Here is a 72089-nt window from a genome sequence, read left to right as displayed (position 1 = left end):
AAAGCACAAACCACGTCCAATATTGTGTAATAGACGTTCCTTCTTTGAGGAAGGATTAGGATACAAGCATGGAACAACTATCTCTTGAGTGATGTACTTGTTAGATACCACCTTAGGAAAAAACCCAGGTTGGTACGCAGGACTACCTTATCCGTACGAAGGACCAGATAAGGAGAATCACATTGTAACACAGATAACTTGGAGACTCTACGAGTCGAGGAATTAGCTACCCAAAAGGAACTTTCCAAGATAAAGATTGATATCTATGGAACAAAAAAGGTTCAAACGGAACTTCTTGAAGAACCTTAAGAATCAGGTTTAAGCTCCATGGCGGAGCAACAGTTTTAAACACAGGCTTGGATCTAACCAAAGCCTGACCAAATGCCTGAACGTCTAGAATACCTGCCAGACGCTTGTGCAAAAAAATAGACAGAGTAAAAATCTGTCCCCTTTTAAGGAATTAGCTGACAACCCTTTTCTCAAAAACATCTTGGAGAAAAGATAATATCCTGGGAATCCAGACTTTACTCCATGAGTAACCCTTGGATTCATAACAATCAGATATTTACACCATATCTATGTTCAATTTTCCTAGAGACAGGCTTTCATGTCTGTATTAAGGTATCAATGACTGACTCGGAGAAGCCATGCTTTGATAACATCAAGCGTTCAGTCTCCAGGCAGTCCATCTCAGATTGATTCTATTTAGATGGTTGAAAGGACCCTGAGGTAGAGGGACCTGTCTCTGAAGCAGAGATCGTGATGGAAAGGATGACATGTCCACCAGATCTGCATACCAGGTCCTGCGTGGCTACGCAGGCACTGTCAAAAACACCAAAGCCCTCTCCTGCTTGGTCTTGACCTCCGGAGGAAATCCCACTCCCCCGGAAGAAAAGTCTGACGACTTAGAAAATCCACCTCCCAGTTCTCAACACCTGGGATATGGATAGCTGATAGACAAGAGTGAGTCTCTGTCCAGTAAATTATTGTAAGACTTCTAACATCGCTAGGGAACTTCTGTTCCCCCTTGATGGCTGATGTAAGCCACAGTCGTGTATATTGTCCGACTGAGTATGATGTACCTCAGAGTTGCTAACTGAGGCCAAGTCTGAAGAGCATGGAATATCACTCCCAGTTCCAGAATATTTATTAGAAGGAGGGTCTCCTCCTAAGTCCACTATCCCTGAGCCTTCAGGGAGTTCCAGACTGCATCCCAACCTAAAAGGCTGGCATCTATTGTAACAATTGTCCCATCTGACCTGCGGAAGGTCATACCCTTGGACAGATGGACCCGACATAGTCACCAGAGAAGAGAATCTCTGGTCTCTTGGTCCAGGTTTAACAGGGGGACAAATCTGTGTAATCCCCGTTCCTCTGACTGAGCATGCATAGTTGCAGCGGTCTGAAATGTAGACGTGCAAACGGTACTATGTCCCTTGCCGCTACCATTAAGCCGATTTCATTCATGTACTGAGCCACCGAAGGGCGCGGATGGGATGAAAAAAACACGGCAGAAATTTAGAAACTTTGACAACCTGGACTCCGTCAGGTAAATTTTCATTTCTACAGAATCTATCAGAGTCCCTAGGAGGGAAACCCTTGAGATTGGGGATAGAGAACTCTTTCCTTGTTCACTTTCCACCCATATGATCTCAGAAATGCCAGTACTACGTCCGTATGAGACTGGGCAATTTGGATGTTTGACGCCTGTATCAGGATGTCGCCTAAATAAGGGGCCACTTCTATGCCCCGCGGTCTAAGGACCGCCAAAGCGACCCCAGAACCTCCATAAAGATTCTTGGGGCTGTAGATATCCCAAAGGAAAGAGCTACAAACTGGTAATGCCTGTCTAGAAAGGCAAACCTGAAAAACGATGGTGATCTTTATGCATCACAATGTGAGGATAAGCATCCTTCAAATCCATTGTAGTCCTCTGGTACGAATAGTTTCCATCTTAAATGACGGAATTCTGAGGAATTTGTTTAAGATCTTTAGATCCAAAATAGGTCTGAAGGTTCCCTCTCCTTGGGAACCACAAACAGATTTGAGTAAAAACTCTGTCCCTGTTCCTCTCTTGGAACTGGATGGATCTCGTACACAATGTAAGAATGCCTCCTTCTTTATCTGGTTTGCAGATAATTGTGAAAGGCGAAATTTCCCCTTTTTTTGGGGGGGAATCTTTGAAATCCAGAAGATATCTCTGGGATATAAATTCCAATGCCTAGGGATCCTGGGCATCTCTTGCCCACGCCTGGGCAAAGAATGAAAGTCTGCCCCCTATAGGATCCGTTACCGGATAGGGGTCCGTTCCTTCATGCTGCCTTAGAGGCAGCAGCAGGCTCCTTGGCCTGCTTATCTTTGTTCCAGGTCCGATTGTCTCCAGACCGCCTTGGACTGAGCAAAAATTCCCTCTTGTTTTGCCTTAGAGGAAGAGGATGCCACACCTGCCCTGAAGTTTTTAAAAGGTACGAAAATTAGACTTTTTTTTTTTTTTTTTTTTTTTGCCCTTGATTTAGACCTATCCTGAGGAAGGGCATGACCTTTTCCTCCAGTGATATAAGCAATAATCTCCTTCAAACCAGGCCCGAATAGGGTCTGCCCCTTGAAGGGAAGTTAAGTAGCTTATTTATTAAAGTCACGACAGCTGACCATGATATAAGCCATAGCGCTCTGCGCGCCAGTATAGTAAAAAACAGAATTCTTAGCCGTTAGTCTAGTCAAATGAACAAGGCATCAGAAAACAAAGGAATTGGCTAGCATAAGCTTGTCAAATATATTCATCCAATGGAGTCGCTTAACTGTAAAGCCTCATCAAGAGACTCAACCCAGAACGCCGCAGCAGCAGTGACAGAAGCAATGTATGCAAGGGGCTGCAGGATAAAACCCTGTTGAATAAACATTTTTTATCCATTGGATCTAAAAAGCACAACTGTCCTCGTCAGAGGTAGTGGTACGCTTAGCTAGAGTAGAAACTCTTCTCTCCACCTTAGGAACTGTCTGCCAGAAGTCCCGTGTGGTGGTAACTATTAGAAAACATTCTTCTAAAAAATAGGAGGGGAAGAGAACGGCACACCTGGTCTATCCCATTCCTTATTAAAAAAAATTTTTAGTAAACCTCTTTAGGTATTGGAAAAACATCAGTACACACCGGCACTGCATATTATTTATCCAGTCTACACAATTTCTCTGGCCCTGCGATTGTACACATTCATTCAGAGCAGCCAAAGCCTCCCTGAGCAACAAGTGGAGGTTCTCAAGCATAAATTTTAAATGTAGAAATATCAGAATCAGGTTAAATCATCTTCCCTGAGTCAAAAAAAAAAAAATCACCCACAGACTAAGCATATTGTGAGGTAGTATCATACATGGTTCTTAAAGCGTCTGTATGCTCTGTATCTACCCCCAGAGCTAACTGCTTTCCTTTAATTTCAGGTAGTCTGACTAATACTGCTGCCAGAATATTATTCACCACCTTTGCCATGTCTTGTAAAATAAACGCTATGGGCGCCCTTGATGTACTTGGCGCCATTTGAGCGTGAGTCCCTGAAGCGGGAGTCGAAGGGTCTGACACGTGGGGAGAGTTAGTCGGCATAACTTTCCCCTCGACAGAATCCCCTGGTAAAGAAACGCTATGGGTGCCCAAGATGTACTTGGCGCCATTTGAGCGTGAGTCCCTAAAGCGGGAGTCAAAAGGTCTGACACGTGGGGAGAGTTAGTCGGCATAACTACCCCCACGACAGAATCCTCTGGTGATAATGTTTTTAAAGACAAAAAATGATCTTTATTGTTTAACATGAAATCAGTACATCTGGTACACATTCTAAGATGGGGTTCCACCATGGCTTTAAAACATAATGAACACAGAGCTTCCTCTATGTCAGACATGTTAGAACAGACTAATAATGAGACTAGTAAGCTTGGAAAACACTTTAAATCAAGTTAACAAGCAAATATATAAAACGTTACTGTGCCTTTAAGAGAAACAAATTTTGCCAAAATTTGAAATAACAGTGAAAAAAAGGCAGTTAAACTAACAAAATGTTTACAGTGTATGTAACAAGTTAGCAGAGCATTGCACCCACTTGCAAATGGATGATTAACCCCTTAATACAAAAAACAGATTAACAAAACGAAAAATATGTTTTAAACAGTCATAACAGCTCCTACTTTTGAAGCCCTTTTGAGCCCTTCAGAGATGTCCTATAGCATGCAGGGGACTGCTGAGGGAAGCTGAATGTCACTGTTTGTAATTTTAACTGCACCAACTGTAACTTTTATACTATAACAGTGGAAATTGTTTCTATGCAAAATTTAAGCCAGCCATGTGGAAAAAACTTAGGCCCCAATAAGTTTTATCACCAAACATATGTTAAAAACGATTAAACATGCCAGCAAACGTTTTAAAACACATTTTTACAAGAGTATGTATCTCTATTAATAAGCCTGATACCAGTCGCTATCGCTGCATTTAAGGCTTTACTTACATTACTTCGGTATCAGCAGTATTTTCTTAGTCAATTCCATTCCTAGAAAAATATTTTACTGCACATACCTTATCTGCAGGAAAACCTGCACGCCATTCCCCCTCTGAAGTACCTCACTCCTCAGAATGTGTGAGAACAGCAAATGGATCTTAGTTACGTCTGCTAAGATCATAGAAAAACGCAGGCAGATTCTTCTTCCAAATACTGCCTGAGATAAACAGCACACTCCGGTGCCATTTAAAAATAACAAACTTTTGATTGAAGAATAAACTAAGTAGAAAGCACCACAGACTCTCACAACCTCCTATCTATGTTGAGGCTTGCAAGAGAATGACTGAATATGGCAGTTAGGGGAGGAGCTATATAGCAGCTTTGCTGTGGGTGGACTCTTGCAGCTTCCTGTTGGGAAGGAGAATATATTCCATAAGTAATGGATGATCCGTGGACTGGATACACTTAACAAGAGAAAATATATTTAAAACTATGGGGCCGATTTATTAACGACCGAATGCATCTTTATGCATCTGTTTCCGCGTGAGTCTTCAGGTTTGTCAGAAACAGGACAGAAGCAGCGGTCTTAACTTGTCCGCGACCTCTGAGGCGGTGGACAGCAATCCGCCTGATCCTATACGATCGGGTTGTGATTGACAGGGGGCGGCATTGCACAAGCAGTTCACCAGAACTGCTTGTGCAATAATAAATGCTGACAGCGTATGCTGTCGGCATTTATCGATGTGCGGCAGACATGATTTGCTACAGCGGATCATGTCCGTCCACAGGATAATAAATCTGCCCCTATAACTTAACTGAACATCTTGACTACTAATCCAGTTACTGTAAGCATGCAACAAAATTCATCCCCAGTCAGTTTTATCATATTGTCAGTTGACTTACAAAAATGCATTAACACATGGGTCACACCTTCTGATTCAATTTGGGCTTCCTTGTATATGCATTCCATTCCATTAGAAGCAAATATGTTTAAATTAATTAAACTGTACAAATTACAAATCTGATAAAACCAGAAAATTGGGTAAATAGTTGAAATGCTAAAAAAACTGGCGTTTGCCAGGCTTTTCTTGGGACTTTAGAAGAAAAATTTACACATCATATGCGAAAGTAAAACATTGTGGCCATAGGTTTTAATATACATCTTGGAATATTTTGTAGGCTCTAATTGAATGAAACCCTACTCATTGGTAATTTATACTTGCATTTCTGCAGTTTGTATTATTTTATATTACTTATCACACAATAAAGACAAGTAGACTGAAACGAGATTACAGGGCTCTGCTTCCTAGACAGCCTACAATCTAGTTATTATGTTGTACGTGTAAATTAAAGAAGAATTGTTTTGGGGTTGGGGCTTTAACACAATTAGTTATTCCTTTAAGTTTGTTTTTTTGGAGTGTCACCTGCCTTACCTATGTATATGGCCTGGCATGAAGATCAAAAAGGAGGGTCCACTTCTGATGTGTACTTACTTATTCATTGACTTTATTGATTAATTATGTCAAATGTGAATTAAATAAAAGCAAGTAAAAAGATGTAAAATCTGCTTTACTGCACATATCATTCTTAAAACTTACAAACCTCTCTCCAGAAATCTGTTTTGAGTATGGGTTCACAATGTGAAATGTGCCATCATTTTAATGAAGGGATCATTTGTTTATATAAGATATTATGTCTTAACATCTGATTAAACATAGCTCCACTGAAGTGCAAAAACTATTTACCGGAACCGGGTCACCAGCTCTTTGGACATACATGCTGATCTTCAAATAACCTTTCACCGTGCTGCTGTGATTTTCAAGTTGGCATAAACGTATCCATTTATTCTGAATGACATGGCCTTCAAAGGATAAAAAATTCAAGAAACATATACAGTCTGAGCATGCATACTAAAATAACAATAAAATATTAACTAAACAATATATATATATAAGAAGTAGACAACTATGCAATTTTAATACAACAGTAGTTATTAAATGAGATATGTGAATATCCTCATTCTGCAATATCAAGATCATTACCTGGTGCATGGTAGACAGATCCAATGTCATACTAGGAGAAAACAAATAGAAGTGTAAGAAACCCAATGGCAATATGACTTAGGCTAAGCAGAGACAATAAATGAAGAACAGAAAATATTAATTATGTTTTTAAAACAAGTATTTATATTAGCCGTTGACAAAACTGAAAGTACAAATGTGGGAAGCATCTAGCCTGGGGTCTAGATGCAAGCCTCTCCTTCATTATCTGTGGTCCACAGGGAGGTTATAAAAAAAAAATGTTATGCTTACCTGATAAATTTATTTCTCTTGTGGTGTATCCAGTCCACTGATTCATCCATTACTTGTGGGATATTCTCCTTCCCAACAGGAAGCTGCAAGAGGATCACCCACAGCAGAGCTGTCTATATAGCTCCTCCCCTAACTGCCACTCCCAGTCATTCGACCGAAGACAAGCAAGAGAAAGGAGAAACTATAGGGTGCAGTGGTAGTTTAAAAATAAATAACACCTGCCTTAAAATGACAGGGCAGGCCGTGGACTGGATACACCACAAGAGAAATAAATTTATCAGGTAAGCATAAATTTTGTTTTCTCTTGTAAGGTGTATCCAGTCCACGGATTCATCCATTACTTGTGGGATACCAATACCAAAGCTATAGGACACGGATGAAGGGAGGGACAAGGCAGGCGCTTAAACGGAGGGCACCACTGCCTGTTAGACCTTTCTCCCAAAAATAGCCTTCGAGGAAGCAAAAGTATCGAATTTGTAGAATTTAGAAAAAGTATGAAGCGAAGACCAAGTAGCTGCCTTACAAATCTGTTCAACAGAGGCCTCATGTTTAAAAGCCCATGTGGAAGCTACTGCTCTAGTAGAATGAGCTGTAATTCTTTCAGGAGGCTGCTGGCCAGCAGTCTCATAAGCCAAGCGGATTATGCTTATTAGCCAAAAAGAAAGAGAAGTTACCGAAGCCTTTTGGCCTCTCCTCTGTCCAGAGTAGATAGCAAACAAAGCAGATGTTTGATGAAAATCCTTCGTAGCTTGTAAATAAAACTTTAAAGCACGAACCACATCAAGACTGTGTAATAGACGTTCCTTCTTTGAAGAAGAATTAGGACATAGTGAAGGAACAACAATCTCCTGATTGATATTCTAATTAGATACCACTTTAGGAAGAAAACCAGGTTTGGTATGTAAAACTACCTTATCTGCATGGAAAATCAGATAAGGGGAATCACACTGTAAAGCAGATAACTCCGAAACTCTTCGAGCTGAGGAGATAGCTACTAAAAACAGAACTTTCCAAGATAAAAGTTTAATATCTATGGAATGCAAAGGTTCAAACGGAACCCCTTGAAGAACTTTAAGAACTAAATTTAAACTCCATGGCGGAGCGACAGGTTTAAACACAGGCTTGATTCTAACTAAAGCCTGACAAAACGCCTGAACGTCTGGAACCTCAGCCAGACGTTTGTGCAAAAGAATAGACAGAGCAGAAATCTGTCCCTTTAAGGAACTAGCTGACAATCCCTTCTCCAATCCTTCTTGGAGAAAGGATAATATTCTAGGAATCCTAACCTTACTCCATGAGTAACCCTTGGATTCACACCAATGAAGATATTTACACCATATCTTATGATAGATTTTCCTGGTGACAGGCTTTCGAGCCTGAATTAAGGTATCAATGACCGACTCGGAAAAACCACGCTTTGATAAAATCAAGCGTTCAATCTCCAAGCAGTCAGACGCAGAGAAATTAGATTTGGATGTTTGAAGGGACCTTGAAGTAGAAGGTCCTGCCTCAGCGGCAGAGTCCATGGTGGAAAGGATGACATGTCCACCAGATCTGCATACCAAGTCCTGCGTGGCCACGCAGGAGCTATCAAAATCACCAAAGCTCTCTCCTGTTTGATCTTGGCAATCAGATGAGGGAGCAGAGGAAATGGTGGAAACACATAAGCCAGGCTGAAGGACCAGGGCGCTGTTAGAGCATCTATCAGCGCTGCCTAGGGATCCCTTGACCTGGACCCGTAACAAGGAAGTTTGGCGTTCTGACGAGACGCCATGAGATCCAGTTCTGGTTTGCCCCATAGTTGAATCAGCTGGGCAAATACCTCCGTATGGAGCTCCCACTCCCCCGGATGAAAAGTCTGCCGACTTAGAAAATCCGCCTCCCAGTTCTCTACTCCTGGGATATGGATAGCTGAGAGATGGCAAGAGTGAACCTCTGCCCATAGAATTATCTTTGAAACCTCCAACATTGCCAGGGGGCTTCTTGTTCCCCCCGATGGTTGATATAGGCTACAGTCGTGATGTTGTCCGACTGAAATCTGATGAAACTGACCACAGCTAGCTGAGGCCAAGCCTGAAGAGCATTGAATATCGCTCTTAGTTCCAGAATGTTTATCGGAAGGAGTGCCTCCTCCTGAGTCCACGAGCCTTGAGCCTTCAGGGAGTTCCAGACAGCATCTGTCGTTACTATAGTCCAATCTGGTCTGCGGAAGCTAATCCCCTTGGACAGATGGACCTGACATAGCCACCAGAGAAGAGAATCCCTGGTTTCTTGATCCAGATTTAGTAGAGGGGACAAATCTGTGTAATCCCCATTCCACTGACTGAGCATGCAAAGTTGCAGCGGTCTGAGATGTAGGCGGGCAAACGGTACTATGTCCATTGCCACTACCATTAAACCGATTACTTCCATACACTGAGCCACTGAAGGACGAGAAGTGGAATAAAGAACACGGCAAGAGTCTAGAAGTTTTGACAATCTGGCCTTCGTTAGGTAAATCTTCATTTCTACCGCATCTATCAGAGTCCCTAGGAATTAAACTTTTGTTAGAGGTGATAGAGAACTCTTTTCTTCGTTCACCTTCCACCCATGGGACCTCAGAAATGCCAGAACAATGTCCGTATGGGACCTGGCGATTTGAAAAGTCGACGCCTGTATCAGAATGTCGTCTAAGTAAGGGGCTACTGCTATACCCCGCGGCCTTAGGACCACTAGGAGGGACCCTAGAACCTTTGTAAAGATTCTTGGTGCCGTGGCCAACCCGAAGGGAAGAGCCACAAACTGGTAGTGCCTGTCTAGAAAGGCAAACTTGAGAAAACAATGATGATCTTTTTGTATCGGGATGTGAAGATAAGCATCCTTTAAGTCTACAGTAGTCATATATTGACCCTCCTGGATCATAGGAAGGATGGTTCGAATAGTCTCCATCTTGAAGGATGGTAGTCTGAGAAATTTGTTTAAGATCTTGAGATCTAAGATTGGTCTGAATGTTCCCTCTTTCTTGGGAACTACAAACAGATTTGAATAGAAGCCCTGCCCCTGTTCCTCCTGCGGAACTGGGTGGATCACTCCCATAACTAGGAGGTCTTGAACACAATGTAAGAATGCCTCTCTCTTTATCTGGTTTGCAGATAAATGTGAGAGATGAAATCTCCCTTTTGGGGGAGAGGTTTTGAATTCCAGAAGATAACCCTTGGACACAATTTCCAATGCCCAGGGATCCTGGACATCTCTTGCCCAAGCCTGGGCGAAGAGAGAGAGTCTGCCCCCTACTAGAACCGTTTCCGGATCGGGGGCTGCTCCTTCATGCTGTCTTAGAGGCAGCAGCAGGCTTGTTTCCCCTTGTTCCAAGCCTGGTTAGGTCTCCAGACCGGCTTAGACTGGGCAAAAGTTCCCTCTTGTTTTGTGTTAGAGGAAGTTGAAGCTGCGCCACTCTTGAAGTTTCGAAAGGGCCGAAAACTAGACTGTTTGGTCCTTAATTTGTTGGACCTGTCTTGAAGAAGGGCGTGACCTTTTCCTCCAGTGATGTCAGAAATGATCTCCTTCAGTCCAGGCCCGAATAGGGTCTGTTCTTTGAAGGGAATGTTGAGAAGTTTAGACTTTGAAGTCACGTCAGCTGACCAGGATTTAAGCCATAGCGCCCTACGCGCCTAAATAGCAAAACCTGAATTTTTAGCCGTTAGCTTGGTTAAATGAACAACGGCGTCAGAAACAAATGAATTGGCTAGCTTAAGGGCCTTAAGCTTGTCAATAATATCTTCCAACGGGGTTTCAACCTGTAGAGCCTCCTCTAGAGACTCAAACCAGAAAGCCGCAGCAGCAGTGACTGGGGCAATGCATGCAAGAGGCTGGAGAATAAAACCTTGTTGAATAAAAATTTTCTTAAGGTAACCCTCTAATTTTTTATCCATTGGATCTAGAAAAGCACAACTGTCCTCGACAGGGATAGTGGTACGCTTAGCTAGAGTAGAAACTGCTCCCTCCACCTTAGGGACCGTCTGCCACAAGTCCCGTGTAGCGGCGTCTATAGGAAACATCTTTTTAAAAACAGGAGGGGGAGAGAACGGTACACCTGGTCTATCCCATTCCTTAGTAATAATTTCAGAAAACCTCTTAGGGATTGGAAAAACATCAGTGTAAGTAGGTACTGCATAGTATTTATCCAATCTACATAATTTCTCTGGGACTACAATAGCGTCAAAGTCGTCCAGAGTTGCTAAGACCTCCCTGAGCAATATGCGGAGGTGTACAAGCTTAAATTTAAATGTAGACATATCAGAATCAGGTTGAAGTATCTTCCCTGAATCAGAAAAATCACCCACAGATTGAAGCTCCCCTGCTTCAGCTTCAGTACATTGTGAGGGTGTATCAGACATAGCCACTAAAGCATCAGAGAGCTCTGTATTTATTCTAGTCCCAGAGCTGTCTCGCTTTCCTTGCAATCCTGGCAGTTTAGATAATACCTCTGTAAGGGTATGATTCATAACTGCCGCCATATCTTGTAAGGTATATGCAATGGGTGCGCTAGATGTACTTGGCGTCCCCTGAGCGGGAGTTATAGGCTCTGACACGTGGGGAGAGTTAGACGGCATAACTTCCTCCTTGTCAATTTCTTCTGGTGATACATTTTTTAAAGCCAGAATATGGTCTTTGTAATCTATAGTAAAATCAGTGCATTTGGTACACATTCTAAGAGGGGGTTCCACAATGGCTTCTAAACATAATGAACAATGAGTTTCCTCTATGTCAGACATGTTTAAACATAAGACCAGCAAGCTTGGAAAACACTTTAATAACTGTGAACAAGCAAAAAATAAAAACGGTACTGTGCCTTTAAGAGAAAAAAACAATCACATAAACTGCAAAACGCATGAAAAAAGCAGTAAAATCTACGAAATTTTTACAGTGTGTATAATAGACTGAAATAGCATTGCACCCACTTGCAAATGGATGATTAACCCCTTAGTTTCAAAACCGGATCAAAAAAACGATATATCAGTTTTTAAACAGTCACAACCAACTGCCACAGCTCTACTGTGGCTCCTACCTGCCCATACAATGACTTTGGAAGGCACAAAAACCCTGTAGAGGGGTCCTATATGTCAGGGGACTCCTTCAGGGAAGCTGGATGTCTCAAGCTGCAAAAACTACTGCGCAATTAAGGCACGAAAATAGGCCCCTCCCAACATGTACTCACAGTGAGAGGGCCTTAAAAAACTATCCCTAGGCAAAATCTAGTCAGCCATGTGGAAAAACCGGGCCCCAGAATAAAGTTTTATCACCATATGTAGTAAACGTTTATATACATCAAGCAAATGTTATATCTATTAAGTAATGAGAGTAAATAACAAAAATATTACCCTTTACAGCAAGCATGATACCAGTCGTTATTAAATCACTGTAATCAGACTTACCTTAAATAAATCAGGTACTGTCAGCATTTTCTAGCTTATCATCTCTCTAGAAAAATGTAAAACTGCACAAACCTCAGAGCAGGAAACCCTGCACGCTATTCCCCCAGCTGAAGTTACCCATCTCTTCAGTTATGTGTGAGAACAGCAGTGGATCTTAGTTACAACCTGCTAAGATCATCAAAAAACTGCAGGCAGACTCTTCTTCACCTTTCTGCCTGAAGCCAAAATAGTACAACTCCGGTAACATTTGAAAATAATAAACTTTTGATTGAAGATAAACTACATTAATTCACCACATCTCTCTAGCTACTTCCCTTGTCGAGAGCTGCAAGAGAATGACTGGGAGTGGCAGTTAGGGGAGGAGCTATATAGACAGCTCTGCTGTGGGTGATCCTCTTGCAGCTTCCTGTTGGGAAGGAGAATATCCCACAAGTAATGGATGAATCCGTGGACTGGATACACCTTACAAGAGAAATAGGGCCAGGACAGGTGAATTAAAAAAAAGAAAGTAGGGAATGGAAATAAGGGTGGAAATGAGTAGGGAAAAAAGTATAAAGGGAAATATAAACTAACGCTAATAGACTTATTAGCTGAATGCAAGATGAACATTTTATAACTGTGCCACAAAAATAATTTTTGTTTTTTAATATTCTTGTTCAGTTCATAATATTAACTTTCACACGTTAGTAAAGATCATTGATTAAAACATAAATGCAGGGGTATGAAAGTACTTACATTAAAACTTCCTATGAGAGAATCGTTTCTGATAGCTCTTGAGTTCAGCACCTATATAAAGGATACATTTATATTTATGTTCAACATATATTTACTGATCTTAAACGGACAGTGTACACCAATTTTCATATAACTGCATGTAATAGACACTACTATTTAATAAGATGCACAGATACTGATCTAAAAATGCATTAAAAACCTGTTTAAACACTTACTTACAAGCTGCCAGTTTAGCTCTGTTTAAAAGGTAGCTGGAAAGCCCACTGCAAGTGGGAAATAAGACACTCCCCCTCCCCCTTCTTTTGCATATGAAAAGACCCTTTACACAAACAGGAGCAAGCTGGAGTAGGTATCTGACGGTATTCTCCTAAAACTTTGGGGCTTGGTTAGGAGTCTAAAAATCAGAGCAATGTTATTTAAAAATAAGCAAAACTATACATTTAAAAAAAAAAAAACTTTATGGGCTATATAAATAGATAATCTACAAAACATTTATGCAAAGAAAAAATTAGTGTATAATGTCCCTTTAAGTAAATACCAATGGAGATGTTATAACAAAAATTTTCTGGACTCAGGGCCGGCCTTAGGGCAAGGCGACCTAGGGGGCCCCACACTCGTGCACTTTACAGGGGGCGGCACCAGGGCAGGCAGTACTCTTAGATACCACATGACCACATGCTGAGAGGGAGTGACAGGGTAGCGGATATTGACGTGCAGGGGTCAGATCGGATGTGACCGTGTTTTATCCCTTCTGCCCAGCGGTACCTCGGCTCCTCAGCAAACTCCACAGCACAGTCATCCAAAAGTAGGTACACACCACTAATATTTACTAAGGCCAGGCAGACGATAGAGTATATGTTTGCGGTGGCGGTTCCTGCCAGTGCCCACCACTAGACTCCCCTAGCACTTTTTGAATCCTGGGGTAGTAGTAACCCTTATTAGCTAGTCACTGGGTAGATGGAAAAGTGTCTAACTGACAAGCACAAATCTTTGCAACTGTCACTAAAACTCTGATATAAATTAATATTAGTTACATAACGGCCCACAATAAGTTCAGTTTTCTCTTTGAAGAGCTATAATAAACATGCAGGTATATCAAGCTTTAAATGCAATTTGCAGCACTAAAAGATTTAATACAATGTGTAGACTGTTTTTTCAGGTTACTCATAATGGAAGACCATCCGTTTATATACATTCTTTATGTTAAAAGGGTTAAATGATTTTTATAACACAGTTAACACTGTATTTTAGGAAAGGAATATGACTGTATAACTGACATGACTATTGATTATCATATATATGTATATCTGTCTATCATCTCTGTCTATCCTCTCTTCTCTCTGTCTTCTCTGTTCCCCACTTTCCTTTCTTCTTTCTTTACCGTCTCTTCTCTCTCTGTGTACCCCTTCTCTCAATATTCCTTTTTACTCTGTTTCTTTTCTCCTTTTCCCCCTCTAACCCTTTAATCTCACCACTGTCTATCATGCTTTCATCTCTATCTCCCCTCTATCCTTCCATTATCTCTCCACTCTGTTCCTGCTCCTCTCTCATCTTCTCTTTTGCTCCCACTTTTTTCTTCTCCATCACTCCCCCTCCTCTATCCATTCTTTTTCCCTTTACTGCCCCTTCTCTATATCCCTTGCTCATATCTGCCCCCTCAATCATTCCTCTCTTTCGCCTAGATTACGAGTCTTGCGTTAGCCTTAAAAAGCAGCGTTGAGAGGTCCCCCTAATCTGCTGCCCCCAATGTCACTGCAACTATATTAAATGTATTAACCCCTAAATCTAAGTCTAACCCTAACACCCCCTAACTTAAATATAATTTAAATAAATCTAAATAAAATTACTACAATTAACTAAATTATTCCTATTTAAAACTAAATACTTACCTAGCAAATAAACCCTAAGCTAGCTACAATATAACTAATAGTTACATTGTAGCTATCTCAGGGTTTATTTTTATTTTACAGGTAACTTTGTGTTTATTTTAACTAGGTAGAATAGTTACTAAATAGTTATTAACTATTTAATAACTACCTAGCTAAAATAAATAGAAATTTACCTGTAAAATAAAACCTAACTTAAGTTACAATTACACCTAACACTACAATATAATTAAATTAATTCCCTAAATTAACTACAATTAAATACAATTAAATACAATTATCTAAAGTACGAAAAAACATAATTTATGCTTACCTGATAAATTTATTTCTCTTGTAGTGTATCCAGTCCACGGATCATCCATTACTTATGGGATATTAACTCCTCCCCAACAGGAAGTGCAAGAGGATTCACCCAGCAGAGCTGCTATATAGCTCCTCCCCTAACTGCCATTACCAGTCATTCAACCATAGGGTGCAGTGGTGACTGTAGTTTAATGGAAAAATTACCTGCCTTAAAGTGACAGGGCGGGCCGTGGACTGGATACACTACAAGAGAAATAAATTTATCAGGTAAGCATAAATTATGTTTTCTCTTGTTAAGTGTATCCAATCCACGGATCATCAATTACTTATGGGATACCAATACCAAAGCTAAAGTACACGGATGACGGGAGGGACAGGCAGGCTCCTTATACGGAAGGAACCACTGCCTGAAGAACCTTTCTCCCAAAAGCCTCCGAAGAAGCAAAAGTGTCAAATTTGTAAAATTTGGAAAAAGTATGAAGAGAAGACCAAGTTGCAGCCTTGCAAATCTGTTCAACAGAAGCCTCATTCTTAAAGGCCCAAGTGGAAGCCACAGCTCTAGTAGAATGTGCTGTAATTCTTTCAGGAGGCTGCTGTCCAGCAGTCTCATAGGCTAACCGTATTATGCTACGAAGCCAAAAGGAGAGAGAGGTAGCCGAAGCTTTTTGACCTCTCCTCTGACCAGAATAAACGACAAACAGGGAAGACGTTTGTCGAAAATCCTTAGTTGCCTGTAGATAAAATTTCAGGGCACGGACTACATCTAGATTGTGTAGCAGACGTTCCTTTTTCGAAGAAGGATTAGGACACAAAGATGGAACCACAATCTCTTGATTGATATTCCTGTTAGTGACCACCTTAGGTAGGAACCCAGGTTTAGTACGCAGAACTACCTTGTCTGAATGAAAAATCAGATAAGGAGAATCACAATGTAAGGCAGATAACTCAGAGACTCTTCGAGCCGAGGAAATCGCCATTAAAAACAGAACTTTCCAAGATAACAACTTGATATCAATGGAATGAAGGGGTTCAAACGGAACCCCCTGTAAAACATTAAGAACTAAGTTCAAACTCCATGGTGGAGCAACAGTTTTAAACACAGGCTTGATCCTAGCTAAAGCCTGACAAAAAGCTTGAACGTCCGGAACTTCTGACAGACGTTTGTGTAAAAGAATGGACAGAGCTGAAATCTGTCCCTTTAAGGAACTAGCGGATAAACCCTTTTCTAAACCTTCTTGTAGAAAAGACAATATCCTCGGAATCCTAACCTTACTCCATGAGTAACTCTTGGATTCGCACCAATATAAGTATTTGCGCCATATCTTATGGTAAATCTTTCTGGTAACAGGCTTCCTAGCCTGTATTAAGGTATCAATAACTGACTCAGAAAAACCACGTTTTGATAAAATCAAGCGTTCAATTTCCAAGCAGTCAGCTTCAGAGAAATTAGATTTTGATGTTTGAAGGGACCCTGGATCAGAAGGTCCTGTTTCAGAGGTAGCGACCAAGGTGGACAGGATGACATGTCCACTAGATCTGCATACCAAGTCCTGCGTGGCCATGCAGGCGCTATTAGAATCACTGATGCTCTCTCCTGTTTGATTCTGGCAATCAATCGAGGAAGCATTGGGAAGGGTGGAAACACATAAGCCATCCCGAAGGTCCAAGGTGCTGTCAAAGCATCTATCAGAACCGCTCCCGGATCCCTGGATCTGGACCCGTAACGAGGAAGCTTGGCGTTCTGTCGAGACGCCATGAGATCTATCTCTGGTTTGCCCCAACGTCGAAGTATTTGGGCAAAGACCTCCGGATGAAGTTCCCACTCCCATGGATGAAAAGTCTGACGACTTAAGAAATCCGCCTCCCAGTTCTCCACTCCCGGGATGTGGATTGCTGACAGGTGGCAAGAGTGAGACTCTGCCCAGCGAATTATCTTTGATACTTCCATCATTGCTAGGGAGCTTCTTGTCCCTCCCTGATGGTTGATGTAAGCTACAGTCGTGATGTTGTCCGACTGAAACCTGATGAACCCCCGAGTTGTTAACTGGGGCCAAGCCAGAAGGGCATTGAGAACTGCTCTCAATTCCAGAATGTTTATTGGTAGGAGACTCTCCTCCTGATTCCATTGTCCCTGAGCCTTCATAGAATTCCAGACAGCGCCCCAACCTAGTAGGCTGGCGTCTGTTGTTACAATTGTCCAGTCCGGCCTGCTGAATGGCATCCCCCTGGACAGATGTGGCCGAGAAAGCCACCATAGAAGAGAATTTCTGGTCTCTTGATCCAGATTCAGAGTAGGGGACAAGTCTGAGTAATCCCCATTCCACTGACTTAGCATGCACAATTGCAGCGGTCTGAGATGTAGGCATGCAAAGGGTACTATGTCCATTGCTGCTACCATTAAGCCGATCACCTCCATGCATTGAGCTACTGACGGGTGTTGAATGGAATGAAGGACACGGCATGCATTTTGAAGCTTTGTTAACCTGTCTTCTGTCAGGTAAATCTTCATTTCTACAGAATCTATAAGAGTCCCCAAGAAGGGAACTCTTGTGAGTGGAAAGAGAGAACTCTTCTTTTCGTTCACCTTCCATCCATGCGACCTTAGAAATGCCAGTACTAACTCTGTATGAGACTTGGCAGTTTGAAAGCTTGAAGCTTGTATCAGAATGTCGTCTAGGTACGGAGCTACCGCAATTCCTCGCGGTCTTAGTACCACCAGAAGAGCACCCAGAACCTTTGTGAAGATTCTCGGAGCCGTAGCCAATCCGAATGGAAGAGCTACAAATTGGTAATGCCTGTCTAGAAAGGCAAACCTTAGATACCGGTAATGATCTTTGTGAATCGGTATGTGAAGGTAAGCATCCTTTAAATCCACTGTGGTCATGTACTGACCCTTTTGGATCATGGGTAAAATTGTCCGAATAGTTTCCATTTTGAACGATGGAACTCTTAGGAATTTGTTTAGGATCTTTAAATCCAAGATTGGCCTGAAAGTTCCCTCTTTTTTGGGAACCACAAACAGATTTGAGTAAAACCCTTGTCCTTGTTCCGACCGCGGAACCGGATGGATCACTCCCATTAATAAAAGATCTTGTACGCAGTGTAGAAACGCCTCTTTCTTTATTTGGTTTGTTGACAACCTTGACAGATGAAATCTCCCTCTTGGGGGAGAGAATTTGAAGTCTAGAAGGTATCCCTGAGATATGATCTCTAACGCCCAGGGATCCTGGACATCTCTTGCCCAAGCCTGGGCGAAGAGAGAAAGTCTGCCCCCCACTAGATCCGTTCCCGGATCGGGGGCCCTCGATTCATGCTGTCTTAGGGGCAGCAGCAGGTTTCCTGGCCTGCTTGCCCTTGTTCCAGGACTGGTTAGGTCTCCAGCCTTGTCTGTAGCGAGCAACAGCTCCTTCCTGTTTTGGTGCAGAGGAAGTTGATGCTGCTCCTGCTTTGAAATTACGAAAGGAACGAAAATTAGACTGTCTAGCCTTAGGTTTGGCTCTGTCTTGAGGCAGGGCATGGCCTTTACCTCCTGTAATGTCAGCGATAATTTCTTTCAACCCGGGCCCGAATAAGGTCTGCCCTTTGAAAGGTATATTAAGCAATTTAGATTTAGAAGTAACGTCAGCTGACCAGGATTTTAGCCACAGTGCTCTGCGTGCCTGAATGGCGAATCCGGAATTCTTAGCCGTAAGTTTAGTTAAATGTACTACGGCATCTGAAATAAATGAGTTAGCTAACTTAAGGGCTTTAAGCTTGTGTGTAATCTCATCTAATGGAGCTGATTCAAGTGTCTCTTCCAGAGACTCAAACCAAAATGCTGCTGCAGCCGTGACAGGCGCAATGCATGCAAGAGGTTGCAATATAAAACCTTGTTGAACAAACATTTTCTTAAGGTAACCCTCTAACTTTTTATCCATTGGATCTGAAAAGGCACAGCTATCCTCCACCGGGATAGTGGTACGCTTAGCTAAAGTAGAAACTGCTCCCTCCACCTTAGGGACCGTTTGCCATAAGTCCCGTGTGGTGGCGTCTATTGGAAACATCTTTCTAAATATCGGAGGGGGTGAGAACGGCACACCGGGTCTATCCCACTCCTTAGTAACAATTTCAGTAAGTCTCTTAGGTATAGGAAAAACGTCAGTACTCGCCGGTACCGCAAAATATTTATCCAACCTACACATTTTCTCTGGTATTGCAACTGTGTTACAATCATTCAGAGCCGCTAACACCTCCCCTAGTAATACACAGAGGTTTTCCAGCTTAAATTTAAAATTTGAAATATCTGAATCCAGTTTGTTTGGATCAGAACCGTCACCCGCAGAATGAAGCTCTCCGTCCTCATGTTCTGCAAATTGTGACGCAGTGTCTGACATGGCCCTAATATTATCAGCGCACTCTGTTCTCACCCCAGAGTGATCACGCTTACCTCTTAGTTCTGGTAATTTAGCCAAAACTTCAGTCATAACAGTAGCCATATCCTGTAATGTGATTTGTAATGGCCGCCCAGATGTACTCGGCGCTACAATATCACGCACCTCCCGAGCGGGAGATGCAGGTACTGACACGTGAGGCGAGTTAGTCGGCATAACTCTCCCCTCGTTGTTTGGTGAAATATGTTCAATTTGTACAGATTGACTTTTATTTAAAGTAGCATCAATACAGTTAGTACATAAATTTCTATTGGGCTCCACTTTGGCTTTAGCACATATAGCACAGATATCTTCCTCTGAATCAGACATGTTTAACACACTAGCAAATAAACTAGCAACTTGGAAATACTTTTCAAGTAATTTACTATAATATGAAAACGTACTGTGCCTATAAGAAGCACAGAAAAAGTTATGACAGTTGAAAATTAATAAACTGAAAAGTTATAGCATCAAATCTTTGTAAAAAACACAATTTTAGCAAAGGATTGCTCCCATTAGCAAAGGATAACTAACCCTGATAGCAGAAAGAAAAAAAAAATAAAAAAAAAAAATACAGAAATAAACGTTTTTTTTTATCACAGTCAACTACAATCTCACAGCTCTGCTGTGAGTGATTACCTCCCTCAAAACAAGTTTTGAAGACCCCTGAGTTCTGTAGAGATGAACCGGATCATGCAGGGAAGACAATAAACTTCTGACTGAATTTTTTGATGCGTAGCAAAAGCGCCAAAAAAGGCTCCTCCCCCTCACACATAACAGTGAGAGAGATCAGTAAACTTTCATAAATTAAATAAAACGACTGCCAAGTGGAAAAAAATAGTGCCCAAAACATTTTTTCACCCAGTACCTCAGAAAATTAAACGATTTTACATGCCAGCAAAAAACGTTTAACATTAATAAATTGAGTGTTATTAAAAAGCCTGTTGCTAGTCCCTGCAAATTAGGCTAAAGTTTTATGCATACAGTATAATTCCAGTGAAGTGCCATTCCCCAGAATACTGAAGTGTAAAATATACATACATGACAGCCTGATACCAGTTGCTGCTACTGCATTTAAGGCTGAGTTTACATTATATCGGTATGGCAGAATTTTCTCATCAATTCCATTGTCAGAAAATAATAAGCTGCTACATACCTCTTTGCAGATTAATCTGCCCGCTGTCCCCTGATCTGAAGTTTACCTCTCCTCAGATGGCCGAGAAACAGCAATATGATCTTAACTACTCCGGCTAAAATCATAGAAAAACTCAGGTAGATTCTTCTTCAAATTCTACCAGAGAAGGAATAACACACTCCGGTGCTATTATAAAATAACAAACTTTTGATTGAAGGTATGAAACTAAGTATAATCACCACAGTCCTCTCACACATCCTATCTATTCGTTGGGTGCAAGAGAATGACTGGTAATGGCAGTTAGGGGAGGAGCTATATAGCAGCTCTGCTGGGTGAATCCTCTTGCACTTCCTGTTGGGGAGGAGTTAATATCCCATAAGTAATGGATGATCCGTGGACTGGATACACTACAAGAGAAATAAATTTATCAGGTAAGCATAAATTATGTTTTTTCGTACTTTAGATAATTGTATTTAATTGTATTTAATTGTAGTTAATTTAGGGAATTAATTTAATTATATTGTAGTGTTAGGTGTAATTGTAACTTAAGTTAGGTTTTATTTTACAGGTAAATTTCTATTTATTTTAGCTAGGTAGTTATTAAATAGTTAATAACTATTTAGTAACTATTCTACCTAGTTAAAATAAACACAAAGTTACCTGTAAAATAAAAATAAACCCTGAGATAGCTACAATGTAACTATTAGTTATATTGTAGCTAGCTTAGGGTTTATTTGCTAGGTAAGTATTTAGTTTTAAATAGGAATAATTTAGTTAATTGTAGTAATTTTATTTAGATTTATTTAAATTATATTTAAGTTAGGGGGTGTTAGGGTTAGACTTAGATTTAGGGGTTAATACATTTAATATAGTTGCGGTGACGTTGGGGGCAGCAGATTAGGGGGACCTCTCAACGCTGCTTTTTAAGGCTAACGCAAGACTCGTAATCTAGGCGAAAGAGAGGAATGATTGAGGGGGCAGATATGAGCAAGGGATATAGAGAAGGGGCAGTAAAGGGAAAAAGAATGGATAGAGGAGGGGGAGTGATGGAGAAGAAAAAAGTGGGAGCAAAAGAGAAGATGAGAGAGGAGCAGGAACAGAGTGGAGAGATAATGGAAGGATAGAGGGGAGATAGAGATGAAAGCATGATAGACAGTGGTGAGATTAAAGGGTTAGAGGGGGAAAAGGAGAAAAGAAACAGAGTAAAAAGGAATATTGAGAGAAGGGGTACACAGAGAGAGAAGAGACGGTAAAGAAAGAAGAAAGGAAAGTGGGGAACAGAGAAGACAGAGAGAAGAGAGGATAGACAGAGATGATAGACAGATATACATATATATGATAATCAATAGTCATGTCAGTTATACAGTCATATTCCTTTCCTAAAATACAGTGTTAACTGTGTTATAAAAATCATTTAACCCTTTTAACATAAAGAATGTATATAAACGGATGGTCTTCCATTATGAGTAACCTGAAAAAACAGTCTACACATTGTATTAAATCTTTTAGTGCTGCAAATTGCATTTAAAGCTTGATATACCTGCATGTTTATTATAGCTCTTCAAAGAGAAAACTGAACTTATTGTGGGCCGTTATGTAACTAATATTAATTTATATCAGAGTTTTAGTGACAGTTGCAAAGATTTGTGCTTGTCAGTTAGACACTTTTCCATCTACCCAGTGACTAGCTAATAAGGGTTACTACTACCCCAGGATTCAAAAAGTGCTAGGGGAGTCTAGTGGTGGGCACTGGCAGGAACCGCCACCGCAAACATATACTCTATCGTCTGCCTGGCCTTAGTAAATATTAGTGGTGTGTACCTACTTTTGGATGACTGTGCTGTGGAGTTTGCTGAGGAGCCGAGGTACCGCTGGGCAGAAGGGATAAAACACGGTCACATCCGATCTGACCCCTGCACGTCAATATCCGCTACCCTGTCACTCCCTCTCAGCATGTGGTCATGTGGTATCTAAGAGTACTGCCTGCCCTGGTGCCGCCCCCTGTAAAGTGGCGCCAAAGAAATGGCAAAAAATAAATAAATTATAATGGCAGCATTTAAAAAAAAAAAAAAATTGCAGTAAAAGTTTGCACCAGCTTGCTTGAGGGCGGGGCCCCCCTTACCTTGCACGAGTGTGGGGCCCCCTAGGTCGCCTTGCCCTAAGGCCGGCCCTGAGTCCAGAAAATTTTTAATATTTAATATCCCATAAGTAATGGATGATCCGTGGACTGGATACACTTAACAAGAGAAAAAACAACACTAAATTACAGAAAATAATAAAATAATTACAAGTTTTTTAAACTAATTACACCTAATCTAATCCCCCTAATAAAATAAAAAAGCCCCCCAAAATAATAAAAAGCCCTACCGTATACTAAATTACAAATAGCCCTTAAAAGGGCCTTTTGCAGGGCATTGCCCCAAAGTAATCAGCTCTTTTACCTGTAAAAAAAAGTACAATACCCCCCCAACATTAAAACCCACCACCCACACACCCAACCCTACTCTAAAACCCACCCAATCCCCCTTAATAAAACCTAACACTAACCCCTTTAAGATCACCCTACCTTGAGAAGTCTTCACCCAACCGGGCCGAAGTCCTCAATGAAGCCGGGCGAAGTGGTCCTCCAGACGGGCAGAAGTCTTCATCCAGACGGCATCTTCTATCTTCATCCATCCGGCGCGGAGCGGGTCCATCTTCAAGACATCTGACGCGGAGCATCCTCTTCTTTCGATGTCTTCTTAGTAAATGACAGTTCCTTTAAATGACGTCATCCAAGATGGCTTCCCTTCAATTCCGATTGGCTGATAGAATTCTATCAGCCAATTGGAATTAAGGTAGGAAAAATCCTATTGGCTGATTGTATCAGCCAATAGGATTTTTCCTACCTTAATTCCAATTAAGCCAATAGAATGCAAGCTCAATCCTATTGGCTGATCAGCCAATCGGAATTAAGGTAGGAAAAATCCTATTGGCTGATGCAATCAGCCAATTGGATTGAAGTTCAATCCTATTGGCTGATCCAATCAGCCAATAGGATTGAGCTTGCATTCTATTGGCTGATTGGAACAGCCAATAGAATGCAAGCTCAATTCTATTGGCTGATTGCATCAGCCAATAGGATTTTTACTACCTTAATTCTGATTGGCTGATAGAATCCTATCAGCCAATCGGAACTGAAGGGACGCCATCTTGGATGACGTCATTTAAAGGAGCTGAACGCTGCTTTTTTTGCAGGTGTTAGGTTTTTTTTCAACCGGCTCTCCCCCATTGATTCCTATGGGGAAATCGTGCACGTTTAGCCAGCTCACTGCTACCGTAAGCAGCGCTGGTATTGAGGTGAGAAGTGGAGCTAAATTTTGCTCTGCACTCACTTTTCTGCTGCTAACGTCAGGTTTAAAAAAAAACGTAATACCAGTGTTGTCTGTAGGTGAGCGGTGAGCATAAACTGCTCGTTAGCACCGCACATCATTCCCGACAAAACTCGTAATCTAGGCCTTTGTTTTCTCTTCTCTCCTTCTGTCTCTTATTAATGAAAAGTGTGTACTGTGTGTGTACTGTGTAGTGTGTGTAGTGTGTGTGTGTGTGTGTGTGTGTGTAGTGTGTGTGTGTGTGGGGGGCTATTAACTAAATGTGTGCCAGATTCTTTACCACATTTACAGAGCTTTTCTTCTGTGTGTGTGTCTGTGTACTGTGTGTGTACTGTGTGTGTACTGTGTGTGTGTGTGTGTACTGTGTGTATGTGTACTGTGTGTGTACACTTTGTGTGGTGTGCACTGCGTGTGCTGTGTGTGTGTGGGCTGGCTGTATGTGTGTAGGCTGTGTGTGTGTGGGGGGGGCTGTGTGTGCGGTGTGTGTGTGGGCTGTGTGTGTGTGTGGGCTCTGAGAGTGTGTGTGGGCTGTGTGTTGGCTGTGTGTGTTGGCTGTGTGTGTGTGGGCTGTGTGTGGGGGGGCAGTGTGTGCAGATGTTTGTATGTGCATGTGTGTCTTTATCTGTATGCATGTGCTTGTGTATATGTGTGTGCATATGTTTGTATGTGTATGTGCATGTGTATGTGTGTGTTTGTATATATTTATGTGTATGTGCATATGTCTGTGTATCTGTGTATGTATGCTTGCATGTGTTTGTATGTTCTTGTGTGTGTGTATCTGTTTGTGCCTAAGTGTATGTTTGTGCCTAAGTGTATGTATGTGCATGTGTGTGTATATATACATATACATACATATTTATTTATTTATTTATTTATTTATATATATATATATATATATATATATATATATATATATATTATATATTGTGTGTCAAGCAAATAGTAATTTCAGGCAAATGGCTTTTGCAAAAACAAATTGGTCCCTGCTTGCCAATACACACACAGGTACCCCAGGAAAGAAAACCCTGTTCACCAACAGATGCTAAAGCACGCCGGGAAAGTGGCCCCTGCTTGTCAATATGCACCTAGGAAACCCAGGAAAGTGGCCCATACCCATCAATAGCCACCTAGGCACCCCAGGACAGTGGCCTCTGCTCACCAATAGGAACCAACAAATCCTTAATGAAATATTGGCCCTTGCTCACGAATATACATCCAAGCACCCTGGGAAGTGGACCCTACTTGCCAATAGGCACTCGGGAAAGATGGTCCCTGCTCATAAATAGGTGTTCAGTCACCCCAGGAAAGTAGCTCCTGCTCGCAAAAAGCTGCCTAGGAAACCTCAAGAAAAGTGGCCCCTGCTCACCAATACACAACATTAAAGAGACATTTTAAGGGGCATTAGACGGGATAATAAAACATTAAATAGACATTAATGGATGCATAGATATTTGTTCAATTTTATTAGTACATTTTCATAAACACAGTTTGTTTGTTTTTGTAAACAATATGAGCAACCTGTGTGCTATTTCTATACTGCTGTAATATAGTGACTGCAAAATAGCTGATTAGAGTCTTTCAGGACTAGATTGGCAAACAGGGACCACTTTTCTGGGGTGCCAAATTGTGAGCAGGAGCCACTTACCCACGGTTCTTGTTCATGTTTAGCGAGCAGGAGCGTCTTTTTCTGGGTGCCTTTGCACCTATTGGCAATCAGGGGCCACTTTCCCAGGATGTGTTTTGTTGAGCAAGGGGACACTTTTCTGGTGTGCCTGAAAGTCAATTGGTGAACAGGGGCAACTTCCCAAGCATGTCTGTGCACCTATTGGTGTGCAGGGGCCACTTTCCTGGAGTGCTTGGGCACCTATTGGCTAGAAGGGGCCACTTTCTAGGGGTGTCTCAGCACCTAATCGTAAGCAGGGGCCACTTTCCCAGGGTGCTTGGGCGTGTTTTGAAGAGCAGGAGTCACCTTCCTGGGGTGACAGGGAGACAATTGGTGAGCAGGGGCCACTTTTCCAGGGTGCTATTGGCTACTAGGGGCCACTTTCCCGGGATGCCTGAAAGTCTTTTGGCAAGTAGGGGCCACTTTCCAAGGGTGTCTGAGCACCTATTGGAGAACAGGGGCCACTTTCACGGGATGCCAGGCACTTATTGGCAAAAAGGGACCACTTTCACAGGGTGCATTGGACCTAATGGCGAGCAAGGGCCACTTTCCCAGGGTGCCTATTGGTGAGCAGGGGCCCTTTCCAAGGGTTATTGACCATGTTTTGTTAAGCAGGGTACACTTTCCTGAGGTGCCTGGAAGTCTATTTGCATGAAAGGTACCCTTTTCTTGAGTGCCTGGGCACCTATTAGCGAGCAGGTGCCAATTTTCCTAAGTGCCTTGGGGCTTATTAGCAAGGGCCACTTTTCCATGCTGCTTGGGAGCCTACTGGCTAGCAGTGGCCATTTTCCTGGAATGCCTGGACACCTATGTGAGAACAGGGGCCACTTTCACAGGGTGCCTGGGAGCATTTTGGTGAGCAGGTACCGCTTTCCAGGGGGATTGGGCATGTTTTGTTGAGCAGTAGTCACTTTCCTGGGGTGCCTGAGTGCATATTGTCAAACAGGAGCAACTTTCCCAGGGTGCCTTGGTGCTTAATGGTGAACAGGGACCACTTTTCCAGGGTGAGTGGGCATGCTTTAAAAAGCAGGGGTCACTTCCTGGGGTGCCTGAGATTGAATGGTGAGCAGGGGCCACTTTCCCAGGCTGCATAGGAGCCTATTGGCAAGCAGGGGCCATTTCCCTGGGGTGCTTTGGCAGCTAATTGGATTTTCTAAAAACTATTTGCCTGATTACTAGTTAGGCAAAAGGTGTTTTCCTAGGCAAATAGTTTTTAAAGCTGAAAAGAATCCTAAAATAACTATTTGCCTAAGCAGTTGGCTGTTTGAACTTATCAATTGTTTTCAGTTGTTACTTATCAGTAGTGACGGTATCATCTACCTCTAAGGCAACAAAGAATTCCCGTAGACCCCTGAACATTTCTGATTTGCTAGACCCTGTCAACTATTAAACACAGACTCAGACCATGAAGTACACAGGTGAGCAGGAGGCACGTCAGAGCATAGGATGTTCTGGTATGTTACATAGATGTTACATATCTGTCAATGGGCTAGATTATGGCCCCAGAAGGCACCAGTTTGCTCCATAATTAAATATAGAGAAAGCAGTAAGGATAGATCCTGAATATCTGGGACAGACTAGAGCACATGAACAGTATAAAGGCACAGAAATAGTTAAAGCCATGGTTAAACAAATATAGTAATAGTACAATGTACAACTGATGTACAGTTACAGTAATTGCATACTGTCACTTTAAGTGAAATAGCTCATTTAAGCTGAATTTAATAAAGCCCAGCGTGTAAGAGTTTACTTACCTTTCACCCTGAGAGCTCCTTCCCTGCTTGTGAAAATGGCTACCCAACTGCACAGCAGTTACATTTAAATTTAAAAGACCGGTAAATACAGTACAAATGCATAAGCAACAAATGCATAAAAGAAAGACAATGCAGTAACACTTAGTCTAAATTTCAGATGAAGTAGATATTTTTTTTTTCAGACAAATTTTTAATTATTGTTTTGAATGTTTTCTCAAGTGTTTCTTTTTTTAAACAATACTATTTATTAGACATGTGCATTTGCACCAGTTCTCTTAAGCCTGGGTGTTCGACTTACCTTTCCTCTGAGAGCTCCTTCCCTGCTTGTGAAGATGGCTACCCAACTGCACAGCCGTTAAATTTAAAAGATCAGGAAATACAGTAGAATTGCATAAGCAACAAATGCATAATACTTGGTCTGAATTTAAGATGAAGTAGATATTTTTTTCAGACACATTTTTAATTATTATATGGAATTTAAACTGCATTTTTTGTGTGTGTTTTTTAAAACAATATTTATTAGACGTGCATTTGTTTTTGGACGAATGCATATCAGTTCTGAAAACCGGATATTTGTTTACGTTTACAAAAACGAATATCTGAATGAATGCACTAATAAAATTTAAAGAAAACGAAATTTAACAGTATTTATTTGTTTCCTTTAAATTGATTTTTAAGGCTTTATACTTACCTTATCGCGTTCTGGAGAGCTCTCTAAACCAATCCTATTCTTGACAGGTACCTGGCCGCGCTAACAGGAGGCTAAGTGCGCTCGGCACCCAGGACATGCACTAACTTTAGTGCAGGTCCTGGGAGCCAAATTGCTAAGCCTCCTGTTAGCGCGGCCAGGGTTCTGGCAAGAAGAGGATCTAGAGAGCGTGTTAGGGGAAGTATGTAGCTACACAGGTAAACTTTTCACCTGTAGCTTCAAAACATTTACATTTGTTTGAACGAAAACTAATGTAAATGTTTTTAACAAAAATTCTATTTTCAGTTTGCTTTCAACTAAACGAAAAACGAATAGTGCAGAGAACAAATATTCAGGGAAACAAATTTCCTCTAATGTTCATAACTGAAATTTCGTCTAAAATTATTTTTTTCCCTGCACATGTCTAATATTTATTTTTTGTTATATAAATATGTTATAAAAGACAGTAGCAGAAATGTTATACAAATGCTGTTATGTAAAAATTTAAAGTTGCAGCTAATGACTTTTATAACATAATTAGATAATGAAAAATAAATATTAATGTTAAAAAAGTGCACCCAAAAAACAGCTGTTTAAATACAATAAAATAATTACTACAATATGCATTATACAAGAAAATACATATAATTAAAACATTGTATATACAAATAATGCTCCTCTAAACTATTAACCCGTTATGCACCCTCACCCCCAGCACAACCTAACCCGTATACACTATCAATTCCTAATCTGCCATAACAATCCTATAGCTATTAACCCCTAACCTTTTAACCCCTAAACCGCCAATACCCCACCGCAATAAGCCCTACACTACTTAACCCCTAAACCACCACATCCCCACCACAAACTACCCATAATCTATTAACCTCTTAACCGCTAATATCCCCACTATAAAATACTCCCTAACCTATTAATCTCCTAACCACCACACCCCCATTGCAAAATACCCCCTAACCTCCTAACAGCTAAACCTCTTCAAGACCCCAAACCTAAGACCCCCTAAATTACATAAAAAATGAACACTACTATTACAATATATAAAAAACACTACCATTACAAAAAATAGAAAACACTAGCATTACAGATTTTTTTTTTAATAAAAACAAAAACTCAACCAGTAAGTCTATCCTAAAACTAAAGTCCCCATTAAAAACGGGTTGGTGATATATTTAAAAGGGATCCTTTACTTTACATCATCAATGCAGGTGGCAAAACAGCTTGGAATATTTTTCCAGCTCTGCCACCCATTGCAATGCATAGTAACACTGATGTCAACTGCTTGGAAAATTGTGCTGGCTTTCTCAACATGGCGATCATGGGGGCCTAAGAGAGTATGTATATACATTAAGTTCAAATGTAAAAGACGCAATGGAAGTCCTACAAAATTTAAATTTGACACCAACTACAATTTTAGTAACAACAGGTGTAGAATCCCTGTATACAACCATTCAGCACAATTGTGACATACAAGCTGTAGAATAGTTTCTAAACACCAATAAAAAAACAATGCAAGTCATAATCAATCCATAGTGCAGTTATAAATTTTGAATCACAAAACATTTAAGGATAATTTTTTCCTACAAATACAAGGTACGGCCATGGGGACAATTTATGCCAAGTTATTCTTAGACTGGTGTGAACATATTATGGTCTTCAATAAATGAAAGGTATATTCAGTATGTCCCTTTAAGGATAAGGTACATAGATAATATCTTATTTTTATGGGAAGGTCCAGAATCTATCTTTCATGTCATCTTTTATAAAAAAATTAAATTCCAACAATCTTAACATTAAATTAACATATGAATCAAGCTATTTAAAGATATCATTCCTGAATTTACAAATAAAAAACAAAAAGATGGATATTTAAAAGCAAAGATATATAGAAAAAAGAAAGGTACAAGTACTGTACGCTATCACATAAAACAAATTTTCATGCCAAGAGCATGTTTAAAGCAATCCCAAAAAGGGGAATTCCTTAATCTACGTAGAAATTTCTCTGATAGAATCCAGAGATTAAACAGACTACTTCAAAGAGATTATAGTAAAAGAGCCATAAAAAAGTCACAAAAGTGCTATAATATGTTATATGGTGTGATAAATACATTATTTCTGATGACACATTCTCTGTAGTACCAGGTCGTTTTATGTACTGCAGAGTACTTTGGTGCTGCTTAGTTCTTCTGATTAATAAATTAGCTTTGTAGTTGGCACAGACAATTATAAGTTATTGTTTTATATAAGAGTAAATTAATTATTTGTTCACAGAAGCAATTAAGCAACAGTTTTACCTATTTATGTAATTATGCAATTAAATGTATATGTTCATAAATATATATATATATATTTAACTCCTTAACGACCATCATGTACCCTATACGTCGCTAGTCTTTAAGAGTTTTTGACCTGTAATAGCATGGGTCTCGCAAGCTAGGATATCAAAAACACAAGCCTCATTAAAAGAGCAGCAATGTACAGGGTACAACACTGGTCATACAGGGGTTAAACAAAATGTTTGCTTACCTGATAAATTATTTTCTTTCCTAGCATGGAGAGTCCACAAATCCATTCTAATTGCTAGTGGGAGGAGGCAAAGAACACCCCAGCAAAGCTGTTAAGTATCACTCCAACTTCCTATAAGCCCCCAGTCATTCAGCCGAAGGAATATGGAAAGAGAAGATGACACAAGGGTATAGAAGTGCCTGAGTTTTATAGAACAAAAGCTGTCTTAACTCAAAATAAGGGTGGGTCGTGGACTCTCTATGCCAGGAAAGAAAATAATTTATCAGGTAAGCATAAATGTTGTTTTCTTTCCAATGGCATGGAGAGTCCACAAACCCATTCTAATTACTAGTGGGAACCAATACCCAAGCTAGAGGACACAGAATGGAAGGGATCACTGCTTGAAGAACTTTTCTCCCAAAAGAAGCCTCAGCTGAGGCAAAAGTATCAAATTTGTAGAATTTGGAAAAAGTATGCAATGAGGACCATGTGGCCACCGTGCAGATTTGCTCCACAGATGCTTCATTTTTGAAGGCCCAGGAAGAAGAGACAGATCTAGTGGATTGAGCCTCCCGATGATAAAGACAAAGAATGACTGGGGGCTTATGGGAAGTGAAAGTGATACTTAACAGCTCTGCTGGGGTGTTCTTTGTCTCCTCCTGTTGGCAAGGAGATGAATTCCCACTAGAAATTAGAATGAATTTGTGGACTCTCCATGCCATTGGAAAGAAAACACACACACACAGGGTGACATTGCTAAACAGAAAGTTAATTTAATTGTGCATTTGTTGGTGATGTCTAAACAGAAATTAATATATATCACATATTTCATGTATTTTTACTATTCCAATTTGTTAGTGACTTTTTGTTAATGACCAAATTAGTGGCTAATTGCTCCTATTGAATGATTTATGGTGATAAAAGCTATGAAATGTGGTGAGAGAGTAAAGCTTCAGAGGAAGGTTTGAAATTAGATAGGGGAACACTCATTACCTTAATGATGATGGCCTTGTAAAATACTTCAGAAACCTTTTGCTGGAAATCATAAAAAAATATCTGAGAAAAAAAGAAAAATAAATGTATTTTTCTTTAAACATTTCCATGGTCTAAAAAAAAACACATAGTCACATAGGAAAAGGTTTGTCATGCACACGGACAGCCATATTCACTTTTTATTAATTTCACACTGGTGCCATGGGCATACAAACAGCATGACTAAGGGCATATAGCAGGCCCAAAACACTGTTTGTATGCCTGTGTGAAATTAATAAAGTCCTATTTTAAAAAGGCTGGATTTACATTGTGTTATTTTTAATTCAAGTGGGACGTGGCAGTCCTGGTTGTGTGCTGCTCTCCAAACCAGTTGATTTTATTGAAAGTTAGTCATATTAATCTAACTATTATAGATACATATATATAAATGAATATCAATTTTACTGACCTCATCAAAGACTGGGTTGTTCCCTCTGCGTATGTGCGTGGTGTACACTTTGTGTCCCACAATGACTTTCACCACTGGTTTTAAGTTGTTACCAAATAGATGGCGGCCAGAAATTATTCGAATACGGAACTATGGGAAAACATCATAAGCTGTAACCACTGCAAATAAATTCAGATTATCCTAACTTTGTGACAACATAATGAGGCCTGTTTATCAAGCTGTCAACCGCAAATACGCTTGAACTCCACAGCGTTATTGTGGAGAACCTGATTCCCCTTAGTTATCAAAGCCTACAGACCGGCAAAAGTAGAAATTTGTGACGTAACATACAATCCGCCTGTCTCAGACCGACACAGATCGATGCTTACGTCACTACAGATGTTCCAAATGCAAATTTGGCACAACCTGACTACTTTTGCTAGTTAACAAATTCCTAGCAGGTACGCTCGACACTATTCCGGCCCAGCGTACCTGCTTTTCAATCCGCCACCCTGGAGGCGGCGGATGCTATAGGAATCAAGTCTGAAAGCAGCAAAAGCTCATGTTCGCTGCTGCCCGATATCTTATTGATTCCTATGGGAGAATAAAAGTTATGTTTACACCTAACACCCTAACATGTACCCCGAGTCTAAACACCCCTAATCTGCCGCCACCTACATTATATTTATTAACCCCTAATCTGCTGCCCCTACACCGCTGCCACCTACATTATACTTATTAACCCCTAATCTGCCGCCGGACACCGCCACCACCTACATTATACCTATTAACCCCTCACCTGCCGCTCCCGACACCGCCGCCACCTACATAAAGTTTTTAACCCCTATCCCGCCGCTCCTGGAGCCCACCGCAACTAAATAAAGTTATTAACCCCTAAACTGCCAGCCCCCACATCGCCATAAAGTAATTTAACCTATTAACCCTTAAACCTAACAACCCGCTAACTTTATATTAAATATTAACTCATCCCTATCTTATAATAAATTTAAACTACCTCTATATTTTGTATAACTTAGTTGTTAGTTTTTTGAAACTTTGTAATTTTTTATTGTAGATTTAAATTATTTGAGTAGGGTTAGGTTTTTAAATATATAATATAGTTCATGATATAGCTAATTTAATAGCTTATTGTATAGTTAATTTGTATCTTATTGTAATTTAATATAAGAGTTAGGGTAGATTAATTATTAGTTTAATATAGTTTAATGTAATTTTAGTATAATAGTTAGGGTAGATTAATTATTAGTTTAATATAGTTTAATGTAATTTTAGTATAATAGTTAAGGTAGATAAATTATTAGTTTAATATAGTTTAATTTCATTTTATTATAATAGTTAGGGTAGATTAATTAATAGTTTAATATAGTTTAATGTAATTTTAAAGGTAAGTTTAAATTTATTATAAGATAGGGATGAGTTAATATTTAATATAAAGTTAGTGGGTTGTTAGGTTTAGGGGTTAATAGATTAATTTAGTTTACGGCGATGTGGGGGCTGGCGGTTTAGGGGTTAATAAGTTCATTTAGTTGCGGTAGGCTCCAGGAGCTGCGGGATAGGGGATAATAACTTTTTGTAGGTGGCGGCGGTGGTGGGAGCGGCAGATTAGGGGTTAATAGGTATAATGTAGGTGGCGGCGGTGTAGGAGCGGCAGATTAGGGGTTAATATGTATAATGTAGGTGGCGGCAGTGTAGGAGCGGCACATTAGGGGTTAATAAGTATAATGTAGGTGGCGGCGGTATAGGGGGTGGTAGATCAGGGGTTAATAAGTATAATGTAGGTGGCGGCGGTGGCGGGCGGCAGATTAGGGGTAAACACTAAGTTACACAAAATAAAAAATAAATTATCAAAGATTTAAACTAATTACACCTAATCTAAGAGCCCTATGAAAATAAAAAAGCCCCCCTAAAATAAAAAAAACCCTAACCTACAATAAACTACAAATAGCCCTTAAAAGGGCATTTTGCGGGTCATTGCCTCAAAGAAATCAGCTCTTTTACCTGTAAATAAAAAATACAAATACCCCCAAACAGTAAAACCCACCACCCACACAACCAACCCCCCCAAATAAAAACTTAATTAAAAAAACCTAAGCTCCCAATTGCCCTGAAAAGGGCAATTGGATGGGCATTGCCCTTAAAAGGGCATTTACCGATCCAAGATGGCGTCCCTTATATTCCGATTGGCTGATCGAATTCTATCAGCCAATCGGAATTAAGGTTGAAAAAAATCCTATTGGCTGTTGCAATCAGCCAATAGGATTGAGCTTTCATCCTAATGGCTGATCCAATCAGCCAATAGGATTGAGCTTGCATTCTATTGGCTATTCCAATCAGCCAATAGAATGCAAGCTCAATCATATTGGCTGATTGCAACAGTCAATAGGATTTTTTCAACCTTAATTCCGATTGGCTGATAGAATTCTATTAGCCAATCGGAATCTAAGGGACGCCATCTTGGAAGACGTCAATTAAAGGAACCTTCATTCGGGAAGAAGACGTTGTAAGAAGAGGATGCTCCGCGTCGGATGTCTGGAAGATGGAGCCGCTCCGCGTCGGATGGATGAAGATAGAAGATGCCGTCTGGGTGAAGACTTCTGCAGGCTTGGATGAAGACTTCGGCCGCTTGGATGGAGACTTCTGCCGGCTTCTTGGAGGATGGATGTCGCATCTTCAAAACTGTAAGTGGATCTTCAGGGGTTAGTGTTAGTATTTTTTAAGGGTTTATTGGGTGGGTTTTAGTTTTAGATTAGGGTTTGGGCTGCAATAGAGCTACCGGTAAATGCCCTTTAAAGGGCAATGCCCATCCAAATGCCCTTTTCAGGGCAATGGGGAGCTTAGGTTTTTTTAGTTAGGTTTTTATTTGGGGGGGGCCGGGGGGGGGGTTTAGTTAGGTTTTTATTTGATTGGCACATGATACTTTTTGAGAGCGTGTTTTTACTCTTATGTGCTCCTTTTTATGTGAGATTTGAGTTTTTGTGATCCAGGCCTGGTAATGTCTGTTACTCAATTTTATTTATCATAATTTCTTTGGGAACATTCAGTGTCTTGGACACATGTGGAGAGAGCTAAATAAACCACTATGTTTTCATGGAATTTGAGTGCTGCCTTGTTATTCTTTAAATAACTATATATTTACTAGATATTTCTCTCTTCCCTACAATATGAAAATAGGTATTTTATGACTGCAGCACCTCTTTATATCCGTCTAATTAAAAAGTAGAGTGCACACAATTATATATGTTTGCTTATAGATTAATTATTAGTTTAATATAGTTTAATTTAATTTTAGTATAATAGTTAGGGTAGATTAATTAATAGTTTAATATAGTTTAATGTAATTTTAAAGGTAAGTTTAAATTTATTATAAGATAGGGATGAGTTAATATTTAATATAAAGTAAGCGGGTTGTTAGGTTTAGGGGTTAATAGGTTAATTTAGTTTATGGCGATGTGGGGGCTGGCGGTAGGGGGCATCAGATTAGGGGTTAATAACATAATGTAGGTGGCGGCGGTGTAGGGGGGTGGAAGATTAGGGGTTAATAACATAATGTAGGTGGCAGTGGGCTCTGGGAGCGGCGGAATAGGGGTTAATAACTTTATTAGAGTGGCGTGGGCTCCAGGAGCGGCGGGATAGGGGTTAAACAGTTTAGTATAGGGGCAGTGTTTAGTGACAGTATACAAATAAAGCTGTGAAAAAGCCGAATAGCAGCGAGATCGATGACTGCTTTTGTGTTAAATTTGGAGAACATTTCAGGTCCGCGGCTGCGATGTTAGGCGATGTCAGGCGAGCGTATTGGTGCCGACGAATGCAGCACAGTTGACGGCTTGAGAAGTAGGCCTCTATGACTCTAGGTTTTAGTAAAAAACAGAGACAAATATTTATTTCCTAAGATATGGAGAGTCCACAATGTCATTCCAATTACTAGTGGGAATATCACTCCTGGCCAGCAGGAGGAGTTCAAAGATCACCACAACAAAGCTGTTAAAGGGATAGTCTAGTCAAAATTAAACTTTCATGATTCGGATAGAGCATGCAATTTTAAGCAACTTTCTAATTTACTCCTATTATCAATTTTTCTTCGTTCTCTTGTTATCTTTATTAGAAAAAGCAGGAATGTAAGCATAGAAGCCAGCCCATTTATGGTTCAGACCTGGGTAGCACTTTCTGATTAGTGTCTAAATGTAACCACCAATCAGCAAGCGCTACTCAGGTACTGAACAAAAATGGGCCGGCTTCTAAGCTTACATTCAAATAAAGATAAGAGAACGAAGAAAAATTGATAATCAGAGTAACTTAGAATGTTGCTTAAAATTGCATGCTCTATCAGAATCATGAACGTTTAATTTTGACTAGACTAACCCATTAAAGAGACATGAAAAACTAAATTAAACTTCAAATAGAGCATGCAATCTAAAGAGATTTTTTACTTTACTTCTTTTATCAAATGTACTTATTTCTCTCGGCAAACTGTGTTGAAAAGCATAGGCTTAGGAGCAACACTGAACTACTGCGAGCTAGTTGGTGTTTGGTGGCTACACATATATGCCTCTTTTCATTGGCTCAACTTGCTCCTGGTAGTTCATTGCTGCACTATAGTTTAAATCCACTGCACTTTTTTGTACTTTCAGGGAACAGTTTACTATATAAAAAAAATCTAACTATTTGTTATACCAGCTGCACAGTTTAAAATATATGGAAAATATTTTCTTTGGGTACATTTTTGTATATGAAATAGCTGTTTCTGCTAACTGAAACCACAACTCAATACAACGGGGCTGATCTTGTAGGGAGAGAATACCTCATAATCTTATCTGTCTAATCATTGACACAAAACCCTCCTTATCTTCTTTATTACTCCTTACTCAAAGGCCAATGGGAAAATTAACATTTTGGTACCTCTCTGTCAAAGCCCCCCAATGAGAGCATTACTTTTATCTAATTATTTTTGTTTACATGTTTTGTTTTTGCAACTAGAACTTAAAGGGTCATTAAATACAGTGCAAATACATACGGCTAGATTACGAGTTGTGCGTTAGGCTTAAAAAGCAGCGTTGGCCGGTCCCAACGCTGCTTTTTAACACCCGCTGGTATTACAAGTCTTGCAGGTACAGGTGTACCTCTCACTTTTTTGTCCAGACCTGGAAATACCGCAAATCCACTTATGTCAATTGCGTATCCTATTTTTTCAATGAGACTTGCATAGCGCCGGTATTACGAGTCTGCCAAAAAGTGAGCGTTAGACCCTCTCCTGTCAACACTGGTACCGCATTTTAAAGTCAGTAGTTAAGAGTTTTACACTACAACACCGTAGCATAAAACTCTTAACTAAAGTGCTAAAAAGTACACTAACACCCATAAACTACCTATTAACCCCTAAACCGAGGCCCCCCCACATCGCAAACACTAAAATAACATTTTTAGCCCCTAATCTGCCGAACCGGACATCGCCGCCACTATAATAAACATATTAACCCCTAAACCGCCGCACTCCTGCATCGCAGACATTAGTTAAATATTATTAACTCCTAATCTGCCAGCCCTAACATCGACGCCACCTACCTACATTTATTAACCCCTAATCTGCCTCCCCCAACGTCGCCGCCACTATATTAAATGTATTAACCTCTAAATCTAAGTCTAACCCTAACACCCCCTAACTTAAATATAATTTAAATAAATCTAAAGAAAATTCCTATCATTAACTAAATTTATTTTATAGGTAAGTATTTAGTTTTAAATAGGAATAATTTAGTTAATGATAGTAATTTTATTTAGATTTATTTAAATTATATTTAAGTTAGGGGGTGTTAGGGTTAGGGCTAGACTTAGATTTAGGGGTTAATACATTTAATATAGTGGCGGCGATGTTGGGGTGGCAGATTAGGGGTTAATAAATGTAGGTAGGTGGCGTCGATGTTGGGGGCAGCAGATTAGGGGTTCATAACTATAATGTACGTGGCGGCGGTGTCCGGAGCGGCAGATTAGGGGTTAATATGTTTATTATAGTGGTGGCGACGTTGGGGGCAGCAGATTAGGGGTTAATAAATGTAGGTAGGTGGCGGCGACGTTGGGGGCAGTGGATTAGGGGTTAATAAATATAATGTAGGTGTCGGCGATGTTGGGGGCAGCAGATTAGGGGTTCATAACTATAATGTAGGTGACGGCGGTGTCCGGAGCGGCAGATTAGGGGTTAATAATATAATGCAGGTGTCGGCGATGTCGGGGGCGGCAGATTAGGGGTTAATAAGTGTAAGATTAGGGGTGTTTAGACTCAGGGTTCATGTTAGGGTGTTAGGTGTAGACATAAAATGTATTTCCCCATAGGAATCAATTGGAATGCGTTAAAGGGACAGTCTACACCAGAATTTTTATTGTTTTAAAAGATAGATAATCCCTTTATTACCCATTTCCCAGTTTTGCATAACTAACACAGTTATAATAATATACTTTTAACCTCTGTGATTATCTTGAATCTAAGCCTCTGCAAACTGCCCCTTTTTTCAGTTCTTTTGACAGACTTGCAGTCTAGCCAATCGGTGCCTGCTCCCAGATAACTTCTCGTGCACGAGCACAGTGTTATCTATATGAAATAACACAATTTATGCTTACCTGATAAATTTATTTCTCTTGTGGTGTATCCAGTCCACGGATCATACATTACTTGTGGGATATTCTCATTCCCAACAGGAAGTTGCAAGAGGACACCCACAGCAGAGCTATAATATAGCTCCTCCCCTAACTGTCATAGCCAGTCATTCGACTGAAAACAAGCCGAGAAAGGAGGAACCATAGGGTGCAGTGGTTACTGTAGTTTAAATTTAAAAAATTACCTGCCTTAAAATGACAGGGCGGGCCGTGGACTGGATACACCACAAGAGAAATAAATTTATCAGGTAAGCATAAATTGTGTTTTCTCTTGTAAGGTGTACCCAGTCCACGGATCATCCATTACTTGTGGGATACCAATACCAAAGTTAAAGTACACGGATGAAGGGAGGGACAAGGCAGGAACTTAAATGGAAGGAACCACTGCCCGTAAAACCTTTCTCCCAAATATAGCCTCCGAAGAAGCAAAAGTATCAAATTTGTAAAATTTTGAAAAAATATGAAGCGAAGACCAAGTCGTCGCCTTGCAAATCTGATCAAAAGAAGCCTCATTTTTAAAGGCCCAAGTGAACGCCACAGCTCTAGTGGAATGAGCTGTAATCCTTTCAGGAATTTGCTGTCCAGCAGTCTCATAGGCTAAGCGGATTAAGCTTCTTAGTCAAAAAGAAAAAGAGGTTGCCGAAGCCTTTTGACCTCTCCTCTGTCCAAAGTAGACAACAAACAAAGAAGATGTTTGACGAAAAACTTTAGTAGCTTGTAAGTAAAACTTTAAAGCACGGACCACGTCCAAATTGTGTAACACAAGGATGGAACAACAATCTCTTGATTGATATTCTTGTTAGATACCACCTTAGGTAAGAACCCAGGTTTGGTATGCAGGACTACCTTATCCGTATGAAAAATCAGATAAGGAGAATCACATTGTAAGGCAGATAGCTCAGAGACTCTACGAGCCGAGGAAATAGCTACCAAAAAAAAGAACTTTCCAAGATAAAAGCTTGATATCTATGGAATGAAGAGGTTCAAACGGAACTCCTTGAAGAACCTTAAGAACCAAGTTTAAGCTCCATGGTGGAGCAACAGGTTTAAACACAGGCTTGATTCTAACTAAAGCCTGACAAAATGCCTGAACGTCTGGAACATCTGCCAGACGCTTAACTAGCTTACAAACCTTTTTCCAAACCTTCTTGGAGAAAAGATAATATCCTAGCAATCCTGACCTTACTCCATGAGTAACCCTTGGATTCACACCAATAAAGATATCTACGCCATACCTTATGGTAAATTTTCCTGGTGACAGGCTTTCGTGCCTGTCTTAAGGTATCAATAACTGACTCGGAGAAGCCACGCTTTGATCAAATCAAGCGTTCAATCTCCAGGCAGTCAGCCTCAGAGAAATTAGATTTGGATGGTTGAAAGGACCCTGAAGTAGAAGGTCCTGTTTCAGAGGCAAAGACCATGGTGGAAAGGATGACATGTCCACTAGATCTGCATACCAGGTCCTGCGTGGCCACGCAGGTGCTATCAGAATCACTGATGCTCTCTCCTGCTTGATCTTGGCAATCAGTCGAGGGAGCAGTGGAAACGGTGGAAACACATAAGCCAGGTTGAAAGACCAGGGCGCTGCTAGAGCATCTATCAGTGTCGCCTTGGGATCCCTGGACCTGGATCCGTAACACGGAAGCTTGGCGTTCTGGCGAGACGCCATGAAATCCAGTTCTGGTTTGCCCCAACGATGAATCAGTTGTGCAAATGCCTCCGGATGGAGTTCCCACTCTCCCGTATGAAAAGTCTGACGACTTAGAAAATCTGCCTCCCAGTGCTCTACACCTGGGATATGGATAGCTGATAGGTGGCAAGAGTGAATCTCTGCCTAGCGAATTATTTTTGAAACTTCTAACATCTCTAGGGAACTTCTCGTTCCCCCTTGATGGTTGATGTAAGCTACAGTCGTGATGTTGTCCGACTGAAATCTGATGTACCTCAGAGTTGCTAACTGAGGCCAAGCCTGAAGAGCCTTGAATATCGCTCTTAGCTCCAGAATATTTAATGGAAGGAGAGACTCCTCCTGAGTCCACGATCCCTGAGCCTTCAGGGAGTTCCAGACTGCACCCCAACCTAGAAGGGTGGCATCTGTCGTAACAATTGTCCAATCTGGCCTGCGAAAAGTCATACCTTTGGACAGATGGACCCGAGATAGCCACCAGAGAAGAGAATCCCTGGTCTCTTGGTCCAGATTCAGTTGAGGGGACAAATCTGTGTAATCCCCGCTCCACTGACTGAGCATGCATAGTTGCAGCGGTCTGAGATGTAAGCGTGCAAACGGCACTATGTCCATTGCCGCTACCATTAAGATGATTACTTCCATACACTGAACCACCGAAGGGCGCGGAATGGAATGAAGAACCCGGCAGGAATTTAGAAGCTTTGATAACCTGGACTGAGTCAGGTGAATTTTCATTTCTACAGAATCTATCAGAGTCCCTAGAAAGGAAACTCTTGTGAGTGGGGATAGAGAACTCTTTTCCTCGTTCACTTTCCACCCATGCGACCACAGAAATGCCAGTACTACGTCCATATGAGACTTGGCAATTTGGAAGTTTGACGCCTGTATCAGGATGTCGTCTAAATAAGGGGCTACTGCTATGCCCCGCGGCCTTAGGACCGCCATAAGTGACCCTAGAACCTTTGTAAAGATTCTTGGGGCTGTAGCTAATCCCAAGGGAAGAGCTACAACTGGTAATGCCTGTCTTAAAAGGCAAACCTGAGAAACCGATGATGATCTTTGTGTATTGGAATGTGAAGATAAGCATCCTTTAGATCCACTGTAGTCATATATTGACCCTCCTGGATCAGTGGTAGGATGGTACGAATAGTTTCCATCTTGAACGACGGAACTTTGAGGAATTTGTTTAAGATCTTTAGATCCAAAATTGGTCTGAAGGTTCCCTCTTTTTTGGGAACCACAAACAGATTTGAGTAAAAACCCTGTCCCTGTTCCTCCTTTTGAACTGGATGGATCAATCCCATAACTAGGAGGACTCGTACACAGTGTAAGAATGCCTCTCTCTTTATCTGGTGTGCAGATAATTGTGAAAGGTGAAATCTCCCTTTTGGGGGGGAAGCTTTGAAGTCCAGAAGATATCCCTGGGATATAATTTCCAACGCCCAGGGATCCTGAACATCTCTTGCCCACGCCTGGGCAAAGAGTGAAAGTCTGCCCCTACTAGATCCGTTCCCGGATAGGGGGCTGTTCCTTCATGCTGTCTTAGAGGCAGCAGCAGGCTTTTTTACCGGCGCTTACCTTTTTTCCATGTCAGATTTGGTCTCCAGACCGTCTTGGATTGTGCAAAAGTTCCCTCTTGTTTATTATTAGAGGAAGTTGATGCCGCACCTGCCTTGAAGTTTTGAAAGCCACGAAAATTAGACTGTTTGGCCCTAGATTTGGACCTGTCCTGAGGAAGGGCATGACCTTTTCCTCCAGTGATATCAGCAATAATCTCCTTCAACCAGGCCCGAATAGGGTCTGCCCCTTGAAGGGAATGTTAAGTAGCTTAGATTTTGAAGTCACGTCAGCTGACCATGATCTAAGCCATAGCGCTCTGCGCGCCTGTATAGCAAAACCAGAATTCTTAGCCGTTAGTTTAGTCAAATGAACAATGGCATCAGAATAAAAGAATTGGCTAGCTTAAGTGCTCTAAGTTTGCCAAGTATGTCATCCAATGGAGTCGCTACCTGTAAAGCCTCTTCCAGAGACTCAAACCAGTACGCCGCAGCAGCAGTGACAGGGGCAATGCATGCAAGGGGCTGTAGGATAAAACCTTGTTGAATAAATATTTTCTTAAGGTAATCTCTAATTTTTTATCCATTGGATCTAAAAAAAAAAGCACAACTGTCCTCGACAGGGATAGTAGTATGCTTTACTAGAGTAGAAACTGCTCCCTCCACTTTAGGGACTGTCTGCCATAAGTCCCATGTGGTGGCGTCTATTGGAAACATTTTTCTAAAAATAGGAGGGGAAGAGAACGGCACACCTGGTCTATCCCATTCCTTATTAATAATTTGTGTAAACCTTTTAGGTATTTGGAAAAACATCAGTACACACCGGCACTGCAAAGTATTTATCCAGTCTACACAATTTCTCTGGCACTGCAATGGTATCACAGTCATTCAGAGCAGCTAAAACCTCCCTAAGCAACACGCGGAGGTGTTCAAGCTTAAATTTAAATGTAGAAATATTAGAATCAGGTATCTTTCCTGAGTCATTAACATCACCCACTGAATGAAGCTCTCCTTCCTCAGCTTCTGCATATTGTGAGGCAGTATCAGACATGGTTCTTATAGCGTCAGTATGCTCTGCATTTTGTCTCACCCCAGAGCTATCTCGCTTACCTCTAAGTTCAGGTAGTCTGGCTAATACCGCTGACAGTGTATTATCCATGACTGCCGCCATGTCTTGTAAAGTAAACGCTATGGGCGCCCTAGATGTACTTGGCGCCATTTGAGCGTGAGTCCCTTAAGCGGGAGTCAAAGGGTCTGACACGTGGGGAAAGTTAGACGGCATAACTTCCCCCTCGTCAGATTCCTCTGGTGATACATTTTTTAAAGACAGAAAATGATCTTTATTGCATAAAATGAAATCAGTACATTTGGTACACATTCTAAGAGGGGGTTCCACCATGGCTTTTAAACATAATAAACAAGGAGTTTCTTCTATGTCAGACATGTTTATACAGAATAGCAATGAGACTAGCAAGCTTGGAAAACACTATAAATCAAGTTAACAAGCAAATATTAAAAACGGTACTGTGCCTTTAAGAGAAACAAATTTTGTCAGAATTTGAAAAACAGTGAAAAAATGCAGTAAATCAAACAAAATTTTTACAGTGTGTATAATAGGCTAACAGAGCATTGCACCCACTTGCAAATGGATGATTAACCCCTTAGTTCAAAAAACGGATCAAAAAAACGAAATAGACGTTTTTTTAACAGTCACAACCAACTGCCACAGCAAGCTGTGGCCCTACCTTCCCCAATAAACGACTTTGGAAAGCCTTTGGGCCCTTTAGAGATGTCCTATAGCATTCAGAGGGCCTTTGAGGGAAGCTGGATGTTGTTTCTAGTCAAAATTTAAGCCAGCCATGTGGAAAAAACTAGGCCCCAATAAAGTTTTGTCACCAAAGCATATATAAAAACGATTAAACATGCCAGCAAACGTTTTATATTGTAAATATCATAAGGGTATTACCCTTGGGAGTAAGCATGATACCAGTCGTTATTAAATCACTGTATTCAGGCTTAACTTACATTAATCCGGTATCAGCAGCATTTTCTAGTGTTTTCCATCTCTAGAAAAAATTATAACTGCACATACCTGATAGCACAATAAACTGCACGCCATTCTCTCGCTGAAGTTACCTCATCTGTGTAATCCCCTCAGACATATGTGAGAACAGCAATGGATCTTAGTTACAACCTGCTAAGATCATAGAAACCTCAGGAAGATTCTTCTTCTATTTACTGCCTGAGATAAAATAGCACAACTCCGGTACTATTTAAAAATAACAAACTTTTGATTGAAGAAAATAAACTAGCTATATTTAACCACTCTCTCCTACAACGTCCTTGCTTGTTGAGAGTTGCAAGAGAATGACTGGGTATGACAGTTAGGGGAGGAGCTATATTACAGCTCTGTTGTGGGTGTCCTCTTGCAACTTCCTGTTGGGAATGAGAATATCCCACAAGTAATGGATGATCCGTGGACTGGATACACCTTACAAGAGAAACGTGAACTAACACCCTCTAATGGTGAAAAACTGTTAAAATGCAATCTGAAAGAGGTGGGCTTCAAGGTCTAAGAAATTAGCATATGAACCTCCTAGGTTAAGCTTTCAATTAAGAATACCAAGAGAACAAAGCAAAATTGGTGATAAAAGTAAATTGGAAAATTGTTTAAAATGACATGCTCTATCTGAATCATGAAAGTTTATTTTGGCCTAGACTGTCCCTTTAAGGAGCTTTACACTGCTTTTTTGCAGGTGTTAGACTTTTTTTCAGCCGGCTCTCCCCGTTGATTCCTATGGGGAAATCGTGCACGAGCACATTACACCAGCTCACCGCTAACGTAAGCAGCGCTGGTATTGGAGTGCGGTAAGGAGCAAAGTTTTGCTCAACGCTTACTTCTTGTCTGGGTTGTAAAAACCCTTAATACCAGCGCTGTCTGTAAGTGAGCGGTAAAAACCCTTAATACCAGCGCTGTCTATCAGTGAGCGGTGAGCATAAACTGCTCGTTAGCACTGCATAGCCTCTAACGCAAAACTCGTAATCTAGGTGATAATAAATAGACAATGCAATACTACTTACTCTGAATTTTAAATGAGTAGATTTGCTTTGACAAATTTAAATAAATACTTTAATTTGTCGGCCCCTGTATCAGGTGACAGCCATCAGCCAATCACAGGCTCATATTTGTACACACTGTGAACTCTTGCACATGATCAGTAGGAGCTGGTGCCTCAGAAAGTGTACATATAAAAAAATGTGCACAATTTGATAATGGAAGAAAATTTGACCTTTTTTAAAAAAAAAAAACTGCATGCTCTATCTGAATCATGCACGTTTAATAATGACTTTAGTGCCCCTTAAAGTTAAAAAATGTTCAGTATTGGTGGGGATATAGTAGCTAGAATCAGCAATTTCAAATGATAAATAAAGATAAAGGAGTTATTTGTCAACAATTTAATAGATATGTGCATTCAGAGTTTTCGTTAACCTCTGAATGTGGAAGAAGGCGGCTCTCAGCTATTTTCGTTGCCACATGAAGAGCGACCTTCTTCCGCATTCAGGGGTGAATGAAACCTCTGAATACTTGTGTCTACAATTTAATGCACTCCAATAGGCAAAATGGATAATTGAGAACACATTTTAAAGGGGATATAATATTAGGGTACACTGTCCCTTTTAATGACCTTTTATCCTTTAATTAGGTTGTGTAAAGCACAACAATGATGCACAGAACAGTGAGATCATTTGACTAACTCACTACTGCTGATATCCGTTAAAGGAATAGTAAACCAACATTTTTTTCTCTCATGATTCAGATAGAGCATGTAATTTTAAGCAACTTTCTAATTTACTACTATTATTAATTTTTCATCATTCTCTTGCTATCTTTATTTGAAAAGCAAGAATGTAAAGCTTAGATGCCGGCCCATTTTTGGTTCAGCACCTGAGTTGTGTTTGCTGATTAGTGGCTAAATGTATCTACCAATCAGCAAGCACTATCCAGGGTACTGAGCCAGAAATGGGCTGGCTCCTCTGCTTGTTTACCTGCTTTTTTAAATAAAGATCGCAAGAGAATGAAACAAAATTGACAATAGGAGTAAATTAGAAAGTTGCTTAAAATTGCATGTTCTATCTGAATCATGAGATAAAAAATGTGGGTTTAGTATCCCTTTAAGTGTCACTCCCCTACCCATAATCCCCAGTCATTCTTTTTGCCTCTGTACAATGGAGGAGGTGAAGTTTGGGGCCTGAGGATATGAATTTTTTTTCTGGGTACTTTTCCCTACAAGCAAGGATTTGGGTTTAGCTTCAGCAGAGTAGTGGTGGCTTTTAAGCAGTTAGGAAGTTGTGAGGTAGTCCTTGCTTTGTTTCCTAACACATTGCTGCCCATGGTACAGAAAGCCAGAGTTGGTTACTCTGTTCTTTCTTTTTCTACAGGTCTCTGTAAGGAGTATGTGTCCTTTTACGCCTTGTGAGCTGTCTTCCTGCCGGACAGCTAGACTGCAGGTAAGTGCTTTTGTCTTCTAGGTCTTGAAGACTTGCACTTCAGAAGAATGTTTCATTTGCAGTATATGGGGACATATTTAAAATCCTTTATTTAGGATTCATTTAGGCAGAAGGCAGACACATTATGTATGTGGAGACTAGGGGTTAATCTTCCCTTTAGTGGGATGTTTTTCCTCTATGGGACTAAGTTACAAAATACTTTATTTAGTATGTGTGCGGGGCTTATGTTTTTCTTTTTTTTACTGGGCTTTATGAATAAACTTAAATGTTGGCAGTTTAATTCTCCGGGTTAACTGACAGACTGCTTGAAAAGGAGTGGACAACTGAAATTCAGTCTCTTCTGTGTCGGTCTGCTGTATGATCATTCAAGAGACTTTTGGCAGCCAAAAATTGTGAATAAATGTTATTAAAAATTATTCATAACGTTACTCAGCTGTGGTATCAGAAATCTCTTAAAGTGACAGTAGTATTTAAAATATTTCTGTAATTTGGGGAATTTTTTATCTTGTATTATGGACATGGATCAAGACTCTGGGCTCGATGATTGAAAGCTCTCTGGGTTGGCGAGATTATTAATGAATGCTCGCCAGTCCTTCTATTTCCCTGGGGGAATGATCTAAAGCCATTTTTTACTCTGAAAACAGGGTGTCTCGCTAAGGGGCGTATACTGCATTTTCCTATGAAATGTGCACAGCAAAATTCATATTTTAAACATTATACAAAACAAATATTTGAACCATTCACACAAAAATAAGCATGGAAAAATTGTATTGTTAAGGTGCATCAAAAAACGTAACAAAATTCTTCACCAAAAATCGTATGTTAACAAAAAAGTAAAATTAGTATCTAATTTACACAGGAATAAATCAAATTAAATATTCACAGCATAAATCGTAATTGTAGTACACTGGATGTGCAAAAATCACACAGAAATTTGAATTTATAAATACAAAATGTAAAGTGTAATTGTTGTTTTTTCGTAAAATGGGCTGAACATGAGCGTTCCATGGGCGTATATGACAATGTCTCACTAATCCCAGCGTAATTCTATAAAGATTTTCGCACTGCAGATATCACACTAAAAGGTGGCAGCTTTTGTCAAAACAATACGAACACTTATAACCCCAATAGAAAAACAAATGCATACTAAAATATAGGCGAATGTAAGATGCTATAAGCAGAAAGCAGCATAATGTGAGTTATACTGACTGCAGGATTTTAATTTTAAAGTGTTCCCCCTGCTCCCTGCTCATTTCGCACTAAGGAGCGAAGTTTCCATATCCAGCGAGCTTCATTACTTTTAATAGGAGCCATCTCGCAACTCGCAGGGACTGACCCTTTTTTACGATCATTGCACCAGGGCAGCCCTGCGAGTGTCAGCGAGAAAAAGAAGGTTTGAGCTGGCGAAGAATATATCATCGAGCTCTCTGTGTCTTTTGACAAATGTTTGTTAGGCCTAGAGGCACAAATTGTTTTGCCTATACAATTCTGTGCTGCATGCTTAGCTAGAACTCTTCAATTTAAAGATAAATTGTTGCCCTTTCAGCCCAACGTCTCTCAGGATGATGCTGTTCAGGCATTGCCACAGCTTTCTCCTCAAACGTCCCAAGCCTCATTGGAGTCACATACAGTGCCCTGCGCTTCCTCCCAGCCTTCTGGAGGCATATATTTGCTTGTAGATTTTGCTGCACAGATATCTTCTGCGGTATCTGCGGCTTTATCTGCTTTTCCTGCATTGGGAAAATGCAAGAGAAAAACTAAACATTTTTCAGAGTGTAAGGTGTCTGTTCCCTCTGCTGCTACGCAGGTTGCCCTCCTTCATAAGTCTGATAGGGAGGATATCTTGGTAGCCTCTGAGGGTGAAATCTCAGATTCGGACAGTATAATTCCTTCATCTGATACTGAAGAAGTAAACTTCAGATTTAAGCTTGAACACCTTTGTGTACTGTTAAAGGAGGTACTGGCTACTTTGGACGACTCCGACTCTTCTATCGCTGTTAACCCTAAGAAATCTAATAAGCTTATCAAATACTATGATGTTCTTTCCTCTGTGGAAGTGTTTCCTGTTCCAGACTGTGTGACGGAGATTATTTCACAGGAATGGCAGAAGCCAGAGATAACTTTCTCCCCGTCTCCTGTTTTTGAAAAGATGTTTCCTGTTACTGACTCCATTAAAGATTCATGGCATACGGTGCCTAAAGTAGAAGGAGCTATTTCTACTCTGGCTAAGAGAACTACGATCCCTATAAAGTATAGCTGCTCTTTTAAGGATCCCATGGACAAGAAGCTGGACGCTTATTTGAAAAAGATGTATGTTCATCAGGGTCTTCAATGGCAACCTGCAGTTTGTATTGCCACAGTAGCAAGTGCTGCATCTTATTGGTGTGATGCCTTGTTTGAATCATCTTTAGTTGAGACTCCATTAGAAGAGATCCAAGATAGGATTATCTCAAATTAGCCAATTCCTTTATTTCTGATGCTAACATGCAAGTTATTAGACTGGGAGCCAAGATGTCTGGCTTCACCGTCCTAGCTGGTAGGGCTTTGTGGCTAAAATCTTGGTCAGCTGATGCTACCTCCAAGTCCAAACTTCTGTTGCTTCCTTACAAGGGTAAAACCTTGTTAGGACCCGGTCTGGCAGAAATAATTTCTGATATTACGGGTGGAAAAGGGTCTTTTCTACCACAAGACAAGAAGAACAGAACTAAAGGACGTCAAAGTAATTTTCGTTCCTTTCGTAACTTCAAAGGTCAAAAGTATTTTGTTGTCTTTTCTACATTCCCATGGATGGAAAGTGGATCTGGAGAAGAGTTCACTTGTTCTAGCTACAAGGGTGATTTTCTTAGGAACCATAATAGATTCCCTATCTATGAAGTTTTTTCTGACAGAGGTCAGAAAATCCAAGATTCTTTCCTCTTGCCTTTCTCTTCAGTCTACTGTTCGGCCATCAGTAGCTCAATGTATGGAGGTAATTGGTCTGATGGACGCTTCCATGAACATCATTCCCTTTGCTCAATTCCATTTGAGAGCTCTGCAGTTATGCATGCTCAGACAATGGAACAGAGACCATTCAGATCTGACTAAGAGGATAGATCTAGACCAGTCGACAAGAGACTCTCTCCCGTGGTGGCTTGCTCAGGAGCATTTGTCTCAGGGCACATGCTTCCGGAGACCTTCCTGGGTTATAGTGACCACGGACGCCAGGCTGCTAGGCTGGGGAGCAGACTGGGACTCGTTAAAGGGACTCAGGGACTATGGACTCGGGAGGAGTCTGCTCTTCCAATAAACATCTTGGAGTTGAGAGCGATTTACAATGCTCTGATGGCTTGGCCTCAATTGTCCTTAGCCCACTTTATCAGGTTCCAGTCGGACAACATCACCTCAGTGGCTTACATCAAGCACCAGGGAGGAACTTAGAGTTCCTTAGCCATGAAGGAGGTGGCTCGGATTATTCAGTGGGCGGAAGCTCACAATTTTTGTCTATTTGCCATCCACATTCTAGGAGTGGACAACTGGGAAGTGGATTTCCTGAGCAGACAGACATTTTATCCCGGGGAGTGGGCTCTCCATCCGGAGGTGTTTTCCAGGTTAACCCTCAAGTGAGGGTCTCGGCAGAACGCCAAGCTTCCAAGGTACTGTTCAAGGTCAAGAGATCCGCAGGCCCCTCTGATAGATGCTCTGGTGGTTCCTTAAATTTTCGGTCTAGCATACCTGTTTCCTTCATTTACGCTCCTTCCATGAGTCATTGCTCGTATCAAACAGGAGAGAGCATTGGTTATTCTAATAGCTCCTGCATAACCTTGCAGGATCTGGTATGCAGACCTAGTAAAGATGTCATCTCTGCCACCTTGGGGGTTGCCTCTGAGGAAGAACCTTCTAACTCAGGGTCCATTCCTCCATCCAAATCTCGTTTCTCTGAAGCTGACTGCTTGGAATTTGAACGCTTAGTTCTGGCTAAGCGTGGGTTTTCTGAGTCGATCATTGAGACCATGCTACAGGCTTGCAAGCCTGTTACTCGTAAAATTTAGCATAAGGTATTGTGTAAATACCTTTATTGGTGTGAATCCAAAGTCTACTCTTGGAGTAGGGTCAGGATTCCTAGGATTTTGTCTTTTCTCCAGGAAGGTCTGGAGAAAGGGTTGTCAGTCAGTTCTCTGAAAGGTCAGATTTCTGCTTTATCTATTCTTTTACATAAGCGTCTGGCAGATGTGCCAGATGTTCAATCTTTTTGTCAGACCCTGGTCAGAACCAGGCCTGTGTTTAAACCTGTTGCTCCTCCTTGTTGCCTTAACCTTGTTCTTAAAGTTTTGCAGCAGGCTCCGTTTGAGCCAATGCATTCTATAGATTTTAAGTTGTTGTCTTGGAAGTTTTTGTATCTTATTGCTATTTCTTCTGCTCAGAGAGTTTTGGAACTCTCGGCCTTGCAGTGTGATTCACCCTACTTTTTCTTTCATGCAGATAAGGCGGTTCTTCATACTAAATTGTGTTTTCTTCCGAAATTGGTTTCAAATAGAAATATTATTCAGGAAATTGTTGTTCCTTTTCTCTGTCCCAATCCTTCTTCTCATAAGGAACGTCTGTTACACAACTTGGTTGTTGTGCGTGCTCTAAAATTCTACCTACAAGTGACTAAGGATTTTCGTCAGTCTTGTGCCCTGTTTATTTGTTTCTCAGGAAAGTGCAAGGGTCAGAAGGCTACCGCTACTTCTCTTTCCCTCTGGTTGAGAAGTATAATTCGTTTTGCTTATGAGACTGCTGGTCAGCAGCCTCCTGAGAGAATTACAGCTCATTCCACTAGGGCTGACTCATCTTCTTGGACTTTCAAAAATGAAGCTTCTGTGGAACAGATTTGCATAACAGCAAATTGGTCCTCTCTGCATACTTTTTCTAAATTTTACAAATTTGATACTCTTGCCTTGGCTGAGGCCTCTTTTGGGAGAAAGGTTCTTCAAGTGGTGGTGCCTTCTGTTTAGGTCTGCTTGTCTTGTTCTCCCTCCCTATTCATTCCGTGTCCTCTAGCTTGTTTTGAAATTTTGAAAAGTTTTGTAATGGGACCGACTGAATTTAAAAGTTTATCTTGGCCTGTTTTCCATACCCGGTCTATACCTTTTTTCAATTTGTAATTTGGAGAGCCTATACATTTAATGACCTTGGGGTCCACTTCAGGGGTTACACAAACATTATTGGGCAAAATAGGTCTAGGACATTTTGTTCTGATATTATTACGAGAATTAAATTTAAGTGGTTATCGAATTTGAAAATCTACAAAACAGGCAACGTCAAGGGAGGGACACCATTCTGAAGATCTAGGATGGTGTAATTCGTCTGGGTTAAATCTTGGATTGCCCAAACAATCAAAACATTTGACCTGATCGTCTTCTAAATGTTTAGATTTTTTAAGATAATTTAAAAAAAAATTTGGGTGGGGGGGAATGAGTCTGAAGATGAATTAGAAGAAATAAGAAAAAGGCTCCCTTGCATTTAAGATTCAGTGTACGGCGATGACCGAATGAAGAGGACGCTCCACGACGGATGTCTTGAAGGATGGACCCGCTCTGCTCCGCCGGGATGAAGATAGAAGACGCCGCCGGGATGAAGATAGAAGATGCCGCCTTGATGAAGATAGAAGACACCGCCTGGATGGATGAAGACTTCTCGCCGCCTGAATGTCATGACTTCAGAAACTGTAAGTGGATCGTCGGGGGTTAGTGTTATTTTGGATGGTTTTTTTTTTAGATTAGGGTTTGGCCTTTTTGCAAAGAGCTAAATGCCCTTTTAAGGGCAATGCAAAAGATCTAAATGCCCTTTTAAGGTCAATGCCCAAACAAATGCCTTTTTCAGGGCAATGGGTAGCTTAGGTTTTTGTTAGAGTTAGGTTTTTTTATTTTGGGAGGTTGGTTGGGTGGTGGGTTTTACTGTTGGGGGGTCTTTGTATTTTTATTCAGGTAAAATAGCTGACATCTTTAGGGCAATGCCCTACAAAAGGCCCCTTTAAGGGCTATTGGTAGTTTATTGTAGGCTAGGGTTTTTTTTTATTTTGGGGGCTTTTTTATTTTTATAGAGCTATTATATTAGGTGTAATTGTTTTTATTTTGGATAATTTTGTTTGTTAGTTTTTGTAATTTAGTGTTTGTTATTTTTTGTAATTTAGTATTTTGTATTTTTTGTAATTTTAGATTTACATTTTTTTAGTAGTGTTAGTTTTTTTAAATGTGTAATTTAATTTATTTAATTGGTAGTTTTTTTAATTTTAGTATAATAGTTATGTTAATTGTTAGTTTAAACTTAGTTTTTTTTAATTTCACAGGTAAGTTTTTATTTATTTTAAGATAGGGATATTGTAATTTAAATTTAAAGTTATGGGGTTGTTAGGTTTAGGGATTAATAGTTTAATTTAGTTTTTTGCGATGTGGGGGGGGGCTGGCGGTTTAGGGGTTAATAGGTTTATTTAGTGGCAGTGATGTGGGAGGCCAGAGGTTTAGGGGTTAATAACTTTATTTAGTGGCGGCGAGCGGCGGAATAGGGGTTAATAGCTTTATTATAGTGTAGGCGATGTTGGGGATCGGGGGAATAGGGGTTAATAACTTTATTATAGTGGCTTCGATGTCAGGGAACAGCAGAATAGGGGTTAATAACTTTTATTAGTGGCAGCGATGTCGGGAGCGGAAGATTAGGGGTTAAAAACTGTATTTAGGTGTCGGCAAAGTCGGGGGCAGCAGATTAGGGGTGTTTAGACTTGGGGTTTATGTTAGGGTGTAAAGTTTAAACGTAACTTTTTTTTCCCATAGACATCAATGGGGTTGCGTTACGGCGATCGCCATTCCGCACTTCAGGTGTTAGTTTTTTTCTAACACCTTCTCCCCATTGATGTCTATGGGGAAAGCATGCACGAGCACGTCAAAGCAGCCCTTGAATTTTGTGCGTTATGGAGCTCATCGCCACCATATTGCACGCACAAGGAGGCTTTTTAGAAACTCGTAATGGCAGCACTATGGAGGGTGAAAAAACACAACTTTTGTGGCGCTCGTTTCACATCCTCTATAGTCAAAACTTGTAATCTAGGTGTGTGTTTGTAAGCATTGTTTGCATTTCTAATCCAATGTAAGTGTAAGACAACACAAAGTTAGGGACTCTATGGGAAAGATGGGGCTGGGATTTAAAACTAAAGGCTGGTTTATTTTAAATAGAGACACAGACTGACAATAACACTAAAACTACCCCCTTGCTGCTGCACATGCACTTGTAAAGAATGACAGTATTAATAGAAAAATGTGGAGGTCACCCATGCAGGGGGGCTTATTACTATGGTTTATTTTCCCTTCAAATACTATTAAAGTCTGCAATATGTTTTCTCCAATATTCCCAAGGTATACAAAAAAACATTTATTATGCTGCTTCTAATACCTGAACATTGTGGACCTGGTCAAGAAGATCCATACTTTTAAGAGGTAGCATCACTTAAGCACCAGCTGTAAAATTAAAATAATATTTATTAGAGAAGTATTAGTAGATTTCACATTAACATGTTAAAGACACTGGGGAAATTCCAGTCTCTCCAGGCTCACTAGTGTCTTGTCTAGAAAGTTGACAGAAAAAAGAATGAAGACATGAGTGAGCATTAATAGATGGTTAGAATAAAATAGAAAATTTGGTTAAGTGGTTGAGATGTAGTTCACAGGGTTCACTATACCAGCCATATGATTAAAGATTAAGATTTAGCTTAGAAATAAATTTATGGTTATTTACAACCCAACAAAGATAATGTCCAAGGGCCTAGGCCTTAAAAATCTCCTAAACAGCTTTTACAAACATCCAAAGCTGTGGCATCACTCAGTATTTTTCCTATTTCACGTAGTAAAGCACAGTGAAATGGCTTGGTCTTAAATCATTTTTGAGCCTTAAGGGACCACCAAATACAGTAGAATTGCATAATTAAGCGGTATATAGATATATTTTTGGCAAATTTATTTTTGCTCCCATTTTCCAGCCCCCTGTATCATGTGACAGACATCAGCCAATGTCACTTTTCCAAAGAAGATTTCCAGCCTCCAAATGGTAAAAATAAAAAATCTTTATTCACATAGGGTCCATAATACAAACAACATTTCAAACCAGCAATTGGTTCTTAGTCATGTCAATGAATAGTTGCACAGGTGTGCCTTTTATACCCATCAAGCAATTGTCAACTTAGACAACACTGCCATCTTGTGGATTTTTTTCAGTATACATGTGAATAAGTATAACATTGTAATATCAAATTGGCATACAAAGACTAGTATTGCATATATTTGTGGAGATTCCTCCATGTATGCTGTTACATATATTCATAATTAAAACATTATTAAAAATTAAAAATCAAGCAAACCTATACAAACAAGAAAACATCAGAATCAATTGCTGGTTTGAAACATAGTTTGTATTATGGACCCTGTGTGAATAAAGGTTTTTTATTTTTACCGTTTGGAGGCTGGAAATCTTCTTGGAAAAGTGACTATGACATTGGGGTCTAGCTAACCCGTACCCCAGAACTTTAAATGAGGTGCTGTCTTCCCCTGTGAATTGTTAGACATCAGCCAATCACAGACTAGTATAGTGGGAGTTTGTGCACATGCTCAGTAGGAGCTGGTGCCTCAAAAAATGTGCATATAAAAATACAGCATAATTCGATAATGGAAGTAAATTGGAAAGTTGTTTAATACTGCATGGTCTATCTGAATCATGAAAGTTTATTATACCAATCATTCACTTTGACTCACAAGTTTACTGTGATACATAGGCGCATCATTAATAGAATACTAGTTTAGGTGACTAATGAAAAGGGATGTTCTAATGTAATAATAAACTGCTCTAACTGTGCAGTGCATTGCTATTCCTGGAACCATGTGAACATACCTGCCAAGCACGTAGTTAACCAAACAGGTAAAGCATAAATACAAAAAACACACAGCGTTCTGAAGTTCTGTAGGCTGAGGAAGGCAATTCAGCAGTAAATACAAAACGTTATATTAGAGGGACAGTAAAATCAAAATTAAACTTTTGTGATTAAAATAGATTATGCAAATTTAAAATTTGTTTTTCTATTGCCTAATTTTTTTCATTCACTTGGTATCCTTTGTTGAAAAGCATACCTAGGTAGGCTCATGAGCAGTACAATACTGTATATGTGTGTGTCTGTGTATATTATATTGTGTGTGTTTGTGTGTATGGCAGGCAAATAGTAATTTCTTACTACACAGAAAATATGTTTTGCCTAAACAAAATGGCACATGCTCGCCAATACACACCCAGGCACCGTAGGAAATTGGCCCCTGCTCGCCAATAGGTGCCAAGCACCCTGTGAAAGTGGCACTTGCTTGTATATATGCACCTAGGCACCCCACAAGAGTGGCCCCTGCTCACCAATAGCTAAAAAAGACCCTTTAACCGCTTAACCCAATATGACATAGATCTGTGTGTGTCACCGTCTGTAACAATCATCTGCTGGTGCCAGCGGGAAGTGTGGGATGGAAAGTGAGAGGTGGGTGGGCGGACCAGCTGCGGAAGGGGAGGGAGTGGGAGGGACCCTACACTCTAGGGAGAAAAAAAAGGAAGAGGGAGGGATGGATTGTTGCACTACAGAAAAGGGGTGGAATTGGAGGGTGGGGATTCACACATTTAATGATCACTGGAAGGCAGGACCACTACACTACAAAATAAATTACAAAAATATAAAACTGTAAAAAAAATAATAAAAATATTTATAAATTAGATACTGGCAGACAGCTGCCATTACTAAAGATGGCTGCAATTCGTGGGAGGGTTAGAGAGCTGATTGTGAGGGATCAGGGAGGTGGGAGGATCACAACACTGCAGAAAAAAAAATATATTAAAAAATAATAAAAAATAAAAAAAATGCACACTCGCAGACTGTCTGCCAGAACCTAAGATAGTGGGGATGAGTGTGTGTGTGTGTGGGGGGGGGAGAGCTGTTTGGGAGGGATCAGGGGATGGGAGGGTAATCTCTACACTACAGTTAAAATTAACCTTACAAGATACCTGATTATCCCCTTTACTGCAGAAAATAATAGAAGTGTGGTAAGAAGATGCAATTATCAGCCTTCTTATAACCAAAAACCAATGGCAAAGCCATGTATGTCATAATTGCACAAGCAGTATGTAAATAATTTCAGTGAGAAACCCAAAGATGGTAAAAAAGTTAAGTTTTTTATATGATCGCATTTGGCATGAAATGGTGGCAGAAAATATACCAAAATGGGCCTAGATCAAAACCTTGAAGCTGCACCTCACTAACGAGGCCCACACTAGGCCAAAACGTACGTCTGGGGTTTGCAGTTCAGAGAGAGATTGCCCGGTATTTCAGGGATGGACTGCACTGTTTAGTCAGGATCTGACTGGTGTACTACAGGAAATGTATTTTCTGTAAAGGCACAGGCTGGGCAAAAAGAGGCTGCTCCTTTGGTGGTAACTTGCTATAGAACAAGCTATTACACTATTGTTTGTTCCATGGTTCTCTTTGTGTGTATGCAATACCTTGGGTTAAAACAAAAATATCTAGTTTTGAACAGTATATTTTTTTTAAAAAACAAGGCGGTATTTCTGTTTAAATGGAGATATAGCAAAAATGCTAAAATTTTTATATTGGGTTCTACTCTGAAATTCCTGGTAACGAAGGGGTTAAATTGCCCCTGCTCACCAGTATCTACCCAAGCACCCCAGGAAGTGTCCCCTACTCACAAATAGGTACCCAGGACTCCCGGGAATGGGGCCCCAGCTCGTCAATAGGTACCCAGTCAACCCAGGAAAGTGCCTCTGCTTGCAAATAGCTGTCTAGGAACCCTCAAGAAAAATGTCCGGCACTCGGCAAAACGCACCCAGGAAAACTAGGAAAGTGGCCCCTGCTCACAATAGGTGCCCAGGCACCCCAGCAATTTGACCTCTGCTTGCCAATAGCTTCCTAGACCCCTGCTCATTAATACACAACAGGTATCCCACAAAAGTGGTCCCTGCCTGTCAATAAGCACCCAGTCACTCCAGGAAAGTTGCCCCTGCTCACCAATAGCTGGCTAGATGGGGACTTTAAAAATGCCTGGGACAAGCATAAGGCTATCCTACAAACTAGATAAGTTTATACTGCTAGGTAATATCGGGCAGACTTGCTGGGCCTATGGCTCTTATCTGCCATCAATATCTATGTTTCTATGTTTCTAGGAAATTTAAAGGAAAGTGGCCCCTTCTCACTAATAGGTGCCCAGGCACTCTGTGAAAGTGGTCCGTGCTCATCAATAAGTGTCCAGGCCACACATGGAAAAGTGGTCCCTGCTTGCAAATACATGCCGAGGCATCCTGTAAAAGTGGCCCCTGTTTGCTTGTAGGTGGGATAAGTGGCCCTTGCTCACCAAAATGCACCCAGACACCCCTGGAAAGTGGTGCCTGAACTCCATGAAAGTGGCCCTGCTCTCTGGGATAGTAGCCCCTGCTCGCCAACGAGCACCGAAGCAACACGGGAAAGTAGCCCCTAATCACCAATAGACACCTCTGGAAGTGGACCTTGCTCACCAATAGAATACAATTATTAAATATATATTGTGGGGTTCAATAGAGGGACATGTTAAGGGGCACTGAAAGGGAGATAGAATATTAAAAGGACATTAAAGGATGCATGGATATTTATTAAATTTTATTAATACATTTTCATAAACACAGTTTTTTTTTAAACAATATGCCAGGGCACCTATTGGAGAACAGGGGCCACTTTCCAAGGGGACCTTGGCACATAATGGTGAAAAGGGACCACTTTCACAGAGTGCTTGGGCAAGTTTTGATGAGCAGAGGCCCATTTCTTTCGGTGTCTGGGTGCCTATTCGCAAACAAGAGCCACTTTCCCAGAGTGCCTTGGTGCCTTATGGTGGGCAGGGGTCACTTTCCCAGGGTGCTAGGTCATGTTTTAAGACAAAGGGGACACTCTAACGACATGTCTCCAGCCGCAGCAAAAAGCCAGGAGTTAAGAGCTTTCTGGGCTAACGGCGGTTCATAAAGCTCTTAACTACTGTGCTATAAAGTACACTAACACCCATAAACTACCTATGCACCCCTAAACCGAGGCCCCCCCCACATCGCCGCCACTCTAATAAAAGTTTTTAACCCCTAATCTGCCGACCGCACACCACCGCAACCTACGTTATCCCTATGTACCCCTAATCTGCTGCCCCTAACACCGCCGGCACCTACAAAATATTTATTAACCCCTAATCTGCCGCCCCCAACGTCGCCACCACCTACCTACAATTATTAATCCCTAATCTGCCGACCGGACCTCACCGCTACTATAATAAAGTTATTAACCCCTAATCCGCCTCACTCCCGCCTCAATAACCCTATAATAAATAGTATTACCCCTAATCTGCCCTCCCTAACATCACCAACACCTAACTTCAAGTATTAACCCCTAATCTGCCGACCGGACCTCGCCGCTACTATAATAAATTTATTAACCCCTAAAGCTAAGTCTAACCCTAACACTAACACCCCCCTAAGTTAAATATAATTATTATCTAACAAAATAAATTAACACTTATTAAATAAATTAATCCTATTTAAAGCTAAATACTTACCTCTAAAATAAACCCTAATATAGCTACAATATAAATTATAATTATATTGTAGATATTTTAGGATTTATATTTATTTTACAGGCAACTTTGTATTTATTTTAACCAGGTACAATAGCTATTAAATAGTTATTAACTATTTAATAGCTACCTAGTTAAAATAATTACAAAATTACCTGTAAAATAAATCCTAACCTAACTTACAATTAAACCTAACACTACACTATCAATAAATTAATTAAATAAAATACCTACAATTATCTACAATTAAACCTAACACTACACTATCAATAAATAAATTAAATACAAATAAATACACTAACTAAAGTACAAAAAATAAAAAAAGAACTAAGTTACAAAAAATAAAAAAAGAACTAAGTTACAAAAAATAAAAAAATATTTACAAACATTATAAAAATATTACAACAATTTTAAGCTAATTACACCTACTCTAAGCCCCCTAATAAAATAACAAAGCCCCCCAAAATAAAAAAATGCCCTACCCTATTCTAAAATGAAAATAGAAAAGCTCTTTTACCTTACCAGCCCTTAAAAGGACCTTTTGCGGGGCATGCCCCAAAGAATTCTGCTCTTTTGCCTGGAAAAAAAACATACAATACCCCCCCAACATTACAACCCATCACCCACATACCCCTAATCTAACCCAAACCCCCCTTAAATAAACCTAACACTAAGCCCCTGAAGATCTTCCTACCTTGCTGGGTATCACCGATCGGTCCAGAGGAGGCTCCGAAGTCTTCATCCAAGCCCAAGCGGGGGCTGAAGAGATCCATCATCGGGCTGAAGAGATCCATCATCGGGCTGAAGTCTTGATCCAAGCGGCGACTGAAGAGGTCCATCATCGGGCTGAAGTCTTCTATCAAGCGGCATCTTCAATCTTCTTTCTTCCGGATCCATCTTCATCCCGCCGACGTGGAACATCCATCCTGCCCGATGACTTCCCGACGAATGACGGTTCCTTTAAATGACGTCATCCAAGATGGCGTCCCTCGAATCCCGATTGGCTGATAGGATTTTATCAGCCAATCGGAATTAAGGTAGGAAAATTCTGATTGGCTGATGGAATCAGCCAATCAGATTCAAGTTCAATCCGATTGGCTGATCCAATCAGCCAATCAGATTGAGCTTGCATTCTATTGGCTGTTCCGATCAGCCAATAGAATGCAAGCTCAATCTGATTGGCTGATTGGATCAGCCAATCGGATTGAACTTGAATCTGATTGGCTGATTCCATCAGCCAATCAGAATTTTCCTACCTTAATTCCGATTGGCTGATAGAATCCTATCAGCCAATCGGAATTAGAGGGACACCATCTTGGATGATGTCATTTAAAGGAACCGTCATTCGTCGGGAAGTCATAGGGCAGGATGGATGTTCCGCGTCGGCGGGATTAAGATGGATCCAGAAGAAAGAAGATTGAAGATGCCGCTTGATAGAAGACCCCGATGATGGACATCTTCAGCCGCCGCTTGGATCAAGACTTCAGCCCGATGATGGACCTCTTCAGCCACCACTTGGATCAAGACTTCAGCCCGATGATGGACCTCTTCAGCCCGATGATGGATCTCTTCAGCCCCCGCTTGGGCTTGGATGAAGACTTCGGAGCCTCCTCTGGACCGATCGGTGATACCCAGCATTGTGAAGACAAGGTAGGAAGATCTTCAGGGGCTTAGTGTTAGGTTTATTTAAGGGGGGTTTGGGTTAGATTAGGGGTATGTGGGTGGTGGGTTGTAATGTTGGGGGGGTATTGTATGTTTTTTTTCCAGGCAAAAGAGCAGAATTATTTGGGGAATCCCCCGCAAAAGGCCCTTTTAAGGGCTGGTAAGGTAAAAGAGCTTTTCTATTTTTATTTTAGAATAGGGTAGGGCATTTTTTTATTTTGGGGGGCTTTTTTATTTTATTAGGGGGCTTAGAGTAGGTGTAATTAGCTTAAAATTGTTGTAATATTTTTATAATGTTTGTAAATATTTTTTTATTTTTTTATAACAGTTCTTTTTTTATTTTTTGTAACTTAGTTCTTTTTTTATTTTTTGTACTTTAGTTAGTGTATTTATTTGTATTTAATTTATTTATTGATAGTGTAGTGTTAGGTTTAATTGTAGATAATTGTAGGTATTTTATTTAATTAATTTATTGATAGTGTAGTGTTAGGTTTAATTGTAACTTAGGTTAGGATTTATTTTACAGGTAATTTTGTAATTATTTTAACTAGGTAGCTATTAAATAGTTAATAACTATTTAATAGCTATTGTACCTGGTTAAAATAAATACAAAGTTGCCTGTAAAATAAATATAAATCCTAAAATAGCTACAATGTAATTATTATTTATATTGTAGCTATATTAGGGTTTATTTTACAGGTAAGTATTTAGCTTTAAATAGGATTAATTTATTTAATAAGAGTTAATTTATTTCGTTAGATAATAATTATATTTAACTTAGGGGGGTGTTAGTGTTAGGGTTAGACTTAGCTTTAGGGGTTAATAAATGTATTAGAGTAGCGGTGAGGTCCGGTCGGCAGATTAGGGGTTAATACTTGAAGTTAGGTGTCAGTGATGTTAGGGAGGGCAGATTAGGGGTTAATACTATTTATTATAGGGTTAGTGAGGCGGATTAGGGGTTAATAAATTTATTATAGTAGCGGCGAGGTCCGGTTGGCAGATTAGGGGTTAATAATTGTAGGTAGGTAGCGACGACGTTGGGGGCGGCAGATTAGGGGTTAATAAATATAATATAGGGGTCGGCAGGGGTTAGGGGCAACAGATTAGGGGTACATAGGGATAATGTAGGTTGCGGCGGTGTCCGGAGCGGCAGATTAGGGGTTAATAATAATATGCAGGGGTCAGCGATAGCGGGGGCGGCAGATTAGTGGTTAATAAGTGTAAGGTTAAGGGTGTTTAGACTCAGGGTACATGTTAGGGTGTTAGGTGCAGACTTAGGAAGTGTTTCCCCATAGGAAACAATGGGGCTGCGTTAGGAGCTGAACGCTGCTTTTTTGCAGGTGTTAGGTTTTTTTTTCAGCTCAAACTGCCCCATTGTTTCCTATGGGGGAATTGTGCACAAGCACGTTTTTGAAGCTGGCCGCGTCCGTAAGCACCGCTGGTATTGAGAGTTGCAGTGGCGGTAAATATGCTATACGCTCCCTTTTTGGAGCTGAACGCAGCCCTTCTGTGAACTCTAAATACCAGCGGTATTTAAAAGGTGCGGGATAAAAAAGCACGCGTAGCTAACGCACCCCTTTGGCCGCAGAACTCTAAATCTAGCGGATTATGTTATGCTGCACGATGGGCTTTGTAATACATGACGTAAAGTATATCTATGTCAATTTGAGTTAAGGTGCTAAAGCTGAAAAAAATCCTAAAATAACTATTTGCCTTAGAAGTTGGCTATTTGAACTTATCAATTGTTTTCAGTTGTTACTTATCAGTAGTGACGGTATCATCTACCTCTAAGGCAACAAAGATTTTCCGTAGACCCCTGAACACTCCTGATTTGCTAGACCCTGTCAATTATTAGACATAGACTTGAAACATGAAGTACAAAGGTGAGCAGGGGGCACACAGGAAAATTATTACACAGGACCGTCTGATGTGTTTACATAGGACCGTCTGGTGTGCTACATAGATGTTACATAGTGGTGATGGGGTTAGATTATCAGTGAATGGCCTTTCAGAGGGTCAGCGTATTATCGGAGACCTAAGCTGCACCAGTTTGCTCCATAATTAAAGGGACAGTCTACACCAAACATTTTCTTATTATCCCTTTATTACCCATTCCCCGTTTTTGCATAACCAACACAGTTATATTAATATACTTTTCACCTCTGTGATTACCTTGTATTCAAGCCTTTGCAGACAGCCTCCTAATCTAAGTACCTTTGACAGACATGCAGTGTAGTCAATCAGTAAAGACTTCTAAATAACTTCACGGGAGTGAGCACAATGTTATCTATATGACACATGAACTAGCACAGTCTAACTGTGAAAAACTTTCAAAATGCTCTGAGCTAGGAGGCAGTTTTCAACTGTTTAGAAATCAGTTTGAGCCTAGCTAGGTTTAGCTTTTCAAAAATACCACCAAGGGAACAAAGCATATTTGATGATAAAAGTAAATTGGAAAGTTGTTTAAAATTGCATGCCCTATCTGAATCATAAAAGTTTAGTTTTGACTTTACAGTCCCTTTAAATATAGATAAAGCAGTAAGGATAGATGCTGAATATCTGGGACAGACAGGAGCACAGAAACAGTATAAAGGTACAGAAATAGTTAAAGCCAGATGGGTTAAACAAATATAGTAATAGAACAATGTACAACTGATGTACAGTATACAGTTACAGTAATTGCATACTGTCACTTTAAGTGCTAAGGAATTTTATTGAAATAGCTCATTTAAGCTGAATTTAATAAAGCCCAGCGTGTAAGAGTTTACTTACCTTTCACCCTGAGAGCTCCTTCCCTGCTTGTGAAAATGGCTACCCAACTGCACAGCCGTTACATTTAAATTTAAAAGACCGGTAAATACAGTACAGATGTGTTTTTTCATGCTGACCCTCTCAGGGGAAGCCCTGGTGGAATTATTGTAAAAAAGGGGCAGTCCCTGTGAGATGTCTCCTATTGAAGTAATGGAGCTCGCTGGAAAGGGACGGTTGGCTCCATGGATCAAAGTTAGCAGTGAGCAGGGGATGAACTAAAAATAAAATCCTGCAGCCAATATAAATCACATTACGCTGCTTTCTGCGTATAGCATCTTACAATTGCCTATACTTTCGTATGCATTTGTTTTTCTATTAGGGTTATAAGTATTTTTAGTGTTTTGAGTAAAGCTCGCCATCTTTTAGTTTGTGAAATTGTGAGAAAATACTGTTAGACCTGTAGTGCAAAAATCTTTACAGAACTACACTGGGATTAGAGAGACAATTTCATATACGCCCATGGAGCACCCATGTTTAGCCCATTTTACAAAGGACAAAAATTACCCTTTGTATTTTGTATTTATAATTATAATTACAAATTTCTATGTGGTTTTTTTGCACATCCAGTGTACTTAAATTATGATTTACTCTGTGCATATTTAATACGATTTATTCCTGTGTCCTTTACATACAAATTTGACATTTTTGCTAAAATACGATTTTTGGTGTAGAATTTTGTTATGATTTTTTAATGCACCTTAACAATACCATTTTGTGTGAATGGTTCAATTATTTGTTTTAGGGTAAAAAGTGGCTAAAATAGAAGTACTAGCGAGCATTCTTAAATACTCTCCCCAGTCCAGATACAATTACATCATTGGGCCTGTAGTATGAAATTCAGATGGAATAGATATTTTTTCAGACACATTTTAAAGTTACTTCTATTATCCCCCAATCATCTGAAAGCCATCAGCCAATCACAAATGCATAAACTGTACGTATATAATGCACAAGAAGCAGCACACTGTAGGCTAGATGATTGGTGGACAAGTCCAGATTTCACCTGGGAGCTGGGAGCCTCTACCACTAGGAGAAGCTAATCACTGCTTGACTGAAACTACTGTTTTCCCCTCTGTCCTTCCTGGGCACTCAGAGGAGGAAATGGGTCTCAGACTGGTTAGAGAACCCCTCTCAATGACATACAGATCAGCACTTTAGATTTTACGCCTGATGATCTAAAGCTTTCCTCTCATTGTCAAGCAACCTAATGTGCACTTGCTACATTTGAGTACAGTAATCTTGCAAGCAGCTTTCTTTTTAACTACATTATAGATACAGAAGCAGCTGTCTTGTTGGCTGTCAGAGATGCAGAAGAAGACTTAATTCTTTAGTTGCCACCAAGAACTGCTGAAACAAATGTTAACCCCTTCACTTCCACTATGGGCTGCAGAACTGATCATTGTACAGAAGCTGCTGAAAGCACTCACCACTGGAACTGCTGATCTTAGAAACACAATTTTAACAGCCCACCGATATTACAAAAGTCAGTGCATTAATTTCCCCAGCAAATTCCCATCTTGGAGCTATTACTATGCATCTTTGATATCTGAGCACCAATTGCACAGTAATAACTAAGAGGTGCCACAAGGGAGATTTCCAAACATAATAAAGAAAGTACATTCTTATTGTTTTTTATTACATGACATACAACTCTCTTGCTTATTACTTGTCCCGAGAAGTTACTCTTGCCCCAATACAATTCCTTTATAACAGATTACTTGGTTATTTGGTTGGTTGCATGGCACCCATTACAGTTAGATGTCATTCCAAGCGCCATGTAATTCTGGCTTTTTACTTTTGCAGCTCGCTAGTTTACTGGGCAGAGGGACCAGGTACAATGATTAGGGGCTCGATGATATAATCTTCGCCAGCTCAAACCTACTTTTTCTTGCTGACTCTCGCAGGGCTGCCCCGGTGCAATGATCGTAAAAAAGGGGCAGTCCCTGCGAGTGGCGAGATGGCTCCTATTAAAAGTGTTGGAGCTTGCTGGTTAGGGAAACTTCGCTCCTTAGTCCGAAGTTAGCAGGGAACAGGGGGAGCACTTTAAAATTAAAATCCTGCAGCTAATATAACTCACATAACGTTGCTTTCTGCTTATAGCATCTTACATTCGCCTATATTTTAGTATGCATTAGTTTTTCTCTTGGGGTTATAAGTGTTCGTATTGTTTTGAGAAAAGCTTGCCAGCTTTTAGTTGGCGAGAAAAAACTGTGAGATCTGCAGTGCGAAAATCTTTATAGAATTACGCTGGGGTTAGAGAGACATTGTCATATATATGCCCATGGAATGCCCATGTTCAGTCCATTTTACGGAAAAACAACAATTACGCTTTGCATTTTGTATTTATAAGTTCAAATTTCTGTGTGATTTTTTGCACATCCAGTGTACTACAATTACGATTTACGCTGTGAATATTTAATTTGATTAATTTCTGTGTAAATTACACACAAAATTTACTTTTTTTGTTAACATGATTTTGGTGAAGAATTTTGTTACGATTTTTGATGCACCTTAACAATACAATTTTCCCTGCTTATTTTTGTGTGAATGGTTCAAATATTTGTTTTGTATGATGTTTAAAATACAAATTTTGTTGTGCACATTTCATATGAAAATGCAGTATACGCCCCTTACCGAGGCACCCTGTTTTCAGGGTAAAAAGTGGCTTTAGTATGGCCTTACCCATTAAGATAACATCATGGAATGTGGGTGGATCACCTCGCCTGCAAAGAGAAGCATCATCTTGCGACACCTAAACTCTCTGCACACAGACGTAGCATTGCTGCAGGAAAACTAAATTAACAGCCGAGGAGCATGAGAAATTAAAAATACGTTGGGTGGGACAGGTTTTGTGTTCTCCATCTGAGGGTAGAAAGAGAGGGGTGGCCATTCTAGTCAGGAAGGGCCTCTCGATATCATTCATGCAGACCGAGTTGGACCACAGGGGTAGATACATAATTTCTCTCTTGCATGTTAACACACTCACATATACCATTTGCAACGTTTATGGCCCAAATGATTTTAACCCAGACTTTTGGTCGACCCTTCTGGCAAAATTATCGGCCTACAATAGTCCTATAATCATGGGTGGGGACTTCAATTTAGCCCAGGCGCTTCCCTTAGACAGATTCAAAGACCCTGCAGCAACTAAAACACTAGTTAAAACACACTTATTGACGCACAAGAGAGAAGTGCCTTTGAGTAACTCATTCAAAGAAGCATTGAATCTGACTGATGTCTGGAGAGTGAGGAACCCAGATGGGAGGGACTTCACTTGCCTATCTAAAACTCACCACACTATGTCACAGATTGACTACTTTCTTACTTCCAATGAGCTTACACCCCAGATTCATTACACAGACATAGGGCAAATTACAGTTTCGGACCATGCCCCGATTACCCTAGGGCTACAACCCACCCCTGAGAGACCTTTGGAGAGATCATGGAAATTCCCCACATACCTTTATTGTAATGTGATCTTTCGTCAGCATTTAAAATCTTCCTGGTTACATTATACATCTGACAATGACTTTCATAGAACTACTCCCGACCTATTTTGGCATGCCTCTAAGGCAGTGATGAGAGGTCACATCACTTCATTCACAGCTCATTACAACAAAAATAATAAAAAGATGGACAACCTCTAACACTAAAGAAATTATGGCAGAATTTGTGCGATATTATACCAGTCTATACACTAGCCAGCCGATTAATCATGAGGGAAAACAAAAATTTTGGGGGTCGGTGGAGCTCCCAACTATCTCTGAGGAGCAGAAATCAAGCCTTGATGCCCCGATACAGGTGCAGGAAGTAATTAAAGCCATACAAAATAGCAAACTAGGGAAGGCCCCGGGCCCAGATGGGCTGCCCTCTGAATATTTTAAGTTATTGTGTGAAGAGATCGCTCCCACGTTGTCTTCCCTATATTCGGAGTACCTAGGGGGCACTATACAGATGGACGCTCGCTTCTCAGAGGCGAACGTCTGTCTGATACCCAAACCTGATAGAGACCCTACCCAAACGTCGTCTTACCGTCCAATCTCCCTACTCAACGGGGATTACAAGCTATTGACAAAGATCCTAGCGGATCGGCTAGCTGGAGTCTTGCCATCTGTTGTTCACGCAGATCAAACCGGCTTTGTCAAGGGCAGGTCCTCCGTGATTAACATCAGAAAATCTCTGGCAATAACATCACATTACTGGTACAACGTTCGCTCACAGGTCCCCTCTAGATTACATGACGCATGTCTTTTGGCGCTTGACGCCGAAAAGGCATTCGACAGGATAGAGTGGGATCATTTACACACGGCATTGGAAAGATTTGGGATCATAGGAAACTTTTATGACTTCCTTCAAAGATTATACACTAACCCCAGGGCCTCCCTGATAGTAAATGGTGGCCTCTCTCCATCGTTCGGACTGCAGAGGAGTACCAGGCAAGGCTGCCCCCTCTCCCCTCTGCTGTTCGATCTGGCCATAGAGCCCCTAGCCTCATACATCAGGCAGCACTCAGAAGGCCTGGATATTCTTGGCCATAGACATCACTTGTCTCTATACGCGGATGACTTGCTGCTATTTGTAGGTAACCCACATAATAACTTACGTCCCCTTCTGGACATCATCAAAAGTTTTGGCTCTTTCTCGGGCTATAAAATGAATATTGACAAATCAGAGGTTACTTAGTTGCAGAACTCTCATAACACTATACTGACAGACACTGGTCTTAAGGTTATGGAAGGTTCATTTAAATACCTAGGGATTAGAATACATGTTGACCCCTCCAAATTATATAACCTTAATCTCACTTGTAATGTTGCGAACATCAAAAAGATGCTCTTACACTGGGCGAAACTTCCTTTATCCCTGTCGGGCAGGATCCACCTGTTTAAGATGGTAGCCTTGCCCAAGCTCCTTTATCCATTACAGATGCTGCCCCTGCTCATGACACGAAGGGACTCTGACTCACTTCAGTCCTCCCTGGGACATTTCATTTGGCAAGGTAAAAAACATAGGATAAACAAATCCGCCCTATTTATGCCATTGAGTGAAGGGGGACTGCGTCTTCCAAATATTCTCTGGTATAACTGGGCTGCCTTATCCAAAATTATATTGGACTGGCTGGTGGGGAATAGTCACTTCACCATACCTGAACTAGAGACCAGGCTGATCAGGCCGATACACCTGGCTTTTTTGCCCCATGCGACCCTTCGCTCTCTTCCTCTACATGTACAAACTCACATATTATTTAGGGACCCCTTGAGGGCATGGTCCGAGATCTGTAAATCGCTAGGGGTACAGAGTTCAGTGAGCAAATACTTGCCTATTCAGGGTAATTTACAATTCTTACTCTCAGCCTAGACTGTAGGGCAGTTTCTCCAGAATGGGATAAATAAAATAAAACTTTTATTATAAACTACACTTAAAATAAGGGTAACACACAAATTAAAATCGACACTAGCACTGTAATGTTATCAGACACTTTATGCACACTGGGAGGAGGATTAACTGTAGTATCAATTACCTATAGTAAATAAATGTGAGCCTGGTTGCTGCATATCACGGTTAATGTATATTGTCTAAACTATAATAAATATCCATAAGGACTTTATGCAGCATGTGTTCTACCATAACACGCAAGGGTGAAGAGTGGATGCCTGTATTTTTTAATTGTTAACTAAGGCTAAGTCTGGCACAACCCAGACTGTTCAACAAGTTAACTTAGTATAGCTGATATTATCAATAGTCTAGATTAACATCGTGGTGCTAGGCTTGTTAAAAACGGAGCGCCCAAACGCTCACTGTAACTCCTGACTAGTTTCGCCCGTCCGGGCTTTGACAAAGCATGCTGCATAAAGTCCTTATGGATATTTATTATAGTTTAGACAATATACATTAACCGTGATATGCAGCAACCAGAATCTACAGAACTATAAGGTTTGCTTGTATCGTTAACAGACCTGGATACAATTGTGACTCATATTGGCAACACATAGAAAGTGTTGTCCTTTAATAAAGACGCTGTATCTTGGGGTACACATATAATGTATAGTAGGTGATTGTTGCATTTGAAGGACTACCGGCAGCCCTTATGTATAATTAAAGTGCAGGGTCACAGAGAACCAACTTTAGGCTATTACAATGATATTCTGAGCGATCTGGATGGTTAAAAATACTCAGTGAGTTTGTTACAAAATGATAAATCTGGGTTGTGCCAGACTAAGCCTTAGATAATAACAGAACAATACAGGTATTCACTGTTTACCCTGTTATGTTATGCACTGAACATATGCAGCACAAAGTCCTTTCTGACATTCAACGTTGTTAAGACAATACATATTAGCAGTGTTACGCAAGAACTAGATATTTTATAATTGTAATGTTCACCAACATTATAGATAGATCGTAACACAATTTAGTTACACATTGGTAATACAAGATAATAATTGTCTTCCAACGAATATATACAAGGTACATAATATACAGCAGAGGATCGGTTGTCTAAACAGGACTAAATAGCAGCCACAATTTTCATACATTGAGCAGGGACTGAGTGGACCAATCATAGGCGTTCATAATATGATTCAGAGCTATTAGGGTATCCAAATATTCTTATATAGGGTGTATGTTACTGAAAGATTGCACGTATACACCATTTGGACACGCTATTACAGTATAGCTGAGATCTTATAGCACTACTAAAGGGGGCTCACATTTATTTACTATAGGCAATTGATACTACAGTTAATCCTCCTCCCAGTGTGCATAAAATGTCTGATAACATTACAGTGCTAGTGTCGATTTTAATTTGTGTGTTACCCTTATTTTAAGTGTAGTTTATAATAAAAGTTATATTTTATTTATCCCATTCTGGAGAAACTGCCCTACAGTTTAGGCTGAGAGTGCTTACAGGTGCATACTTACAGGAGATATCCACATATCTTTGTGAGATTCTTCTTAGTTTTCAGTAGTCCATTTTTATGCATTTAGCACCATTCCCTATATAATTGAGGCTTTATTGAAAAGTAAGCATTAAGTTTGCTAATATATAGTAACAGGGAAAAAGCCCTAGTGGTGCCATTGTTCTTGTGTAGTAACATAATTTACAATTCATACCTGGTTACACAACGGAGGTGTTTGCCACTTGGCAACAGAAACATCTCACTAGACTTTATCAGCTATTTAACCCATTAACTTTGGAAATTATTCCCTTTCAGGAGCTAAAAAACACATATGACCTCCCTAACTCACATAGGTTTGCATACTTCCAAAGTAGACACTACCTATATAAACTACTATCAGACAAACTACTAACCAACGAACCTTCTGCTATTGATAAATTGTGTACCCTGGCCAGGCTGGGATCCTATAGGCTCTCACATACCTATGACCTGATTCTTAAAACACTTCGAGGAGCGTGCCTTGCAGGGAATCTTGATGAAATGGTCAGATTATAGAGACCTCTCTGTGGACTCTGACCTTCTGAGAGCCAGTTTTCAAAAGGTACATATTAGTACAATCTCTGCGACGTTAAGGGAAACACATATGAAACTTTTGCACCAATCCTATATCACCCCCAAACTTCGCTCCAAATGGGTTCCGGGAGCTGAGGATATCTGTAACAAATGTAGATTCATACATCCTGACTGGACCCACTTATTATGGGATTCTCCCAAATTGAAAAAATATTGGCACAGGGTTTCCTATTGGTTGACAAAGGTGACGAGACAACAAGTGACACTCACAACACAGCACGTCATATTCCTGAGACCCGGAGACAGAGTATACAGGTCTCACATTTTCATAACCACAGTTCTTATGTTGGCTAGGCAACTTATTTTGGCAGGGTGGAGTGAGGGGAGGACCCCCCCCCCTTTCAACAGTTAATCAATAAGATACACACTCAAATGTTAGTTGAGCAGGCAGACACAAAGGGGGACATGGAGAAACGAATCAAGAGATGTCTACATAAATGGGAGGCTTACCTGCTTTTCCTACCACCTAGTATTAGGGACAGTGTCATTTTCCCGTTTAGGAACAGCTCTTATATTCTGAATGAGAACCTTAGAGGTAACTGGTGCTTGTCTGTTGGTTAGCACTAACTAAGTCCCCATGTACAAATGCAAATAAAGGTAATTGTCGCTGATCTGTGGGGGGTGAGCTGGAGGTACTCCGGGTAAGTGTTGTATGGATGTATTTACTTTCTATGTTTTCTATATGTTCACTGTTTATTTGTGAGTTTTGTTCTGTTTCTTTTTATGTATACACAAATGCCTTTAGGACGGATTGGGCCCCTACCTCTACATGACTAACCTGGGATCTTGCTACGAGACATACTGAATGTATCTACTGTTATGATGAATATTGTGTAACTAACTGGAGTTTCTTGTTATTTCATTTTACCTTGAATGGTCATGTATGTGGCGGACCTTTTTGTCCTTGATATAAATAAAGTTATTAAAAAAAAAAGTAGCTTTAGATCAT

The 72089-nt window shown here is 40.4% G+C and overlaps 1 long non-coding RNA gene across 1 annotated transcript; it reads right to left on the bottom strand.

The window, feature by feature from the left end:
- Positions 1-32120: 32120 nt before the first annotated feature.
- LOC128663390 (uncharacterized) lies at positions 32121-63617 on the bottom strand. The gene is made up of 3 exons (XR_008402861.1): positions 63570-63617; positions 53911-53975; positions 32121-32238 (listed from the first exon to the last, which is right to left on the bottom strand). It is a non-coding gene; the product is annotated as an uncharacterized LOC128663390 (long non-coding RNA).
- Positions 63618-72089: the final 8472 nt, after the last annotated feature.

The sequence above is a fragment of the Bombina bombina genome, chromosome 6 (assembly GCF_027579735.1).
Source record: "Bombina bombina isolate aBomBom1 chromosome 6, aBomBom1.pri, whole genome shotgun sequence".
Lineage (NCBI taxonomy): Eukaryota > Metazoa > Chordata > Amphibia > Anura > Bombinatoridae > Bombina > Bombina bombina.
The sequence above is the reverse complement of the archived record's forward strand: the minus strand, read 5'-3'. Positions and strand labels throughout refer to the sequence as shown.